General features: G+C 36.7%; 2 long non-coding RNA genes across 2 annotated transcripts; one reads left to right on the top strand and one right to left on the bottom strand.

The window, feature by feature from the left end:
• Positions 1 to 3,272: 3,272 nt before the first annotated feature.
• Positions 3,273 to 16,719, bottom strand: LOC148118176 (uncharacterized). The gene is made up of 3 exons (XR_015736276.1): positions 16,642 to 16,719; positions 5,206 to 5,275; positions 3,273 to 3,346 (listed from the first exon to the last, which is right to left on the bottom strand). It is a non-coding gene; the product is annotated as an uncharacterized LOC148118176 (long non-coding RNA).
• Positions 4,856 to 45,350, top strand: LOC148118177 (uncharacterized). Its single transcript, XR_015736275.1, has 8 exons — positions 4,856 to 6,846; positions 14,398 to 14,533; positions 18,108 to 18,279; positions 19,067 to 19,182; positions 23,944 to 24,041; positions 40,805 to 40,963; positions 42,666 to 42,714; positions 43,134 to 45,350. It is a non-coding gene; the product is annotated as an uncharacterized LOC148118177 (long non-coding RNA).
• Positions 45,351 to 72,089: the final 26,739 nt, after the last annotated feature.

Here is a 72,089-nt window from a genome sequence, read left to right on the forward strand (position 1 = left end):
GATACAGTCGGAGACCCACATTGGAGCACCGGACTGAGCCCCCCGAGATCCAAATGAGGAGCAGAAGGAGGAAGAACATGAAAAACGAAATCAGTACTGCGAGGGATGCTATCACCCACTGATACAAGGGAACGGATCTGATGAGAGTTTACCAAGGCCAGTTGGACTGGGACTGAACGAGGACGTGATCTCACCAGATTCGCGGAATTTGGCTGAATTCTCTGACTGTGGCTGGCCCGAAGTCTTTCTGAAAAGCCATTGACTATGACACTGGGACCTGTTTCCTCTACATATACTGGATTCTGGGGATCCAGTCTGTTTGGACACTCACCTTCCTGGACCTGGAGGGAGGGGGAAGGAACTGGAACTTCCCACAGGGCAGGAAACCCTGACTGCCCTGGGGGACACGAAGAGGGAGGAGGAGGGGGAGTGGGAGGGTGTTGGGAGGGGGGGCGGAAATGGAAACTTTTATAATTTAATAAAATTTACTAAAAAAAAAATTCTAAAAAAACACAATTAAAAAATGTGAAAAATGTGGTACTGAACTGAACAGAGAATTTTCAACAGAATTTCAAATGGCCAAAAGATACTTAAAGTCATATTCAACTTCCTTAGCAATCAAGGAACTGTAAATCAAAACAATTTTGAGATAACATCTCACAACTGTCAGAATGGATGAAATAAATAACACCAATGATAGCCTATGTGGAATATGTGGCAACACTCAACCATTGCTAATGGGAATGCAAATGTGTGCAACATTTTGGAAATCAGTGTGGCGATTTCTCAGAATCTGGGAATCAAACTATCCTAGGATCCAGCAATATCACTCCTGAGAATATACCCAAGAGATGCCCAATCATACAACAAAAGCATTTGTTCAACTATGTTTATAGCAGCATGATTTACAATAGCCAAAATCTGGAAAAAACCAAGATATGACCCTCAATGGAAGAATTAAAAAAGAAAATGTGGCACATCTCCACATTACAATACTACTCAGCGGTAAAAACAATGACATCTTGAATTTTGCATGAAAATGGTTGGAAATTGAAAACACTATCCTGAGTGAGATAACCCAGACCCAAAAATATGAATATTGTATGTACTCACTCATAAGTGAATTCTAGCCAAAAACAAAGGACATTTTAGCCTATAATTCATGATCCTTCAGAAGCTAAGTAATAAGGTAAACCCAAAGAAAAACATACATAGATCCTCCTGGAAATAGGTAGCAGACAAGATTGCCAGACAAAAGATGGGAGCATGGGGATGGGGAATGGGGAAAGAGGAGAGAAGGGGGAATGGAGGGCTGGGGAATGCTTGGAAAAATGGGATGGCTGAGACATAGGAAGGACGGATATGGGAGCAGGCAAGAAGATATCTTAATTAAGGGAGCCATTTTGGGGTAGGCAAGAGGCTTGGCTCTAGAGGGGATCCCACGTGTCCATGGTGAAGTCTCAGCTAGAATGCTGGACAGTGAAGGAGAGTGTGCCTAAACTGGTCTTGTCCGTAGTCATACTGATGATTATCTTGAATATCACCAGTGAACCTTGTACTTCTACAGATGGCGATAGAGACAAAGACTCACATTGGAACATTGGAAAAAATTAAAATAGAAAAAAGTTGGGAGCATGGGAGTGGTGGTAAGGGTGGGGATGGTGGTCTGAAAGGGGAGAGGGGGGAGAGAAGGGAGAAGGGAAAGACTGGAAAGAGCTTGGGTCATGGGAGGGAGGAGATGGAAGAAGGGTGGATATAGGAGCAGGAAAGAATATATCTACATTAAGGGAGCCATTTTAGGGTTGTCAAGAGACTTGACTCAAGTGGGGATCCCAGGTGTCCATGGGGGTGTTCCCAGCTAGGTCCTTGGTGAGCAAAGGAGAGGGTGCCTGAAGTGTCCTTGCCCCACTATCACACTGATGATTATCTCGAATATCACCATATAAATTTCCTCTTTCGTCAGAAGGAGATAGAGACAGAGACCCTCATCAGAGCAATGGACTGAGCTCCCAAGGTCCAGTTGAAGGGCAGGAAGGAGAAGATGAGCAAGGAAGTAAGGACCAAGAGCTCCACCAACTGAGGCAGTGTGCCTGTTGTAATGGGGACTAACCAAATCCATCTGGTCTGTGACCGAATGAGCATGGGATCAAATTGGACTCTCCGTGGCTGACATTGGGGGCTGAATGAGAAGCCATTGATAAAGGCACTGGGACTTGTTTTTATTGCATGTTCTGACTTTTTGAGACTCTAGTCAATATGAATGCACAGCTTCTTGGCCTGTATGTAGAGGGGAGGGCCTTGGACTAACCATTGGGCAGGGTTCCTTGCCCTCTCTCAAGCAGGGAGGGGGAAGGAGAAGGGTGAGTGCGGAAGTGGGAGGGGAGTGAGAAGAGGGAAGGAAGTGTATATTTTTGAATGGAAAAATAAAAAAATTAAAACACATAAAGTGAAAGTATTAAAGAGCAAATTTTGAAAATCATAAATGCCAATTAAAATCAAAGAAACACTGAAAAATGCTTAGCATAATATTATCTCTGACTGAAATGTCAAAAGAAGTCAAAAAGTCTCTAAAAGTAATACTCTTAGCAAAACAGCCACTGAAAAATATTGGAACCTAAGAATGAAAGGATCATTTCTTTACTGTATAGTTATATTGATAGGCCTTTAAATTAGAAAAGATCAATGCTAAATTGGTTACACAAAATCACAAAAGTTTTTATTCAGTAGTAATAATCATGTATATAATTCTATTACACACTAAAATATTATTTTATTATGTGGTAGGATTTATTTTTATACTTTTAATATAAACATTGTTTTAAAGGAGAACAAATGAGCATGAAATAACATAGAGTACTCATGTATGGAATTCTGTATTATGTGAAGAAAGTACACACCTGCATGCATATGTATGTGTAATTATAATTATGCATAATCAATTTCATACATGTAGATGTACATAAAATTATATAAACATTAGAAAGTAATTAAGGTGCTTCATAGTATATTAGGAGAGAGATTGTAAAACTGAACTCCTTATACTATGCAGGGTATCACATTTTCTCACTCAGGTTCAAGTAGTGGTGTTATTATATTTGTTTATTGGCCAAAGACTTGACTATAAGTCAAAACTAGAGATTCACAGACCATTTCAAAAATATGCTTACAACTGACAACGTGGTGGAAAGAACATGTTTTAGATGTTCCTACATGCATTCATCATCATAGAATGACAATACTTCAGATATTATTAGTAAATTAAATCATATTACCTACTTGTGCTTTAATTGAAGATTAATTCTGAAATTAGCATGACTAATATTCTGCAGTTTCATTAGCTGCATACCTGAAAAAAGAAAAGAGTAAGAAGTCTTCAGATATATATTTGTCATAATGGTGAAAATATCAAGAAATCAAGTAAATATTGTTATTAAGACTATACGATGGAAGTTATAATACGAACAGCCTTAAAGGCTAGGATCCTAAGCCTACAATGATGACAGAACTTATATTAAAATAATACATTATATTCTCCCAGACTCTACTGCAATATTGATATGCTCATACATCTGAGCATCATATGACCCTCATCAGAGATATTCCTTTGTCCCTAGTTGGAAAATAGCAAGATGAAATGCAGGGAAGGTTTTTCTATTAAAAAAAGAAAGAGATTGCTTGAACCTATGTTATGCTGTCTCAAGTCTTTAAAATCTACCTGGAAGTCTCGTCCACGCATATTTTAAAGATGGCAGAAATATTGTAACAGATTGAAATGGAGGCTCTTGAATCGAAAGTAACAATGTTTTCCAGTTTCAAAATTACTAGCAGACATACATATTTAAATTCTGAGATGAACATACAAGATAAGTTCCGCTCTTTTTTAAAGTTATAAAACAAGACACACAACAACAAAGATATATATTTTGTTAATTATTTTCAAGGGAAGTATGTAATACCTCGTTGCCATCATCAATAAACACTGGATTTTCACAAAGCTCATGCTTTCTGATTTCCTAATAAGGAATGGGCAAAAACTGAGAATCATGCACAAGAGTATTTATAAGCAAATACACAAAGACTATGTCAATCAAAACAGCAAATTTGAGACTGTGAGAACCTTAAAAGCAATAGGATGATAAGAAGTATGTTTCCTCTTGTATACCTTATTCTATTCAGAGTCTTTGGTGACAGGTAGCATAGTTCTTTCATATGTTACTGTATAATATTTTAAATGATTCTCTTTTCATGAAAAATTGCAATGTCATACCAATATTCACAATGAAACACAGAAAAAAGAAGAAAGGATATGACTACCCTTGAAGCTGTCATATACTAAAACCTTAAGAGAAAAATGTCTTTGCAGATACCAGTGTTCAAGACAGCCATGGTGGTGCCCCATGTTTAAAGAGAAGGAGTGGTTTCAGAAACAGGGACAGACATAATGCACAGACCATAGCAGGTGACTCAGAACTATAATACAGGTAATGGACCAGTACCTGACTGGTAATTACCCTAGTATTTTTCTCATATTGTTGTCAAAAGCAGTCTGACATATCTGGGCCAATGTACATTCATTTCAGTTATAAATATTTGTACCTGAGAGCTGGCATAAAGCCAGAGCCTGATTAGGAATGATCTGCTATGCTGACGATGTTATTTTCTGTATAGATATATTGATAGGCCTTTAAATTAGAAAAGATCAATGTTAAATTGGTTACACAAAATCACAAAGGTTACTACTCATTAGGAATCTCAATGTATACAATTTTATTACACAATAAAATATAATTATTTTATTTTATGGTAGGATTTATTTTTATAATTTTAATATAAACATTGTTTTAAAGGAGGAAGAATGAGCATAATCAATTTCATACATGGAGATATACATAAAATTATATAAATATTAGAAAGTATTTAAGGTCCTTCATAGTATATTAGGAGAGAGATTGTAAAACTGAACTCCTTATACTATGCGGGGTATCACATTTTCTCATTCAGATTCAAGTAGTGGTATTATTACATTGTTTATTGGCCAAAGTCATGACTATAAGTCAAAACTAGAGATTCAAAGACCATTTCAAAAATATGCTTACAACAACCAATATGGTGGAAAGAACATGTTTTGGATATTTCTACATAATTTCATCATCAGAAAATGTCAATACTTCAGATATTATTAGTAAATTAAATGGGATTACCTACTTGGATTATAATTGAAGATTAATCCTGAAAATAGCATGATCAAAATTCTACACTCTCATTAGCTAAATGCCTGAAAAAAGAAAAGAGTAAGAAGTCTTCAGATATACATTTGTCATAATGGTGAAAATATCAAGAAATCAAGTAATTATTGTTATTAAGACTATATGATGGAAGGTGTAACTCAAACTGCTTTAATGGCTAGGAATCTAAGTCTACGATGATGAGAGACGTACATTAAAATAATACATTTTATTCTCCCAGACAATACTGAAATATTGATATGCTCATACATCTGAGCATCATTTGACCCTCATCAGAGATTTTCCTTTGTCCCTAGTTAGACAACAGCATGATGATGTGCAGGGTAGTTATTTCTATAAAATATAAGAGCCTGTGTGGTCCAATGTTATGGTATTTCAAGTCTTTAAAATCTACCTGGAAGTCTCATACACGTACATTTTAAAGATGGCAGAAATATTGTAACAGATTGAAATGAAGGCTCTAAATTCCAAAATACCAATGTATTCCAGGCTCAAAATTACTAGCAGACATATGCATTTAGAGTCTGAGAAACATCCAAGATAAGTACGGCACTTTTTTAAAGCATGTGAAACAAGACACACAATAACAAAGATATCTATTGTGTTAATTATTTTTAAGGGAAGTATTTAATAACTTGTTGCCATCATCAATAAACACTGGATTTCCAAAAGTCTCATGCTTTCTCATTTCCTAATTAGGAATGGGCAAAAAGTGAGAATCATGCACAAGAGTATTTATAAGCAAATACAGAAAGACCATGTCAATCAAAACAGCAAATTTGAGACTGTGAGAACCTTAAAAGCAATAGGAAGATAAGAGGTAGATTTCCTCTTGTATACCTTTTTCTATTCAGAGTCTTTGGTGACAGGTAGTGTAGTGCTTTCATATGTTACTGTATAATATGTTCAATGATTCTCTTTTCGTGAAAAAAATACAATGCCATACCAAGTTTAAATATTAAACTCAGAAAAAAAAGTGGAAAGGGTATGACTCCCCTTGACGCTGCCATACACTATAACATTAAAGGAATTATTTCTTTGCAGATACTGTAGTGTTCAAGACAGAGATAATAGTGCCTCAAGATTAAAGATAAAGAGAGGTTTCAGAAGCAGGGACGGACATAAAACACAGAACATAGCAGGTGACTCAGAACTGTAAACTGGGAATATAAGAGTACCTGACTGTTAATTACTTTGGTATTTTTCTCATATAGTTGCCAAGAGCAGTATGCCATGTCTGGGCCAATGTACATTCAGATTTCAGTTATAAATATTTGCACATGAGAGCTTGCATATAGCCATAGGCTGACTAGGCATGACCCGCTATGCTGACGATATTATTAGCTCTCCTTGCCTCTGACTGAAGGACTGTGTGAATTCAAATTTCCCTCAAACAATGAGAAGAATGATCTCAATTCCACCAATAGGAACAAAGCCTGTGGTAATCATGGAGATCCGCATTAGAGCTGCTGACTCATTTCTCCCTCCTATCTCAATGTTTGCTGCGACAGAAAAATATGAAAGAGAAAGTAGATGGCAGGAAATAATGTAGTTTACCTAGGACCAGAATCCAAATATCAAAAAGGGAAATCATTGTGAGGTAAGTAGGAGGTGAATATATCTGACTTCTTCGGTCTGTATCCTGCATGTGTAGCTTAAATTTTCCATTCCTCCCTGCGGATGACTGATTGTGATACTGTGCTGTCAAATGCAGTTTACTGGTATCGCATTCAGAAATGCCATGTCACAGTTTTTAACACTTATTGGCGAAGCTACAGTTGAAATTTTCAGGTTCCCAGGTGCCTGAGGCTATTTGCCAACATAGCAATTATCTTACTGAGTCCTCCAATGGCGCCTATGATTAGTACATCCCAGTATTGTCATGTGTAGACTTTCTAAGAAAATCATCATTTCAGAAAATACATAATCTAAAGCGAACGTAGGAATCGCAGATTTTACGGCTGAATCAGTGGCTTCAGATTAGAGCACATTTTCTGCACTGTGAACAAAAACGGGTGACTCTTCTCACAAATTCCTTGCTTTTCCTATGGATTCTGTATCCTGCAGGTCTCTGGGGCACATTTTCATCTCTGATGTTCTTTATGAGGAGGCCTTGACTAAAGTCCAGCTTTTAGCAGGACTTTAGTCAAAGCCCCACTGGCAAAATCCCTCAGTGCAGACCTTTTTATGCCATGTAGGAACCAATAGGCAGAGAGATCTCTAATCAAGGACCAGAAAGCACCTGATTGCATTTAACTTGACTATCTCATCGAGAACTGATGAGTCATCTGTGTCTCCCTCCTTACCGTGTATTGTGAAAAGAAGCTGAGCAATTGACAGGGGAACACAGGATGAAATGTAATTTACCCTGCATTTTGCTTGACAGTTGACAGTGGACAAAACTGGCAAAATGTGACAGGTTTTGCCACCTGGCAGCTACTTTTGCCTAGAATCTACCTATATAAATGGAAGCGTCCTTTCCTATCTGGAGATTTTTGATTGTGAATATGTCCTGCCAAGTGTATCTGGCTTCTGATTCTTTCTGATTTTTTTTTCTGTTTTTACGTGTGCTTTTTTATGCAGTCAAATTATAATTAAATTTGTTACATATAATAAGATATTTTAAATTTTATACAAATAAGAAGTGTAAGTATAATTTTTCATGTAGTTTCATTATGATACAAAATATATTTAGGTTGATTAGAGTGCTTTACAAGGATGTGGGTGGATTGTAGAATTAAATGTATATTTGAAACCCTCTCCCATATAGACCCAACTGTAATATTGTAGCCCATAATGTCTTAATGAGAAAGAAATGAATTTAGTTTAATTGATTTCAGGAAAATATTAAATATTTTAAAATTTTTAACATTTGTATTTGCTTGTTTTAATGCTTATAATTATTTCCACATTTGCCTTTGCATGAAGCTGCCTTCATATTTTGGTTTCTTACATGCAATCGATATACATAAATATTGTTTAAATAATAATTCATAATTATTTATTAAAAACCAGTTAGATGAAAAGATTAGAAGTTTTCTCTAAATCTTATAAGCATTATTAAAACTGAAATATACACATATGCATATATATAAATATATAAATCTTTAATATGATAAGAGAATTTATTTAAGGAAATTTGATGTCCTCCAATTTGAAGCCATCTATTGAAACATAGCACATTTCATGGCAAGCCACTCTGAAAATAACTGTAACTTTTCTTTTCAATTATTAAGTATGTTAAGTAGCCCCTTTAATAAGAATTCAGTTTCATTTGTCCTGCCATTAGGCATACTAGGATTTCTGAGAACTGACTAAACTACAAGAATAATGCACTTAGTTCCAGTTTTTGAAATTTCATTGGAGAAGTGGATTTTTTTACATTAATCAAATGCTGGTTTCATGCAGATGTTTATTGGAGCCAGAATATCTGAGATTAGATTTCTCCTTTGACAGTAATGTGTGGGATTCTTGCCGAGCTGGCAATGAATATGCAGAAATCTTACAATACTGTCAGGTAGAAAACATGAAAGTGAAAGTGGATGAGGGGAGAAAAAATGTAGATTACCTCAGACCAGAATCCAATCATCAAAGGGGAAACCACTGCGAGGTAATCAGGAGATGGTCATATGTCCCACTTCTTGGGTCTGTATCCTGCCTATCTTCCTGAAATCCAACTTTTCTGCCTGCGGATTGCTCGTTATTATTCTTCGCTGACAATTGCAGCTTACAGGTATCACATTCAGAAATGCCGTGGCATGTTCCCTAAACACACTGACTGTGGAAACTGCCGCTTGAGATTTTCAGAATCTGAGATGCTTAAAGCTATTCTGGAAATATCAGGATTGTCAACATTGAGGATGGATTATGACAGAGAGTAAAGAAAAAGTTATATTAATTGATAGAAATTCATTTGAATAGCTAAACCCTGGAATAGGAAGAATTCACAAGGATGATTGGTTGGGACAATCTGTATTCTGTCAATAATGATTTAAATAAACACTGATTGGACAGTAGACAGGCAGGAAGTATAGGCAGGACAACAAGACAAAAGAAGAGGTGGATCAAGGAGGACAGCAAAATTCAGGGAATGAGGAAGCTCATTTCTCCCCAGTCCTGTTCAGACACCAAAGAAGCAGGATGTGACCTGCTCTACTGAAAAAGGTAATGAGCCATATGGCTAACATAGATAAGAAAAAAATGGGTTAATACAAGTTATAAGAGTTAATAAGATGCCTGAGACATTGGGCAAATCAGTTTATGATTAATATAAAACTCTTTGATTTTCTTTGGAACTTGATTGCAGGAACCTGGCAGGACAGAATCCCCATCAAGCAGGCCGCCATGTTTTAGATGACTACAACTAAGACCCTATGCAATAATGGAGAGGGTACTTGAACATCCCTTGCCTTGTGTCAGATTGAGGACTATCTTAAATGTCACCATAAAACCTAAATCCAGTAAAGCATTGAAGCAGATGCAGAGATCCACAGTTGATCACATGGCTGCTTACATACAGTCCATTTGAAGATCTGATATAATAAGAATACAAGCAAAGAGATCAAGGTCTTTAAGGAAATACACACAGACACAGATTATCTGAGCTAATGGTAGCTTATAAATTCTGTTCTGTCAGTGAGGGAACTAGCATACAACAAAACTAAGCACTCTGAATGAGAGGGAAAGTTGTATGACTGGGGAAGACTGGAGGAGCAGTGGCATTGGGACCAGGATTGATTCATCCTGCATGTTCTGATTATAGGGATCCCACTATCTGGGAGGCTCCCTAGAAAAGTCTAGATTTAGTGGAAACAAGATAAATTAAAAAGTGGAACTATGATATATTCATATGAAATAAAATAAATCCCTAAGGAAATTACCTGTGTTAGTGATGTGTCTTTTTAAGGTATCAAGTAAATAGTATATAAACAAGCAATAAAAAAATTAAAAAGCAAAAGAGAGTCTTTACATATATCTTATGGTTATTTAAATGTGATTCAGCTTTTGAATAAATGCAAGTCATAGACGGAAAAAATATGAGTACTGGAATATCTGCCTTTACTAGGTTTTCTTTATCTCCTTGGAAACAAGTAAAGTTACAGTGTTTTTACTCTTTGCAATTGTATTATTTGCTTATCTCATATCACAGAATAAGAGGGACAGCGTGACTAAAAAATGGGCCAGTTCATTAATATCATGTTTTAAGATAGTTGTAGATCACAGCCATATCTCAGGTAAGATATTAAGCATCAGCTGAGCAGTTTAAATTCCATTTTCATGTGGTTGTGCTTCAGATTTTAGACATAAGCATTGAGGATGAAATCACTGCTGAGTAATGAAATATGTAAGGAATAAACATAGATATTTTAGAATAAAAATACATATAAAATAATAGGTACCAATGCTAATTACAAATAAATTTTAATCATAAAATTTCTAAAGTTAATTGGAAAAATGACAATTCATATCTACATCAACACATAAATTTGGAAAAACAAAAGCCCAGAATAGGCAAAATAATACTATATAATAAAGGAACATCCGGTGGCATTACCATCCCTAACATCAAATGCTATTAACGAGCTAAAGTAATGAATCCAGCTTGTTATTTACATAAAAACAGAGATGGTGACCAATGGATTAGAACTAAAAACCTGGATATTAATCCACAAACCTATGAACACACGATTTTTGACAAAGAAACTAAAGTAATACAAAATAATACAAGCTGAGAAGCTTCTGTAAAGCATAGGACACAATCATTTAGACAAAAAGGCAGTCTAATGAATAGAGAAAAATTTTTACCAACCCAACATCAGACAAAGGACTGTTGTCCAAAATATATAATGAACTCAGGACACTAGACATAAAAATTCTAAATAACCCAATTAAAATTGTGCTAATGAACTGAACAGAGAATTCTCAACAGAATTTCAAATGGCAAAAAGATACTTATAGTCATATTCAACTTCCTTAGCGATCAGGGAAAAGCAAATCAAAACAACGTTGAGATACCATCTTACACCAGTCAGCATGGATGAAATCAAAAACACCAATGATAGCATATTTGGACTATAAGGGAACACTCAACCATTGCTGATTGGAATGCTAACTTGTGCAACATTTTGGAATTCAGTGTGTCAGTTTCTCAGAAAATTGGGAATCAACCTACCCCAGGATCCAGCAATACTACTCTTGAGAATATACCAAAGAGATGCCCAATCATACAACAAAAGTATTTATTCAACTTTGTTTATAGCAGCATGATTTGTGATAGCCAAAATCTTTAAATAACCTAGATATGATCCTTAATGGAAGAATTGAAAAAGAAAATGTGGCACATCTACACATTAGAGGACTACTCAGCGGTAAAAAACAATGACATCTTGAAATTCACATGCAATTGTTTGGAAATAGAAAGCACTATCCTGAGTGAGATAGCCCAGACCCAAAAATATGAATATTGTAAGTACTCACTCATAAGTGGATTCTAACCATAAACCACGGACATTGAGCCTATAATTCATAATCCTACAGAAACTAAGTAATAAGGTAAACCTAAAGAAAAACACATATTGATCCTCCTGGAAATAGGTAGCAGACAAGTTTGCCAGGCAAAAATTGGGAGCATGAGAGTAGGGGATGGGGGGAAGAGGAGAGAAGGGAGAATGGAGGGCTGGGGAATGCTTGGAAAAGTGGGATGGTTGAGATGTAGGAAGGACAGATATGGGAGCAGGCAGGAAGATATCTTAATTAAGCGAGCCATTTTGGGGTTGGCAAGAGGCTAGGCTCTAGAGGAGTTCCCATGTGTCCATGATGATGTCCCAAACTAGAACCCTGGACAGTAAAGGAGAGGATGCCTAAACTTGCCTTGTCCATAGTCAGACTGATGATTATCTTGAATAACATCATAGAACCTTGTCCAGCTACAGATGGAGATAGAGACAGAGACCCACATTGGAACACTGGACTGAGCTCCCCAAATCCACTTAGAGATATTTTAAAAGCAAGAGCAGCACATGTCTAACATTTTCAAGAAGAGAAATTTTTAGAATTTGTAGACCAGTTGTGCCTTTGATTTCCCAAGGATCTTGGAAACAGAAAAATTGAGGTGAAAATCCAAGACCATTATAACCTGGAATCAGCACAAAGTATTCTATAATTAGTGGCAGCTTTTAAGGGTGAGTTTGGATTTGCACCATGATAGGTAAAAAAGAGTTCCCTTTGCAATGATCAGAAGTGATTCAGAACACTGTTATGCACCAGAGGAGCTGTTAGATGAGAAAATATTTATAGTACTGTTTGCTTATGAACAGCCTGTGCCTAGACAGCTATAGGAAGAAGCCGCTAAGAAAAAGAATAAGGAGGTCTCAAGTCCTTTGTTATTGGTAAGAAATACTGAGAAGTAGGAAATGGTAGAAAATTAAGCAGGAATTAAAAACCTTAAGAGATTTAGCAATATCACTTTCACAGAATTCGGAAAGTCTGTAAATCTCATGAGAAAAACAATCCTCTTCCTACCCAAGGGCTGATTTGGATCAAGCAATGATGCAGAAACCTCCTGGAGTAGTGTGACAACTCAGAATTTGTTGTGTATCTCTCAAGCAAGCTAGTTTCAAAGAAGGTACCAGCTGAGGAGAGAAAGAACAAATGTTATTAGAAATAGAGCAAAGATATGTGCAGGAAAAATAATAACTTATGTGTCACGAGCCCATTTGAACAACTCAAACAATTAAAAGCATTATGGACATAGCTTTCTTCAAATGGAGAAAAAATGTTGTTCCACATATGAGAGAAATTTAACCCAATAAATTCTCTTCTCTTTTTATAAGCTTACTTGTGAGGGACTTCATAGAAAAAGAAATCTTCTATTAAATTTTGAAATAGCAGCACATGCCCAAGTTATTGGAACTAGAAAGAATGCTTGGAATAAACTTCTGTCTCCTGGAAAGCAGACTGAAGACTTATGTAAATTTAATCAGGGTCATGATGAACTGTTTCACGATGACATACTAATCAAACAGATTAACTGGAGATACAGAAGCTGGGTGTTTAGGAGATGAATAGCAAGCCAATCATAATACTACTGCAGTATAAGTTTGCTTTGAGACCATTTAGAAAGAAAGGTAAATATTTTCTCATTACACTTGAGTATCTTCAGATATTGGACTCTCATGTAGCAAGTGACATCTTCTTCACAGGAAAAAGATGTTGTAGATGTTATCTCTAACAATGAAATCAGTAAATTGGAGATTGATATAAAAATCAAGAAGAGATAATTAGAGTAATTAAAGCTTCCTTTGCCTTCTCGATCATCCATAATAAAAGATACCTATAATATTGTTTGAGACAAAAAAATTGGGTTTTTTGGTTGTTTTTTTTGAAAGTAATTTTATTAAATTATAGAAGTTTCCATTTACGCCCCTCTTCCCAACACCCTCCCACTCCCCCCTTCCTCTCCTCCTCCCTCTTTGTCCCTAAGGGCAGTCAGGGTTTCCTGACCTGTGGGAAGTTCAAGTTCCTCCCCCCTCCCTCCAGGTCCAGGAAGGTGAGTATCCAAATTGTTTTTAGACTTTCCCTGGGTTCCCCAAAATTGTGAAAGATTTGCATTTAGTGTTTCATTAGTTCATTTAAAAATCCAATTAGAAGATATCATTAGAATATCTTGACTCAGGGTATGGCAAAAAATTTTACTTTATGCCAGAAATAAGTTTCTCAGGCTACACAAATTATTAGAGATCAATTTAAACGAGTTTATATTATCCATTAAAGAATGATGACTTGCTTGTCCAAATGAAGTAAGTTTGTTTGAAATATATTGTCAGCTTCAGCTGAATCCTGTCTCTGCAGGCTTAGTAATGGCCACAGTGAAGGGGAAAAAATCTGTCTTTTGAATATTTGGGATATATGTTTTATCCAGAAGAAATTAAGCCAAAGAAATCAAAACTCAAGAGAAAAAGATGACAAACTTGGAATGACTTTCTTAGATTAATATGAGATATAAAACCACGGTGGCTTCATGGGATCCACCAAATCCTCTGCTTATCTGTGACATTTGTGAGGCTTTGTCTAATTTTGGGACAGTTGGCAGTGAGAGAATGATATGTACCTGTGTCTTTGGATGTTACATAGAAACCTGTTCCTCATGCAGGATTGCTTTTATCTGCCTAAATAAAGGGAGAGGTGCCTGGTGTTATGCCGAGGTATTATGCCAAGTTTCTGGTGTCCATGAGAAACCTCCTTCATACTAAGAAAATACTGTAGAGGAGCAGAGTTCGGAGTAAGAGGTGGGTCTGATATAATTTTTCCCGTTACCTGATTTTCTTTATCTCTGTTAAGTATTTATAGTCAGGGGAATTTTACTATTTGAAATTGTGTTGCTTTGTTTATTTCATATCATAGAGTGGAAGGGGCAGCATGAATTGATTGAGTGAAAGGTCACTCTAGAAACACTGCTCAGGATGCCTGCATTTCAAAATAGTGTGCTTTTCTTACTGATATTGCTGTATCAGGAAACTGCTCTTAAAGGATGTGCTGCAAGCCTCCTACAAAAGACTGGCTAAAAAGAAGTCATGATCGAGCCTACTCTGTAATGTTAGTGAGGTAGTGATAACACAATCAGCAACTACATCTGCAACTTTTCTGAAGAAATATAATTTTTAACTCTGCCCAAATTTTTTATCCATAGACCCACAAAAAGCATTGGCTACAAATTCCTGAAAAAAATTAAAACAGATAAAAGTTGAGAGAATGGGGGTGGTGGTAAGGGTGGGAGTGGATTTCTGAAAGGGGAGTTGGGGAGAGAGAACAAAGAAGGGAAAGACTGGAAAGAGCTTGGAGAAGTAGGAGGGTGGAGATGGAAGAATGGGGGATATAGGAGCAGGACAGAATATATCTACATTAAGGGAGCCATTTTAGGGTTGTCAAGAGACTTGACTCAAGTGGGGATCCCAGGTGTCCATGGGGATGTCCCCAGCTAGGTCCTGGTCAGCAAAGGAGAGGGTGCGTGAACTGTCCTTGCCCCACTATCACACTGATGATTATTTTGAATACCACCATAGAAACTTCCTCTGACTGACGAGAGAAGGAGATAGAGAAAGAGACCCTCATCAGAGCAATGGACTGAGCTCCCAAGGTCCAGTTGGAGGGTAGGAAGGAGAAGATGAGAAGGAAGTCTGGACCATAAGCTCCACCAACAGAGGCAGTGCGCCTGTTCTAATGGGGGCTAACCAAATCCATCTGCACTGTGACTGAATGAGCATGGGATCAAATTGGATTCACTGTGGCTGACAATGGGGGCTGATTGAGAAGCCATTGATAAAGGCACTGGGACTTGTTTTTATTGCATGTTCCGGCTTTTTGAGACTCTAGTCTATTTGGATGCACAGCTTCTTTGCCTGTATGTAGAGGGGAGGGCCTTGGACTACACATTGGGCAGGGTTCCTTGCCCCCACACAAGCAGGGAGGGGGAAGAAGAAGGGTGAGTTGGGGAGTGGGAAGGGATTGGGAAGAGGGGGGAAGTGTATATTTTCAAGTGGAAAAATAAAAAAAACTTAAAACACATAAAGTGACGGTATTTGAGAGCAAATTTTGGAAATCTTAATCTTAAAGGCCAATTAAAATTAAATAAAACAAAGAAACAATGAAAAATGCTTAGCATAATAATATCTCCTACTAAGGAGTCAAAAGTGGTATAAAAGACTCCAAAAGTAACACTCTTAGCAGAAAAGCCACTGAAAAATATTGGAGCCTCAAAATGAAAGGATAATTATTTTCTGTATAGTTATATTGATAGGCATTTAAATTAGAAAAGATCAATGCTAAACTGGTTACACAAAATCACAACAATTTTTATTCAGTAGTAATAACCATGTATATAATTGTATTACACAATGAAATATAATTATTTTATTATGAGGTAGGATTTATTTTTATACTTTCAATATAAATATTGTTTTAAAGGAGGAAGAATGAGCATGAAATAACATATAGTACTCATGTATGAAATTCTAAATTATGTGAAGAAAGTATACACATGCATGCATACAATTAGGCATAATCAATTTCAAACATGTAGATATACACAAAATTATATAACTATTAGAAAGTAATTAAGGTGCTTCATAGTATATTAGGAGAGACACTGTAAAACTGAACTCCTTATACTATGCAGGGTATCACATTTTCTCACTCAGATTCAAGTAGTGGCGTTATTACATTTGTTTATTGTCCAAGTCATGGCTATAAGTCAAAACTAGAGATTCACAGACCATTTCAAAAATATGCTTACAACTGCCAAAATGGCGGAAAGCACCTGTTTTGATGTTCCTACATACTTTCATCACCATAGAATGTCAATACTTCAGATATTATTAGTAAATTAAATGGTATTTACCTACTTGTGCTCTAAATGAAGATTAATCCTGAAATTAGAATGACCAATATTCTGCACTCTCCTTAGCTGCATACCTGAAAAAAGAAAAGAGTAAGAAGTCTTCGGATATATCTTTGTCATAATGGTGAAAATATCAAGAAATCAAGTAAATATTGTTATTAAGACTATATGATGGAACGTGTAACTCCACCAGCTTTAATGGCTACGAATCTAAGTCTATGATGATGACAGACTTACATTAAAATAATACATTATATTCTCCCAGACTCTACTGAAATATAGATCTGTTCATATATCTGAGCATCATTTGACCCTTATCAAAGATTTTACTTTGTCCCTAGGTGGAAAACAGCATGATAATGTGCAGGGAAGCTCTTTCTATAAAAAATAAGAGACTGCGTGGTCCTATATTATATTGTTTCAAGGCTTTAAAATCAACCTGAAAGTCTCTTACATGCATATTTTACAGATGGCAGAAATAATGTAACGAATTGAAATTGAGGCTTTTGATTCCAAAGTACCAAAGTTTTCCAGCCTCACAATTATTAGCAGACATACGCATTTAAAGTCTGAGATGAACATACAAGATAAGTGCATCACTTTTTTAAAGCATAAAACACAAGACACACAGTAAAAAGTTATGTATTGTATTAATCATTTTCAAGGAAAGTATTTAATACCTCGTTACCATCATCCATAAAACCCTGAATTTCCAAAAAGATCATGCTTTCTGATTTCCTAATTAGGAATGGGAAAAAGTGAGAATCATGCACAAGAGTATTTATAAGCAAATACAGAAAGACTATGTTAATCAAAACATCAAATTTGAGACTGTGAGAACTTTAAAAGCAATAGGATGATAAGAAGTAGGTTCCTCTTATATACCTTATTCTAATTCAGAGTCTTTATTGACTGATAGCGTAGTGCTTTCATATGTTACTCTATAATATTTTCAATGATTCTCTTTTTTTGAAAAAAATACTATGAAATACCAATTTTTACAATGAACCTGAGAAAAGAGGAAAGAGTATGACTCCCCTTGACACTGTCATATACTAAAACCTTAAGCTAATTAATTTTTTGCAGATACCAGTGTTCAAGACAGAGTTAATAGTGCCACGAGATTAAAGAGAAGTAGAGGTTTCAAAACAAGGATGGACAGGATTCACAGACCATAACAGGTGACAGCAAATTGTAATACTGGGAATAGGCCAGTACCTGACTGATAATTACCCTGGGATTTATCTCATATACTTGTCAAGAGCAGTCTGCCATGTCTGGGCCAATGTACATTCAGATTTCAGTTATAAATATTTGCAGCTGGAGCTGGCATATAGCCAGAGCCTGACTAGGAATGACCCGCTATGCTGACGATATTATTAGCTCTCCTTGCCTCTGACTGAAGGACTGTGTGAATTCAAATTTCCCCCGAACAATGAGAAGAATGATCTCAATTCCACCAATAGGAACAAAGCCTGTGGTAACCATGGAGATCCGCATCCGAGCTGCTGACTCATTTCTCCCTCCCATCTCAATGTTTGCTGCGACAGAAAAATATGAAAGTGAAAGTAAATGGAAGGAAATAATGTAGTTTACCTAGGACCAGAATCCAAATATCAAAAGGGAAATCATTGTGAGGTAAGTAGGAGGGGAACATATCTGATTTCTTGGGTCTGTATCCTGCATGTCTACCTGAAATTTTCCATTCCTCCCTGCGGGTGACTGATTGTGATACTGTGCTGCTAATTGCAGCTTTCTGGGATCACATTCAGAAATGCCATGTCATAATTCCTAAACACTTATTGAGGAAGCTTACACTTGAAATTTTCAGGTTCCCAGGTGCCTGAGGCTATTTGCCAAGTTAGCAATGATCTTATTGAGGCCTCCGATGTCGCCTAAGATCAGTACATCCCAGTATTGTCATGTATAGAATTACGAAGAAAATCATCATTTCAGAAAATACATAATCTAAAACGAACCTAGGAATCACAGATTTTACTGCTGAATCAGTGGGTTCAAACTAGAGCACATTTCTTGCACTGCAAACAGAAATGGTTGTCTCTTCTCACAAATTCCTTGCTTTTCCTATGGCTTCTGTATCCTGCAGGTCTCTGGGGCACATTTTCATCTCTGGTGTTCTTTATGAGGAGGCCTTGACTAAAGTCCAGCTTTTAGCAGGACTTTAGTCAAAGCCCCACTGGCAAAATCCTTCAGTGCAGACCTTTTTATGCCATGTAGGAACCAATAAGAAGAGAGATCTCTAATCAAGGATCTGAAAGCGCAGGACTGCATTTAACTTGATGATCTCATCCATAACTGATGTGTCATCTGTGTCTCCCTCTTTAGCGTGTATTGTGAAAAGAAGCCGAGCAATTGACAGGGGAACACAGGATGAAATGTAATTTACCCTGCATTTTGCTTACAGTTAACAGCAGATAAAACTTGGCAAAATGTGACATGTTGAGTGAGCTGACAGCTGCTTTTGCCTCGAATCAACCTATATACATGGAAACCTCCTTTCCTGGCTGGAGATTTTTGATTGTGAGTCTGTCCTGCCCAGTGTATCTGGCTTCTGATTCTTTTTGATTTTTTTTTTGTTTTTACGTGTGATTTTTTAATGCAGTCAATTTATAATTAAATTGTTACATATAATAAGATATTTCATATTTTATACAAATAAGAAATGCAAGTATAATTTCTCATGTTGTTTAGTTATAGTACAAAATATATTTAAGTTGATTAGAGTGCTGTACATGGAAGTGGGTGGATTGTAGAATGAAATGTATATTTGAAACCCTCACCCTTATAGACCCAACTGTAATATAGTCGCCCATAGTGTCTTAATGATAAAGAAATGAATTCAGTTTAATTGATTTCTGGAAAAAATTAAATATTTTAAAATTTTTAACATTTGTATTTGCTTGTTTTAATTCTTAAAGTTATTTCCACATTTGCCTTTGCATGAAGCTGACTTCATAATTTGGTTTCTTACATGCAATCGATATACATAAATATTGTCTAAATAATAATTCATAATCATTTATTTAAAAACAAGTAGATTAAAATATTAGAATCATAATTACAATTAAAACTGGAACACAAACATATGCATATATATATATATATATATATAAATATTTAATATAGTAAGAGAATTTATTTAATGAAGTTTGATGTCCACCAATTTCAAGCCATCCATTGTAACATAGCCCATTTCATGGCCAGCCACTCTGAAAATAACTGTAACTTTTCTTTTCAATTAGTTAAATTCGTTAAACAGCCCCTTTAATAAGGATTCAGCTTCATATGTCCTGCCATTAGGCATACTAGGATTTCTGAGCACTGGATGAATAATGCGTTTAGTTTCAGTTCTTGAAATTTCATTGGAGAAGTGGATTTTTTTTACATTAATCAAATGCTGGTTTCATGCAGGTGTTTATTGGAGCTAGAATATCTGAGATTAAATTTGTCCTTTGACAGTAATAGGTACTACTTTTGCCTAGCTGGCAATGAATATGCAGAAATCTTACAATACTGTCAGGTAGAAAATATGAAAGTGAAAGTAGATGAGAAGAAAAAAAATGCAGTTTACCTCTGACCTGAATCCAATCATCAAAGGGGAAACCACTGAGAGGTAATCAGGCGATGGTCATATATCCCACTTCTTGGGTCTGTATCCTGCCTATCTTCCTGAAACCCAGCATTTCTGCCTGCAGATTGCTGATTATTATTCTTCACTGGCAATTGCAGCTTACAGGTATCACATTCAGAAATGCTGTGGCATGTTCCCTAAACACACTAATTGTGGAAACTGCCACTTGAGATTTTCAGAATCAGGGATGCTTGACGCTATTCTGTAACACAGCAATTATTTTAGTGGGTCTTCCAATGGCACATGCGTTCAGTACATTTCCATTTTCTGCCAGGTATTGACTTCCATAGTAAAATTTGATTACAGGAAATGCATAATCAAAGACTAATCAAGAAATCACAGAGATTAAGGCTGAAGCAGTGGCTTCATACATTGAAGCACAATCCCTGCACTGCAAACAGGAACAGGTGGCTCTTATCAGAAGCAGGGGGAATCTCAGAAATTCTTTGCTTTTACGAGGTACCTATTGCTTCTGTCTCCTGCAGGTCTCAGCTACAGATTTTGTTCTCTGAGTTTGTTTATAGCCAATCTCCTGACTAAATTCCAGCTAAAAGCTGGATTTTAGCCAGGAGCCTGGCTGGCAAAATTCCTCAGTGCAGACCTTTTTATGTCATCTAGGAACCAATAAGAAGAGAGATCTCAAACGAAGGACTGTAAAGCACAGAACTGCATTTAACATGGTGATCTCATTCAGAGCTGATGTGTCATCTGTGTCTCCCTCCTCCCTATGCATAGTTAAAAGAAGCAGAGCCATTTAAAAGGAAAACACAGGATAAAATGTATTTTCCCTTTATTTGCCTCCAGTTAACAACCGACCAACCTGGCTCATTATGACTGGTTGCCACAGCAACAATGCAGGTGTTTTTTCCTAGATTTCAGCTGTATATATGAAAGCCTCCATTTATATCTTTGGTTTGTAATTGTGACTTTGAAATGTCAAGTCCATCTGGCTTTGATTCTCTGTGATCTGTTTTTGTCTGTTTTTATGTGTGTTTGTTTATGCTGTTGAATTATACTTAATTATGTTACATATAATAGATGTAATATGTATTATATCTTAATATAAGTTATTAATACAATGATTCATGTAGTTAAATTCCAATACATAATATATTTAAGTCATTAGAGTGTTGTATAAGGAGATGGATGGACTGTAGGAAGAAATGTTGATTTCAAGTTCCCTTGAAAATAGACCCGACTGTAATAACGTATTCCACTGTGTCTTAATGATAAAAAAATGAATTCAAGTTAATTCAATTTTGGGAAAAAATTTAAATATATTTATATTCTTAACATTTATGTTTGACTCATTACAGTCATTATAGATATATTCACCCTCACCTTTGCAAGAGGCAACTTTCATAATGTTTCTTATCATATATAATTAATATATATAGTGTGTATGAAATATTCTCTTAATAAACTTATATGTATTTGTTTTAAAATCCAATAGATTTCAAATATTAGAATTTCTCCCAAGATTTCATAATCATTATTAAATCTAAAGAAATTTTTCTGTCTTTAACATATATAAAATATATTTAAGGAGGTTGTAGGAACATTAACTAGAAACCATGTATTGGTACATGATTTCCCTACCTGGCATGCTATGCTGATAATAATTCTAAATTTCTTACTCAATTAGCTCAGTACTACAAATGGGAAAAGATGGGTAAGGTAAAAAGGGAATGCTGAAAGAAAGGACAAGGGAGAAATGGAAAGAACTGGAAGGAATAGAATTGTAAAGATAGGTGATGGAAACAGAGAGCAAAGAAAAAGTTCTGTTCATTGACAGAAATATTATGTGAAGAGCTAAACTTTAGAATTGGAGGAATTCACAAGGACGGCCACAACTAAGACTCTATGTAATAGTGGAAAGGGTACTTGAACAGCCCTTGCCTTGTTTTCAGACTGATGACTATCTTAAATGTCATCATAGAACCTAAATCCTGTAAATTATGGAAGCAGATGTAGAGATCCACAGTTGATAATATTGCTGAGTTCCTAACGTCCAGTGGAAGAATGGGAGTAGTAATAATACATGCAAGAGATCAAGGTCATAATGGGAAAACGCACTGAAACAGCTTACCTGAACTAATGGTAGCCTAGAAACTCTGGCCTGACAATGAGGAAACTAGCATACTAACAAACTAGGCACTCTGAATGTGAGGGAGATTTGTAGGATTGGGGCAGAATTTTGGTCCAGGGGCAGCAGGACCAGGATTGATTCATCCTGCATGTTCTAATTTTAGGGAACCCATTCTCTGGAAGGCTATCTAGCAAAGTCTAGATATAGTGAGACCAAAAAAAAATTATAAAATACAAATGAAACTATGTTATGTTGAAATGAAATAAAATAAATTAATAATGAAATTGCCCGTGTTAGTGGTGTGTCTTTTTAAGGTATCAGGTAAATCATATATAAACAAGCAAAAAATTACATTTACATATAACTTAGTGTCATTTAAATGTGATTTGACTTTTGAATAATTGCAAGTCATGGACAGTAATTATGAGTACTGGAATAGTTCTTATTCCTAGGTTTTCTTTATCTCCTTGTCAACAATTAAAGTCACAGTGGTTTCACTTTTTGAAATTGTATTATTTGCTTTATATGCTTACTTGATGTTACAGAGTGGGAGGAGCAGCCTGACTGAAAAAATGGGTCTGTTCATTAATTCCATATTTTAAGGCAGGTGTAGATCACAGCCCAGTCTGTGGTAAGATATTAAGCATCAGCTGGGCAAGTTTAAATTCCAAGTTCATGTGGTTGTTCTTCAGTTTGTAGACATGATCACTGATGATGAAATCACTACTGAGTAAGTGAGAATTGTAAGAAATAAGCATAAATATCTTATACTAAAATTACATATAAAATAATACATACCAACACTATTATAAATAAATGTAATCATAAAATTTCTCAACCAGAAAGCAAAAATCAAAATTTATTTCTACATCAGCATATAAATAAAATGTAATCAGTAGGGTGTGGGTACGTACTAATCAAGAACAGGGTACAGAATATTCCTTTATATTGTGTGAAATACATGTCATTTTGATTGATTTAAGAAATATTGTGACTGCATATTTTTAAGTAGGATAAGTTTCAGCTGAAAAACAGACAAAAAGTAGTTAAGAAAAATGGAGAATTATCAGTATCATGAAAAGCTGTGGAAAGTGGAGGTAATCCACATGGCAGAGCACATATAAGAAATATAATTAATTTAAATATTTACATGTAAGTTAGTAATAACCTGAGCTATTTCCTTTGTGTTAAGAATAAATAATAATTATCTCTGTGGTTACTCAGGAACTGTGTAGTGGGAAACAAAACTCTGCCTACTAAAGATATTCTGATATGGGGAACTAAATTGTATAAGACAAATTAAAATATATATCTAAAAGTTTCTAAGCAATCAAAAAATTGAATCAAATGTGGATTCTGAATAGTGTCTTTGTTCAGCTAGTATCAATGCTAGTGTGAAACAGTGGAATGGCCCTTTAAGAAATGTTTTATGAGCTGGGCACTGGTGCCTACCAAGAGCATAACTCCCTTAAGTTGTCCTCCATCCAAATACTTTATAAGGTTTATTAACAATGGATTGTATGCTACTCAGTGTAAGAATGGACCCAATAATGTCCCATAGGTGCAGTGATAATCATGGCTCCCTGAGACCTCAACCATGAAGCTAGTCTCTGAGGAGCCCAAAAGTGAGGAGCCAGCTACAAATGCCATGCAACAACTGTGAGTAGTGTTAAATTACAAAAAAAAATTACAATCAATATTGTAGTTTAACATTTGTCTCATCTAATAAAAACAATGCAGTTGTTTAGTAAAGAAAGTTCAGACAGAAAATGCTCCAGATGAACTGCTCTTTGTTTATAAATATTCATGAGCCAGTTTCTCAGCTGGTCTATTTTTAAATGTTAGATGAATTATTTATTATTTATTCTAAATAAAGTTCTTCCACAGATTTTTCTTCCACATGTGTTCCTCCCCACAGTACATGCACACAAATTCCTCCCATTTCAAATACTACCACGTCATGATGAGTTATACATCCAAAGTTATTGATTTATCTCTAAATATTAGATACTGTTCCAGAAATGAGTCCTGGTCCCCTCCCAACCTCTTAAATTGACCAAGCTACACATCTATCTCCCACAAACAGTTAGTCTAGATCAGTGGAATACAGGCTTCATAGCAGTTGGTATAGAGTTCATGATTTCTCATGAGCTTGCTTCTGTCTCTATAATAATCTCAAGATCTTCAACATCCCTTGATCATATAATTCCTGCTCAGTTGGCATCTTGGCATCTCTTTGGACCATTGAAAATTGCTTCTCCAATATTAATATACAAAAATTTTGGGAAAAAATCCATCACATCCCAATTTTAAAACTACTGCCCAATTTCAAAAATCACTATTATATCCGAAGATTGTATACTTTTAGTTCTTTAATGACAACTCAGTTCATTTAAGCAAGTTGTCGGTCATTCAGTATTAATCCACCTACTGGAACATTAGTAGCCAATTTTGGTAAACATCCTTGAAAAAACATCTAATGTTCATTTCAGTGATTTCACACTGATATGGTTCAGACAACATTAGTTCTGCCATTAGGCATGCTGGGATTTCTGAATTTTTGATATACCACAAGAATTAAACATTTTGTTCTATTTCTTGGAATTCATGAGTTCACATGGACTTATATGAATCCTTTTCAACATGTCTAAAGGTCAGAGAATTCTGACCTACTCTTGCTGCTTCAAGTGTATAAGCTAGGATGCTTAGACCTAAAGTGTTGTTTGAGAACATTGTCTCTAGAAAAAAGAGTATATTTACCTAGTGAGTGGTTACTATCTGTTTAGAGATGTGTAGATTAATTCCTTTTATGGTCTTTGTACCATGGAAAGGAAATCTTGACTCATACCCAAATTTATATTGAGGTATATAAGAACTATAAATGATAAACTTGAGGCAGATAAAAGTATTCACAGGATGCCCTACAAAAACTACAATATTTCTTTTGTACATTTCTACCTTAATCTTAATCCCAACTGGGAATAGTATAGTCAAAACCATGACTGAAGGCTCCTCAAAACTGAATCTTGAGTATGGCAGTATAGCATTTTGAATACTGCAAGTTGAGAATAGCACAGCTGTTTACTAAAGAATAAGTGCATGGAAAAATATTAAGAGTGATCATGGGTTGAATAACATGGGAATATAGATGCAAATCAATTTGTAATGGAGCAGAAAATTAGTAATTTTTTGCTATACAATTGCTTGGAGATATTTTAACTTTTTATTGTTTATTACTTTTTATTACTTTATAAATAATACCTTTCAAATTTTCTGCTTTGTCCCTTTGTCCCACTACCCTCCCATTTCCCCTCCCCATCCAGTCCTAACAGAGGGCAGTGTATACTGTTCTGTGTTAAGCCCAAAGCCCTCCCCCGACTCCATCCAAGCTTAGGAAGGTAAGCATCCAAATATACTAGGATCCCCAAAAGTCAATGCATGCATTAGAGACAAATCATAGGCCCGTTATCATTAGCTTCTAATTCTGCTCCTATTGTTTGGACTGTGGGTCCTTTAGTTTCCACTCTGTAGATGGAGGGAGTAGGCCTGCTTTTCATCCCAGCTGCCCTGCAAGCTTACACCTGAAATAATCACACAGAAACTATATCATTTAAACACTACCTGGCCCATTATTTCTAATCTCTTATTGGCTAATTCTCACATATTAGTTTATCTCATCTCCATAAACATGTGTCACCACTTGACAGTGCCTTACCAGCATGAGTCTAACCAGTATCCCTCTTGGGCAGGAGAACCATGGCATCTTGGACAGGAGAACCATTGTGTCTGCCTGTCTGTCCTTCTAAGAAACCCAATTAAAAAATATGGTACTGAACTGAACAGAGAATCCTCAACAGAAGAAGTTCAAATGGCCAAAAGGTAATTAAGGTCATATATAACTTCCTTATCTATCAGGGAAATACAAATCAAAACAACTTTGAGATACCATCTTATACCTGTCAGAATGGCTAAAATCAAAAACATCAATGATAACCTATGCTGGAGAGGATGTGGAATAAGAACACTCATCCATTGCTGGTGGGAATGCAAACTTGTACAACCACTTGGGAAATAAGTGTGGCCGTTTCTCAAAAAAGTAGGAGTCAACCTACCTCAAGATCCATCAATACCACTCTTGGGAATATACCCAAGAGATTCCCAAACATACTATGAAAGTATTTGTTCACCTATGTTCATAGCAGCATTATTTGTAATAGCCAGAACCTGGAAACAACCAATATGCCCCTCAGTGGAAGAATAGATAAAGAGAGTGTGGCATATCTACATATTAGAGTACTACTCAGTGGTAAAAATAAATAAATAAATAAATGACATCTTGAATTTGAAATGCAAATGGATGGAAATAAAAAACACTCTCCTGAGTGAAATAACCCAGAACCCAAAAAAAAATATGGTATTTACTCACACATTAGTGGATTCCAGCCTTAAACAAAGGGCGATGAGTCTACAGTTTGCCATGCTAGAGAAGCTTAGTAATAAGGTGAATCCAAAGAAAAATATATATAGATTCACCTAGAAATTGGAAGCAGACAAGATCTGTAGGCAAAAGTTGGGAGTATGGGAGTGGCTGTGTGGCAAGTGAAAGTAGAGACAGGGAGAGAGAAAGGAGAAGGGGAGGGTTGGGGAGATTTGGGGGAGTGGGATGGTCGATATGGAGGAGGAATAGATTTGGGAGCAGAAAAGCAGATATCTTAATTAAGAAAGCCATTTCGAGGTTGGCAAAAAGCTTGCCCAAGAGGGGTTCCAAGATGTTCATGGGGATGTCCCGAGATAGGACTCTGGGCAGTGGAGGTCGGGGTGCCTGAATTGGCCTTGTCCAATAGTCAGACTGATGACTATCTTAAATATTACAATAGAACCTTTGTCTGGCTACAGATGGAGATAGAGACAGAGAGCCACATCAGAGCACTGGACTGATATCCCAAGGTTCACTTGGAGATATTTTAAAATCTAGAGGAGCTCATGTGTAACATTTTCAAGAACAGAAATTTTTGAATTTGTAGAGCAACTATGCCTTGATTTCCCAAGGATGGTGATATCTTTGAAGCAGAAAAATTGAGGTGAAAAATCCAAGACCATTATAACCTGGAATCAGCACATAGCATTCTATTAATTTGTGAGGGCTTATAAGAGAGATTTTGGATTTGCACAGTAATAGGTAAAAATAATTCTCCTTGCAATGGTCCAAAGTGAGACAGGACACTCCTATCCACAGCAGAAGCTGTTACATGAGAAAACATCCATAGTACTGCTTGATTATGACCATCCTGTGCCTAGAGAGCTATAGGAAAAAGTCACTAAATAAAAGAATAAGGAGCTCTCAAGTCCTTTGCTTCTGGTGAGGAATATTGAGAAGTAAAACCTGGTAAAAAAAATTGAGCAGGGGCTTAAAACCTTAAGAGAATTGGCAATATCACCATCACAGAAGTAGGAAACTCTTTAAATCTCAGAAAAGAATTGCTCTTCCTACACAAGGAATGGTTTAGATCAAGCAATAGTGCAGTGACCTCCTGTAGTAGTGTAACAACTCAGAATTTGTTGTATATCTCTCAAGCAAGATAGTTTCAAAGAAGGTACCAGCTGAAAAGAGAAAACACAAATATTATTAGTGATAGAGCAAAGATATGTGCAGAACAAATAATTACTTAGGTGCCCCAAGCCCATTTGAACAAATGAAAGAATTAAAAGCTACCTGGACATAGCTTGCCTTCAAATGGAGACTATCTGTGGTGGAAAACCAAACATGAAGAATAAATGTTGGGCCATACATGAGAGAAAAAGGACCCAACAAATTTTTCCAGAGATCAAGTTTTATTCATCTCAATTAAATATTTATAGTAAGTGGAATTTTATTCTTTGAAATTTTGTTGCTGTGTTTACTTCATATCACCAAATGGGAGGGTCAGCATGACTAAGATAAAAGATTTTAGTGGACATTTTAAGAGAAAGCAATTGATACAAAAGTTGGGGAATATTAAATGCATATTTCATATGTTGCTATATTCTGAGTTCAAACAACACAATTCATAACAATTTATGAATATAGTTAAAACATTGGTCCTTCAATGAAACTTAACACAGCATCTAACTGCAAAGCCATTTGAAAATCATTCGTTCACAGGTTCTTAGTCAAAGGCAACTTCCCTTCTTATATTCATTACCAAATAAAGTAGAATCATATTTATAATCTCTTGAGAGTACATAGCATATTTTAAAGTTGATATATTCTAAGTTTTATCCTATACATTAAGGCAGCTCTAGATCAATTCTAAACCTGTGGCATAAGATTTTGCATGCACTTCTTTATAAATGAAATAATTAGGAATAATTACAGATATTTTAAACTAAACATACACAGAAAATATTATCCAAGTATGTTTATAAACATATGTTCATCATGAAACTTGTTAAATAGATGCAAGAAAGGAAATGTAAGTTTTTGAAGGCTTATAAATAAAATACAATAAAAATGGTGTGTGAATGAAAAATTCAAGACCGTGGTGAACAATATCCTTTTAGAAACTGTGAATATGTATTTCATAGACTGAAATAATAAATAAATGTCATGGCTCATACCTAGGCATGAAAAATTAGCTGAGAGAAACAGACTAAGAGGCTTCTAGGGAAATAGGGAAGGAGTCTCAGTATTGTGAGGAGCTACAGAACGAAGGACATGACCTTGTTATACTGAGAAATTTAATAATTCACATGGCATCGCATAGATAAGAAAAGAAGGGTATACAATCTAGGGTGGAACCAGTAACAAGCCTAATCAGTTGAAAGAGCATTTATAATGAATAACAGTCTCTCTGCGGTTATTTGGGAACCATCTGTTGGGATAAAATATTCTACCTACAAATAGCACTCCCACTAAGGGCCAGACATTCAACATAATTCATAAAAAAGTATTTGAAAAGAGACAAACCACCCAGTACTGGAGCCAAAAGCAGTTTCTTGATAACAACTTTCCTTGGCTGAACTCAATCCTAAGGGCAAACAAAGAACGGCTCTAGGCTGAGTGCTGCTAACATATGTATGGCTCTTTTACGAGGTCCATGACATAAAGTTAAATGGGGTTAATGGAAAATGGGAAACAGTCTACTAGTAGTCAGCATGGACACAACTTCCCTGACCTACAGAGGTAATAAGGACTCCCTGATATCTCAGGAATAAATCTGGACTTTCATAGAACCATGAGAGGAAAATATGGCCACTAATGCCTTGTGTCTACACATGTGTTAATCTGTGTAGTTTTAAACTGCAACTAACAGAACAGTTTAAGATTTGTCTTCCCTGTCCAGAGAACAATCTGGGGATCTCTCCTTGGACCTGGGATCCCCTTTCTCATCAAGTCCCTTGTAGACTCTAAAATGACTCCCTTAGTTGAGATACATACTTCCCTGCTCCCATATCCATCCTTCCTCCCTCCCCCCGTAACCATACTGATGAATATTTTGCATATGACCATAGAACCTTCACCTGGCGATGGATGAATATAGAGACAGAGACCCACAATGGAACACTGGACTTAACTCCCTAGGTCCAAAAGAGAAGCAGAAGGAAAGAGAAGGTGAGCAAAAAAGGCAAGATCAGAGGGAACCTTCACCCATTCATGGATGGAGATTGAGACAGAGACCCACATTGGAGCACTGACTGAGCCCTCAAGGTATAAATGAGGAGCAGAAGGAGGGAGAACATGAACAAGAAAGGCAGGACCGTGAGGAGTGCGTTCACCCACTGATACAAGGCGACTGATCTAATGAGAGTTCACCAAGGTCAGCTGGACTGGGACTGAAGGAGGGCTTGATCCAACCACATTCTCTGGAGGAGGCTGGATTCTCTGAATGTGGCTGGCCCGAAGTCTTTCTAAAAAGCCATTGACAATGACTCTGGGACTTGTTTCCTCTGCATAATCTGGATTTTTGGGATCCAGTCTGATTGGATACTCACCTTCCTGGTCCTGGAGGGAGCAGGGAGGAACTTGAACTACCCACAGGGCAGGAAACCCTGACTGCTCTTAGGGATGGAGAGGGAAGAAGAGAGGGAGTGGGGGGAGTGGGAGGGTGTTGGGAGGAGGCGCGAAAATGGAAACTTTTATATTTTAATAAACTTTAAAAAAAAAAAAGATTTGTCTCCCATGATCAAAGAACCAGTAAGTTCAATAAAGAAAGATCTAGACAGCAAAAAAAGAGAAACTCTAGATAGGATACAGAATGATTAAAAATATACAGATACCAGTGTCTTTACCATTCTTTTATAACCCACACAAACATCAAACAAGTACCTGAATAAATATACTGAAGAATACCAGGTATATAAAGCCTCAGAATTAAAAAAAATTGTTATATCATTGTTCCTCTTAGAAATGTGGTACTTATAGCAGTTTGGTATACTATTAATATCTTAGAGTCATCTCTTAAGTAATTAATATTGTTATTATCCTACATTTCATTCTAATTATCCTACATTTTTAAGGTCAAAACTTCAGCTAACAAGAATATAAAATATCAACTCAATAATTTGTCTTTTACTATTATCTTCAAAAGTCATAAGTTATCAATATTAGTCTTACCTAGGGTATGAATGATTTGATACTAAAATACATCTTCAAATTTTTAACTCTAACTTTTTTCAGTCATGCAGATATATGTCTTGGATAGGAAGATAATCTGTGCTCAATATAACAAGCTAAGCTATTCAATGTGGCCAGGGAGATAATGAGCCAAGAAGCAGATTCTTCATCTACAAATTCTATGAAAGTGTATGTTTTTCTCACTCTTTACTAAATATTTACTGCTATACCCACAGGCAACATTAGCTCTTCCTCTCAGTAAATAATCCCCATATTACAGCAATATTGCAAAATTATCCATCTGTTCAGATATTAAAAACTTACAATGTTTCCTCCATTGCTACCTTCTCAAACCACACAAATCACCACTTTTCTTACAATCAGAAAATATTGGAAGTAAAGGTCAGACACAATTTCATGTCATAACAAACAGAATATCTGTGTGACTACAGTGTCTTCTAATAAGGACAAAAGATTAGAAATCTTGAATGCCACAAGAAGTTAAAAAAAATCTCAAGAGGTTAGCACAATGACATCACAAATTGTAATTTCAGCACAGATGTAGAACTTCCCCCATTTCCTTCACTTAGGAGAACAGCCAAGGGCAAATACAAGAATCAAAATAGAAATAATCTGATTCTAAGGTACAATAACAATGATAGTCTTTCAAGTACAGAAGGATAATGCTAAAAATGGATACATATAATTGAAACAATGTGTATAGAATGTATGTTAATTATATATAAATTTCTATTTGCAAAATAAAATAATTCTAATAAGCAGTTGTATTTATACCGACATTTTGTAGTTCATATATTTTATTGAAGGAGGAAACTGAAAGAAGTATGCAATAATATACATTACTCGCAAATGAAATTCTGACATGAGAAGTGTACACAAGCATAAATATGTTTGTACATATATGTATGCTTAAGCAAACTCACATACAAACATTCATAAACCTACATAAATAATTGAAAGCACTGAGATGCATCATATTAATTTTGGATAGTAGTATGAAAACTGAATCATTCATATCAATTAGGGAAAGCAAACTATATAACACCAGTAAGGTGCTATATATTTTGCCCTTGACCAACCACATGCATATCATGCCAAATTGAAGCTTCAGAGACCATTTCAAAAATATGCTTGCAACTCACAATGTGAAGGAAATAACCTCATTTTTAAGTTCTCACATACTTATGTCATTATAAAATATAAATGTATCTCCTGCTATTTAGAACCTTCAATGAGTTGAATACATAAGCCATGAATTAAAGGTATACTGTACATTAAAGAAATAAAATAGCAGAGACAAAATTCCTCAATCATGTGAGCAACATGTATGATAAAAATTATCAAGCCATCTTCAGATATACTTTTTATAGTGGCCAAAAATATCAGGATAGAAATCAAATAATTAAAAGGATTATGATTAAGGTGACAATTGGAAGGAATTCCCCTTACTGCTTAATGACCAGTAACCTGAGACTAAAGTGATTAAACTTACAAAAAAGTAATTTAACTCATTCTGACAGAGTTGTGTAGAAATGAACTGTGTCCTGATGACATATTGATATACCCATATATTGAGTATATGGGTATCACTTGACTTTCATAAGAGATGCCAATAAGTTACTAGTTGGGAATAAACACACTGATGTGCACAAAATTCTATAGAGACTTTCTTATTTCACTACTTTGTTCTGATGTTACTTGTCTTCAACAAAACCCCAGAAGAAAGCAACATTCTTTTGTATTAAAATGATGGCATAATATTCCAACTGATTCGTAGTCGCTTGATGATTCCAAAGTACCAATGTTTTTAAGTCTCAGCTTTATTATCAGACATAGGAATTTAGAGTCTACTAGACACACGATAAGATCTGCACTGGTTCATAGCATACAAAATAACATACCCCAAATCAATGAAATCTGGTCTTTAATCATTTTCAAGGATAGAATAAAGTAGAACTCTGACATAAAAAAATAATTGATTTCCAAGAAAACTCATGCCCTGCCTAATATCATGGGTAGGGTGTACTATATGAACCATAAAGAATCATGTATAGAAGTATGGATAATATGTAGTTACTTTATTGGTTGAAATATTCAGTGACTTTAAGGTTTCATGAATAATACTGCAATGTCTTAGCCATTCCCACAATAGATCTCCTTGGTGAGAAGAAATAGCAGAATTCCACTAGTCACTGTCACTAACTGAAGCCTGAGGGAAATTATCTTCCTTGCATATACAGAGCATTCAAGACTGAGACAGGGATTCCACATGTTTAAAGAGAAGCAGAAGTTTCAGAGGCATTAAATACTTTGCTGCACAGGTGACAGGAGCAATTCCTGAGAGCTGTAATGCTGGGAATATAACAATACCAAACTTTACTAATTTTCATAGGATCAGTCTCATGTATATGTGAAGAATAGTATTCATCTACAAGGTGAGCACATTGCCCCAACTTCAAGTACGCATTGAGTCTATGTCAAGGCATTAAACAGTTTGTAACACAGTGCTTACAAAACTCATTTAAATGCTTAGTCTTTTGAAAGAGCCAAAGGTCACTCTAGAAACACTGCCCAGGATGCCTGCATTTCAAAATGGTGTGGCTTTCTTACTGCTATTTCTGCATCAGGAAAACTGTTCTTAAAGTAGCAGCTGCAAGCCAACTACAAAAGACTGGCTGAAAAGAAGTCATGATTACCTCTGTTCTTTTTGTGTCTAGAATCCCTTTCCATGTTCTTTCAGGTTTTAAGTGGATTCCAGTTGGCCACATGTGCACCAATTTGTTGTAATGAAGACCACTTATTGGTTGCCAGCCTCTCAGACCTGAAATAATCACACAATCTGTATTATTTAAATCACTGCTTAGCCCATTAGCTCTACTTTCTTATTGACTAGTCCTTACATATTAATATACCCAATGTCCATTAATCTGTGCATTGCCATGTGGTAAGTGTTTATCAGGAAATTTTCCATCAAGCTCCTGCTGGGCAACAAGACTTTTCTGTGACTCTGCCTCCTTTCTCCCAGCATTCAATTTAGTTTCCCCTGCCTACGCAAGTTTTGCCCTTCTATAGGTCAAAAGCAGTTTCTTTGTTCAATAAAGGTAATCACAGCGTAGAGAGGGGACACCCACATCACACATCAGGCTAGATTCCTCTGCTTATCAGTATTTTGTTTTATAAAGTTTGATTTTTGTACATCTTAGAAATAATTGTTATCTTAGTACAGAGTTTATCCTTGAGAATGCCAATATCTTTTCAATAAACATATGTATCCAGATGAGCCATGAATGTAATCCTACTTTCTCTAGTTTTAAGATAATTCATGCACACTAGGGGTGACACTAGGCCTCTAAATCTTTAATACCTACCTGTTTTCTACATAAGTCCAAATTATATAATATTTAGTTCTTCTCTCATTGTTATTTTATACAATACAATAAGGAATATGGATATTCCTAGGCTGATCATGTTGAAATCAACAGCATATTGTAAAATGGCAATTTATGTTTGATTACACAAGGTATAAAGTTGTCTTACGTTAGAGTTATGATGGATACCTTTTATGAATTTCTTAATCATCTTTAAAGCTGTTCATAATAGCTTTAAACAAAGTTTGTCTTTCTTTCAATAATTTTCCTGCAATGACTGAGTTTCCATTCAAATCTTGCCACCCTCTCTCTAGTAATTCAATTTTACCACTCCACTTTCTTGTCCATTCTGTTATCTCTTCAACATTGCATGTCTCTATTATAGACAGTTTTACATTATAATTCATTTTATGTGACACTCACTCATTTATTTGACCAAAATAGAGGTTAATAGATAATAATCTATAATAGTCAAGCTTGTTGTCATATTGGTTAGATTTTCTAGATGTACAGAGATGTATTTCAGATGCACAGGTGTTCTTCAAATCTTTTAAAGACTGCAGAAGATGGCATTTTAAAAAGTTTTTAAAAGACAGGATTTTTCATGATAATGGGACACGGCTGCTTCTGGCAGCAATAGTCCATGACAAGAAAAGAATGGGCACCAACAGGCTCCTTACGGAAAGGGTTAACCCATTGGATGAAAAAAATGCTCTTGCCTGAACAGTTTGATTGAACTTGAAGGACCCATTGAAAAATGATGGCTAAATCTGACTTAAGAAGTTGGTACAGTCCTTTGGGGTTCCTGCTTCATAAAAGAGTCTTCAACACATTCTGTAGGACACACAAAAAAGTTACTGACAAGCTGTCAATATAGGCAAACCTGTCTAAAATTTCACATGTGTGAAAAAGTCTGTCAGATAATATGGGAAGTAGGCTAAAGATGGATGGTCCAACCATACCAAAAAACTTTGGGTGATTCTCTGGGAAATGAGATGTCTCTGTCAATTCTAGAGTTTTAAAAGTTGCTTACAATGCATTTCCTGTTTACTAGTTTATATTATATCCTTCTGAAGAATTTGATTCATGTGGGTATCCTCTCATGATGGTTTACATTGGAATGAATTTTTCTTTATTGATATAAATTCAGTTTTATTTTTGCAACATAATATATAGAAGTTTCTATTCTTGTTTGGGTTATTTTTTTCAATTTACTTATTGACAATGTAATAGAAAGTGCTATACCTTGAAAGATACTATTACAAGCTGTTTAGAAAAACTAACAAATATAGGTAGTAGCTAATCACTTCTACAAATCAAAAATTTATTCATGTTAGATGTTTCCTATGTAACTCAGGGATAAATTTTGGCAGATAGGTGATCTTCAAACACATCAGATATCTAAAGAAAATAGATTTTAAGTTATTTTAATAGCTCAAGACATTTTATGACATTGATATACATCTGCACCTGGAAACATCAATGACTACAGAGAAGCTGATAGACATCAAGGAATCTCGATATGGAGTTTGAATTCACTGTGGCAATTTTAGACACCAAGCAAGAAACTGCTTCTGCCACAACTGCAGAGAGTATGCTGTCCTCATTTGTCAGGAAGGAAACAAAAGAAGTGGACTGTTAGAATTTGACAAGATGATATTCGCCTGTTCTTCAATATTCACCTGTACAGAAATGTCTGTGAGATATTTTGCATCTGTAAGCTAAAGGCAGATGCCTCAGTGTTGCAGAGGAACCTTGGCTGAGTGTACCAGCAGTCCTCAGTCTCCTTCTGTTTCATAGTTTTAAAACTGTTCTTTTTGCACTTGCTGTTTACTCAGATATGTATTCTTCTCCTCAGGTCATTGAAACAATTGACGACTACATAGTTATAGTTTTACTGTTTTCATTGTTACCAAAATTAAAAAAAAACTGATAAAAGAGATGTAACATTTAAAAAAATTGAGAGATATGAATTGCTGCCATGTTTAACTGAGAAAATGATGTAAACAGAGAAAAAATATTTTTAGTTTGGTATTACAAGTTATTGTAGACTGTGATTTTGGAACAAATCTTTGTAAGCACCAAAAATGGGTGGCTACTAAAATATATTCCCCAATGTTGTCAAACACAGATGGAATGCGTTTTGTGAATTTAAGTCCTGATTTTGCTAATTCTATGGACTCCTGTACATGTAGGATCAGGCTGCCTTGTCTAGACCAATGTACAGTGAGGCTTTGGTTTTACCGAATTCCAAATGAGACCTAAATTAAAGACAGAACCTGACTGGTAAGAACCAGTACTGATAACTTTTTATAAGCATTCTTGGTCTTAGATAGCAGGGGTGTGTGCATTCAAATTGAACATGAAATAAGAACCAACTAGAAGAGTGATCTCAATTTCAACAGTGGAGCCAATTTCTGTGGTCATCTTGTAGAGCTCAATCTAACTGCTGATTTGCTTCTTCCTCCATAGCAGTAGCAGACAAACTGAGCGTGGACAAGAGAATGAATTTTAATTTACTTCAGAAATGGGTCATCTTAATGGGAGGGGGATTATAAACAATAATCATGATAACAATCTATTATAAAAAATAATCCATGATAAGTATGAGTGACAATTATTTACTGTTAGGGTCTACATATTGGCTATCAATAGAAAAGCCTTCATTTCAATCTTTATATTTCTGATTGTTATTCTGGCCTACTAACTGAAGCTTATTGCTGGCATTTTCTAATAGGCCAATTCAGATTCCACAAATGCAATTAATAATTATATGAATTATAGAATTTGTAGTGCATTTTAAATGTATGAATTTTAAATAGAAATTATGAAATAATAAAGATATTTTCTAAATGGGGATGTTATTTTAAAACCCAGTTCAGAAATGTACAAATTACATATATCTAGAAATGTCATGATAATTTTGCAAAACAAAATATATTTATTATTTCCAAATTTCAAAATTGTATGCATGCTTTTATTAGTGGTTCACATATGTGTACATGTTTTAACATTGATTTCAGAGTAATAATCTCTAATTCTTTTGACATGTTTTAAGATATTTTTATATAAGCATTTTAATTTTGAAAAAAATTCACCACATTGCCTTCACTAGATTTTCTCTGTAATCACCAATATCAGTACTCCATCCTGAGGTTATATATCTGTTCTCTATTTTCACTAACATCTGACTTCAGGGAAAAATGTGTGTGTGTGTGTGTGTGTGTGTGTGTGTGTGTGTGTGTTTTGAATTAGGGCATTATTCTAGCACATTGGCAACATTTCAAAGCTAGCATACATGAGAAAATCTATTTTCCCCCTTTCATCATTTCTATAAAAATTATAAACCATCCTACTCTTGGGAATATACCCAAGAGATGCCCTATCATACTACAAAAGCATTTGTTCAACTATGTTTATAGCAGCACTATTTGCAATAGCCAGAACCTGGAAAAAACTTAGGTGCCCCTCAATAGAAAAATGGTTAAAAAAGGTGTGGAACATAGACACATTAGAGTTTTTATCTGCTATATAAAAAAAAGACATCTTGAGTTTTGCATGCAAATGGATGGAAATAGAAAACGCTTTACTGAGTGAGGTAACCCAGACCTAAAAGGAGAAATATGGTATGTACTTACTCATAAATGTATTCTAGCCATAATTAAATGACATTGAGCCTATAATTTGTGATCCTACAGCAGTTAAATAAGAAAATGAACCCAAAGAAAATCATATAGTTATTCTCCTGGAAATTGGAAGTAGAAAAGCTTGTCAGGCAAATCTTGGCTGCACGGGGGTGGTGGGGAGGATGTAAGGGGAGATGGGTAGAGAGAAGGGAAAAGGGGAGGATTCGGGAGAACTTGGGGGAATGGGATGGGTGGGAGGGAGGAAGGGTGGATATGGGAGCAGGGAAATAAATATCTTAATTAAGGGAGCCATTTTAGGGTTTGCAAGAGACTTTATGCTTGAGGGGTTCCCAGGCCCAAAGAGAGGTCCCCAGATGGTTCCTTGGGCAGCAGAGGAGAGGGTGTCTGAACTGGACTTGTCCCATAGACACTGATGAATATCTTACATATCACCATAGAAACTTCATCTGGCAATGGATGGAGATAGAGACAGAGTCCCACATTGGAGCACTGGACTGAGCTCCCAAGGTCCAAATAAGGAACAGAAGGAGGGAGAAAATGAGCAAGGAAGTCAGGACCACGAGGGGTGCTTCCACCAACTGAGATGGTGGGATTGATCTAAGGGGAGCTTACTAAGGCCAGCTGGATTGAGAGTGATGGAACATGTGATCAAACTGGACACTCTGAATGTGGCTGGCAATGAAGGCTGACTGAGAAGTCAAGGACAATGGCACTGGGTTTTGATTCTACCGCTTGGACTGACTTTGTGGGAGTCTGGTTTGTTTAGATGCTAGCCTTTATAGACCTGGATGGAGTGGGGAGGACCTTGGACTTCTCACAGGGCTGGGAATCCTGACTGCTTTTCAGATTAGAGAGGGAGGGGAAGGTGGGGAAGTGGAGGGAAAAGGGAGGCAGGGAGGAGGTGGAAATTTTTAATAAATAAATAAATTAATTAATTATTTAATAAAAATATAAGTCATTCTCATATTTTGAATTCATAATATTCCTCAGAATACAGTAGAACATTCTCTGGATTTTGTAATGAAACAATTACATACGCAAATTTACACAATTTAAATTCAATAATACAAATATACATATACATAAATATAAATCAATTACTATTTGTATGTGTTAGCATAATAGCAGGCCACAGTCTTGAAATGTGCCACATGTGGTATAAAAACAGGCAAAAAAATCTTAGCAATTCCTTCATTCACTGTATATGCTTCATGTCCTGGTATAATATGATAGTGTTAGTATACCAGATTTTTTTACACGTATATATTATAAATAGATCCAATTGTTAATATTTCAAATTACCAGTTTATGGACAGAGCCTTCAATGAGTCTGTTACTTTTTTGAACATAAAAGCAGAATATAACATAAGGGTTATTATTTGGAGTAAACAAAGAAGTTTTTATATAAAACTCACTTCTCTACAACTTCCTTTCCTCTGATTCTATTTTTTGCATTTTTACAGATTCTACAATTTTTGTCTGCCTCCTGAACTAAAACTGTAGGATCACTACAATGTCTTTGATGTTCTTATATAATCCACACATATATCAAATAAGAGCAACATTCAGAAGTCTCCCATACAAAAATACATAGAAGGAAATAAAATTAAGTTTTACTGTTTATCTTAAAAATAAAGTATTTAAATAACTGTTTACACTATTAGGATCTGAATGTCAGTCTCTTAAATCATGATTATAGCTATAATTTCTACTTACACTCATCCTAAAATATTACTGTCAAAACCACAACTAACAAGAGTACAACATATTAAGGTTAAATGTGTGATTTTCCGGTTACTTCAGATGTCATAATTTGCCAAAATTTAGCTCTTTGAGGTATTACTGGTTTCATATGCATAGATATGTCTAAATTTTTACACTTATATTTTTTAAAAATGCAGATATATAATTGACAAAGGGAAAAATTTGCCAAATGCAGCAATCGAGCCTACTCCATATTGTTAGGGAGATTGTGGTAAAAAATAATCATAAACTTCCTCTGCAACTTTTCTTAGGAATATAATTTCTAACTCGGTCCTAAATATTTATCTGTAGACCTACAAGACACATCGGCTATAACTTGCAGAAAAAAAAAAACAGATAAAGTTAAAGTATTAAAGAACAAAACTTTAGAAATCTTAAATGCCTATTAAAATTAAATGAAAGCAAGAAAACAATGAAAAATGCTTAGCACAATGACATCCCTCATTGAAATGTCAAAAGAGATGGAAAACTCTCTAAATTAACACAATTACCAGAAAAGCCACTGACAAATGTTGGAGGCTAAGAAGAAAGGATCATTTTCTACTGTATAGTAATATTGATAGGCTTTTTTTATTAGAAAGGTCAGTGTTAAATTAGTTATATAAAATCAAAACAGTGAGTATTCAGTATGGAATTCTGATCTGTACAATCATATCTACACAATAAAATATAATAATTTTTGTGTGGAGAGTTACTGCTCCCTGATTCAGTTTCGCACATCTGTGGTGCTTGGCTTCTCATGCTGCTCTGATCTGTCAAATACTAACTCTCCAAGAGGTTAGGCTTCATTGTTCCCATGTCCTGAATATTCTGACTTTTCTTCTTGTTGCTATTAGGGACTTTATTCCTGACCATAGTTATTATCTAGTAAGTTGCCTCATTAACTATGTACACGAGGAGAATTTCCTCCTTTTCCTTATCCTTTATTTACCTGGATTTTTCCCTTGAATAAAGAAGACTTGATCAAAATCCTGTCTTGTCTCCATCTCCTGTGTCTCTTTTCACATCTCATTCTCACTTCCACTCTAGGGATGCATTGACTGAAGGTGTGTCAGGGTAAATTGGTGCCCATCGTTTGGCTGGAACATGGGGAATTCAGTGAAGAAGCTGTTCAGAGACACACATGGAAAGTGAAGAATAAGTAAGAGGAAGAGAAGCACAGGAACCTGCTGTGTGTTCTAAAACTCGGTAAGCTGAACACCGATCACGGGACAATAACTTAGCATGAAATGAGACATGCATTCAAGACATGGGGTGGGGGTAAATATTAAAATTAAAAGTTAAGGTTTTTTGAGTACATAAAAGATGTTTATAGATGAGAAAAATTGATAGAGAGTAAGAGAGGCTCTTGAAGATTACTATTAAACATTTGGGCAAAGAAATTTCAATATAACTGTCTATTTTCTTAGAATTAATAAATTTTGGTCTTAGAGGCATTATGATTTTATAGTTGACAATTTTTGGGGATAGAAGAGAAAGTATTATTAAAAGATAAGGTATAGAAAATGAATAAAAAGGAGCCTAAATATTAGCAATGGCAAATATGGGTTTTTAGATTTGAGAAGGCTCAAATTAATATAGCCAGCAACAATCCTGTGCTAAGGGAAATTGTTTTTCCTGTGTTAACAGGCAAGTGGGGCTTGTAATAACCCTAATCATCAGGCTAATACCCCAGTTGAAATACATGAATGACTGAGAGAAATAGGCATGGAAGCATTGGAGCATCTTTGCCGCATGGGAGAGAACTATGGTTGTTGGATTATAGTTATACAGAAATCTAATGAGCCTTATATTGAATTCCTAGCTCGGCTAAAACAAACAGTAGAAAGAACTCTATTTGGAGAAGAAGCAAGGAAATAACTTCTTAAAATGCCAAGCATATAAAAATGCCAATGTGTGTTATAGTGAGCTAAGCTATCAGTTTAGGAAACAGGAAATATTAATAATTATAGGAATGAATGAAAAGACATTCCATCTGAAAGTAGAAAACTGCAATTGGTTGCTGAAACTATGACCACCAATTTTTATAATCTGCAAAAAGAAAATAAACATTTTAAAGATTTAACATGTTTGGAAATCGGCAAATCAGTTTTTACCAAAGAAGCTCAGGCAAAAGTAAAGTTAGTTAAAAAGGGTATTCATAATGCCTTTTGAATAGTTTATAAACTCTGATCACATGCAAAATATCTAGAGATCTGACATTTGAAAATTTGGAAATGCTCTAAGGGATCATTGGATACTTTTTCCTATTTTCAAGAGGAACGTGGACATTTACATACTAATGCTAATCATCCATATGTTCAATATAAAAATCCATTTTGAGAAGCAAATCATAGTTTAAAGTCCATTACATTTTAATACAGAAAATTGAAATTTTAAAAAGGAAGATTTTTGTATGGAAATAATGTGAGATATTTGGAAGCATTAGGGTAAATTTACATTAATTCATATTAAATTTATCAAATCTGCCCCAAAGGGATATTCTCACTAGGGTAGAGAAATATTTTGCTTATACTTCAAATGTTCAACTAGCAGAAAAATTGCCAAGATGCTGAATAGCATTCTGCATTGCTAATGGAGAAAGGGAGATGGTATCGCAATCTCTCTCTGCAGGATGAGTAACAATTATGAATCCTGAAGAAGACATTCCAATATTGGCCATGGTACAATTATATTCATGGAAGCGAAATTGACAACATTGGTCTTCACCACGATCACAAACTGGGGGTCAGGTGAAATCTCTTGTGCCCTATGGTCAGATTATTGTCCAGCAGTACAAAAGATGGGTTACAGCCGAAAATTGTTTTCTGACTGTATGTGCTCTGTTAATTGTCTCTTCTGTTCAGGGATCAGCTATAAGTTATTGTGTTTATATCCCTTGTACACATAGGTTAAAGCCTGTCTTTTGGTGAGATACTGATGTTTTAGTGTATAGTACTGTAAGCATCCTCTCTCCTCCTTGAAATGACTTGACTTATCTGAATAATTTTGATGGGACCTCTTATAATATTACTTATAAGGATGATAGAAAGCCAATAAGCTTTGGAAATTGTCCTTGTTTATCAGTGGGATTACATTATTACAACCTGGTATTAAAATAGGCATATCTCATACTTGTCTTCAAAGACTTTCAGCATGGTCCATTAATAGACCTGGGAAATTACAAATTATCATATCCTGTATGTCCAGATATTACGTATCATGGTTTAAAGTATCAGCCATTACTTTGGGAGACTTGTTTGGGAAAATTTGGCAAAATAGTTCAAAATAAATAGATCCATTGGGGAGCATATGGTCAATTTATTAACACATGTTATGAATGGAATATTATCACTTGTAATTTGCTGAATGCTATCAGGTTGAATTGAGCCGAGAATGAAATGATAACAGGAAGACATCTCCTGGCATGGGGAGATAGAGGAATCAGTGATAATCGCATTGCCTTACTCACAGCTCCTACTGCAATTCAGGAGATTGTTCCTGCCTTAATATGTGTTCAGCATTTAAATGGCTCATTTTTTGCAACAGGTGTATCTGTTACTACTTACCAAATTTCCCTTATTTGGAAGTACTAATATTACTGATTGTTTGCCAATACCACATGTATTTTTTGTTGGAAGAATTAATTCTACAACTGCAATTGATTGTTATGATTGTCAATTGCATTTATATATTAATACCTCTGATGAGTTTAACCCTCATAATCAATCTCTTATGATATTACAACAGCATACACATATTTGGCTGCCTTTTACTTGGGTCATTCTTGGGCTCCAAATTCTCTGGTTAATATTGTAAAATTCTTCAAAAAGATATTAAAAAGAATAAAGCACATGTTCAGTATAGTAATAGCTGTAATTCTTAATTTTATTGCTGTTGTTGCTTCTGCTTCTGTGGCTAGTTTTGCTTTACATATGTCCTTGCAGACAAAACACTTTGTAGAGTAATGACATAAAGACTCTCATGTACTCTGGATAGATAAAGCTCAAGTAGGTGCTCGGCTTCAGACAGAGATTGATGTATTTAAGAAAACTATGGGATGGTTGGGAAAGAAATATCTATCTTTACAAGAACAAATTCCCTTGCATTGTGATTGGAAATCAACCATTTTTTGCATTACTGATTTGTCTTATAATGATTCTTTACATAATTGGAAGGTTATTTAAGCTTATCTTTTGGACAATATCTCTACTCAATCTCACATTGATCTCTCACGTGATGATATAGGATTTACATTTGGTAAATCATATCCTTATTTCGATGCCTCCACCATTGCACAAATTTTTGCTGACAAATTTACATGTCCTAATAGAATTTTAGAAAGTATTCTTCATATCTCCAGTTGTATGCTTATTGTAATCATTTTCATGTTTCTTTTATTCTTGAATATGTATGAATATTTTATTCAACCAATAAATATGCAAAAATTTACATATTTTATAGTTAAAACATCTTTTGGCATCAAATAAAAATGGGGAAGGAGAAAGTTCTGGGAACACAATTGGCCTAGAGTGCAGGATCCTCCTGAGACAGATGCGACGAAGTAGAGAAATAGTTGTCTGGCAGACCAAGCATAGATGAAAACATACTTTCTCTGCCCATTTCTCAAATGTTCTGTCAGAATCTGTACCCTATAAGGAAGTGCCCTTTGAGTTCAGTTCATCACACATCACCGGGCATAATGTTGGAAGTGCTTTGCTTCTGTATACTTTTACTTTCTTTCAGTGTATTTTTATTTAATTTGGCCAATACCCAAAACCCTACTAGAAGCTTTATGTTGGCCTCCTTATAAATGCCATGGAGGCATTAGCAATGTGTCCCCTACCTTCTTCCCTTGTAAGCATCCTTGCTTGGCTTATTAATTTTGTTTCGCTAGGATCATTTATTTTAATTTGATGGCTTTAATAGAACAATAGTTGCATGAGGCAACTAACATGTAAAGTATACAAGAAATTTTAAAATATACAGGTCAATTATAATAATTAGACAGAGCCAACATTAAAAAATATATAACAATGTTTAACTGGTAAGATCATGCACACATGAGGTCCACAGATAATTGCCTTTAAACTTGGTGTGATGGGCTGGTTAGCGAGATTCATGTAATGCGAGGATGTATACTTATGTTAAGCATGCTACCTAAGGCAGGAACAGAAGCAAAAGCAGTTCTGTCTTCCTATGATGAATAAGGGTGGTACTACAGGAGCTTTTCCCAACCTAAGACGGGGACAGTCCCCTCAACTGACTTTCAGCTGTCTAAAATAAATAAAAATAAAATGTGGAACCTGTGGGAGACTTACTGCTCCCTGAATCAGCTTCTCCCAACCTGTTGTGCTTCTCTTCTCATTCTGTTCTGATCTGTCAAATACTAACTCTGCAAGGAGTTATTGATCCATTGTTCCCATGTTCTGAACATTGTGGCTGTTCTTTATGTTGAATTAGGGATTTTTAAGCCTGAAGATTAGATCATGATTAGGTTGCCAATGTGTTGCTTAGTTACCCATGTTCACAAGAAGAATTTTCTCCTTTCCCTTACCCTATATTATTCCCTGGAATAAACAAGACTTGATCAGAATCCTGTCTTGTCTCCAATGCCTGTGTCTCTTGTCGCATCCCATTCTCACTAACCCCTATAGGGTCTCATTTGATTTACCTGAGGGGCAGTGAAAAATTTGTTATATTATAGGGCTTATTCTGATAATTTTAGTATAGATATATTTTCAAAGAAAAAAACAAATTGAGTATAAAAAAACATAAATACAGTACTCATGTATAAAATTCTAAACTACATTAAGAAAGTAAACACATACATGCATATGTATGTATAAATATATTTATGCATAATCAATCTCATACATGTACATATACATAAACTTATATAAACATTAGAAAGTAATATAGGCTTCACAATATTGTAGGAGAGACATTGTCAAACTGAACTTCTTATACTCTGAGGCATATCATCTATTTCTCACTAAGATCAAAATAGTGTGTCATTATATTTGTTAATTGGGTGAAGTCATGGCTATAGGTACAAAACTAGACATTCACAGACCATTTCAAACATATGCTTATAATGATAATACAGTGGAAAGAACTTTCTTTGGAAATTTCTACATACATCGATCAGTATAGAATGTTAATACATTTCCTATTATGAGTAATTTAAATCGGATGACTCTTTGTTCTATGATTGCAGATTAACCCTCCTATTAGCTACATGACAAAAATAGAAAATAGTAAGAAGTCTTCAGAAGTATTTTCATCATAAAAGTCAAAAAATCAGGACAGAAATCAAGTAAATATTGCTATTAAGATGATATGATGGAAAGAATAACTCAAATAGCCTTAATGGCTAGGAATCTATGACAGACTTTTATAATAATAATATATTTTATTCTTCCATCATCTAATGCAATATTGATATGCTCATATATCTGAGAATCATTTGACCCTCATAAGAAATTTTCTTTCATACTAGTAGGAAAATAGCATACGCAGGGAAGATTTTTCTATAGAAAATAAAATGCTATGTAGTACTATGTTTTGATGTTTCATGTCTGTAAACCTACTTGAAAGCTTCATACACTTATATTTTAAGGATGGCAGAAATATTGTGACAGATTCAAGTGGAGGGTTTTGATTCTAAAGTACCAATGTTTTCCAGTCTCAACATTACTAGCAGACATACAGGTTTAGAGTCTGAGATGAATTTACAAGATAATATATCCACTTTTGCAAAGCATATAGAAACAAGACACACAATAACAAAGAAATATATTCTGTTAATTATTTTCAATTGAAGTATGTAATACTAGAACCCATCATCAATAAACACTTGGTTTCCCCAAAAGCTTATGCTGTCTGATTTCCTAATTAGGAATGGGCCTAAATTGTGTAAATATCATGTACATGAGAATTTATAAGGAAAAACACAAAGACTTGTTCAGCCAAAACAGGATGTTTGAGCATGTGAGAACCTAAAATGCAAGAGGATGGTAAGAAATATGTTTCCTCTTCTTTTCCTTATTCTAAATTCTTTAGTCTTTGGTGACTGATACAGAAGTGCTTACAGATTTTACTATATAACATTTCCAATGAGTCTAAGTTTTTATGTAAAAAAACCCTTCAATGCCATTCCCATTTTCACAATGAAACTCCATAAATAGAGTAAAGGGCATGACTCCCCATGACACTGTCAGATACTGAAACCAGAATCGATATATTTTCTTGCAGATACTGCAGTGTTTCAAAACTGAAAAGTGGTACCACAAGTTCAAAGGGAAGGAGAATTTTCATAAACAGGGATAGACATGATGCACATTCAATAACAAGTGACTCAGGACTGTAAAAGCAGGAATAAACCATTACCTGACTGCTAATATCCCTGGCCTTTTTCTCATAAATATGTCAAGAGCAGTATGCCGGGTCTGGGCCCTGTACATTCAGGGTTCAGGTAAAAACATTTGGAGCAGAGAACTAGCAAATTCCCAGAGGCTGACTAGGAAGGGCCTGGCAATATTGTTATCTCTCCTTGTTTCTGACTGAAGGAGTGTGTGCATTCAAATTTTTTCCTGAACAATGAGGAGGGTGATCTCAATTCCACCAATAGGAACAAAGCCTGTGGTTACCTTGGAGACCTCCATCAGAGCTGCTGACACATTTCTACCCCGATCTCTATGTTTCTTCTGACAGAAAAAATGAAAGTAAAGTGAAAGACAGGAAAAAATGTAGTTTACCTAGGACCAGAATTCAATTATCAAAAAGGAGAAATCATTGTGAGTTAACTAGGATGTGATCACATATCAGACTTCTTGGGTCTGTATTCTGCCTATCTACCTGAAATTTCCATTTCTCCCTGCTGATGGCTGATTGTGATACTGTGCTGCCGATTGCGGCTTCCTGGTATCACATTCAGAAATGTCATGTCAGGACCCCAGTATAGTGATGGGAGAATCAGACCCTTGAAATTTTCATATTTCCAGGTACCTGAGGCAATTTACCGACATAGCATTTATCCTAGTGTGGCCTCCAAAGATGCATAAGATCAGCACAACCTGGTTGTTGTCCGGTAGAGACATTTTAAGAAAATCTTCATTTCAGAAAATACAGAACCTAAGGCTAACCTAGGAATCACAGATTTTACGGCTGAATCAGTGGCTTCAGACTAGAGCACATTTCCTCCACTGCAAACAGAAACGGGTGACTCTTCGCAAAAATTTCTTGCTTTCCCTATTGCTTCTGTATCCTGCAGTTCTCTGGGACACATTTTCTTCTCTGGTGTTGTTTTCGATGAGGCTTTGACTAAAGTCCAGCCTTTTGCAGGACTTTAGTCAAAGCCCCACTTGCAAAATTCCTCAGTGCAGACCTTTTTATGCCATGTAGGAACCAATAAGGACAGCGATCTCAAACCGAGGACAGGAAAGCACAGGACTCCATTTAACATGATTATGTCATCCAGAGCAGATGAGTCATCTGTGTCTCCCTCCTCTCTGCATGCTGTCAAAAGAATCTGAGCAGTTGACAGGGAACACAGGATAAAATTTAATTTACCCTGGTTTTGCCTCTAGTTAACAATCTACAAAATTGTCAAAATGAGACAAGTTGAGGGAGCCAGCAGCCGTTTTTGCCTCGATCTGCCTATATACATATAGAACTTCCTTCTTGTCTAGAGATTTTTGATTGTGAATCTGGGATGCCTATTTATCTGTCTTCTGATATTTTGTGATTGGTTTTTTTGCCTGCTTATGTGTGTGGTTTTTATACAGTCGATGTATAATTCAATGTTACTCATAATTAGATATAAGGAATTTTATACAAATATAATATACAACTAAAACCAAATTTTGAAGTCAAGATATCTTTAAAACATATATATATATATATATATATATATATATACACACACACACACAAACAGCACATATTATGAAATCCCCCTCTCTCTGTACTTAACTCATTTAAAGTCTGTTGTGATAGTTCTTTCTGTTTGTGTGTTGCATTCATTGCTAATGAATAAGGAAACTGCCTTGGTCTAGTTGGTGGGACAGAACTTAGGTAGGCAGGGAGTAGACAGAACTGAATTCCGGAAAAGGGGAAGAGTGAGAGATGACATGGATCTCCTGCCTGAGACAATACTGGTTAGAATTTTGCTGGTAAGCCACAGTCACACCACGATATACAGATTTAATAGGAATGGATTAAACTAATATGCAAAAGTTACCAATAAGAAGTTAGAGTTAATGGAACAGGATGTGTTTAAATGAATACAGGTTTGGATGATTATTTCAAGTAAAAGCAAGATGACCGGCCAGGGCTCACTCTCCATGCAACAATAGTCAAAAATGAAAGAAAAAACAATAATTACATAATTCAGACTCCCTGTGTATTTTCTATCTTTCCATGACTTATTCTTCTTTACTCATTTATTCTATTACTATCTATACTCTGTCTATTTAACGTATTCTTCTTTACTCATTTATTCTATTACTATCTATACTCTGTCTATTTAACGACTTTGTTTTATTTATTTTCAAACTGATGTTTCTTTTTATAGCTTAACTGTTTTCTGACCAGGAGCCTTTTTATATGCTCTGTAGGCATGGCTATGTATTATGGGAGCGAGTATTTGAACAGCCTTTGCCTTGTTGTCGGATTGATGACTATCTTAAAAGTCATCATAGAACCTGCATCCAGCAACTGATGGAAGCAGATGCAGAGATCCACAGACTATCACTGCTCTGTGCTTCCAAAGTACAGTTGAAGAATGGGGTGCATGAGAATCCATGCAAAGGGATTAAGGTCATAATTGGAATACCCGCTAAATGAGTTTACATGGGCTAATGGAAGCCGCCTAAAACCTCTGGCCTGAGAGTGAGGGAAACAGCATAGTACCAAACTAAGTGCTCTGAATGTTAAAGAGAGATGTATGGCTGGAGAAGACTTTAGGGTCTGAGGCAGTGGGACCTGGACTTACCCATCTTGTGTTATGATTTTAGGGAAAACATTCTCTGGAAAACAACCTAGCAAAGTCTAGATATAGTGGGAACTAAATAAAAATAAAATTAAAATAAACTATGAAATGCTAATATGAATAAAACAAATACCTAAGAAATTGCATGTTTTACTGATGTATCTTTCTAAGGTACCAGGTAAACCATATGATTCAAGCAATAAAAATACATAAAAATCAAAAGAGAGCATTACATATAAATTAGTGTTATTTAAATATGATTTTCTTTTGAATCATTGCAAGTAATAGACAAAAGGCAATGTGTACTACTTGAATATTTTCCTGAACTGTTTTTTTTTCTCATGGGAAACAATTAAAGTCACAGTGTTTTTAGTCTTTAGATTGTTTTATATGCTTACTTCATGTCACACAATGAGATGGGCAGCCTGACTAAGAAAATGGGCCTGGTCATTAATCCCATACTTTAACGCACTTGTACATCGCAGCCCAGCTTGTGGTTAGATATTCTGCATCAGCTCAGTGGGTTAAACTTCCATGATCATGTGGTTGTTCTTTAGTTTCTAGACATGAGCATTCAGGATGTAATCATTACTGAGTAAGGGAAATAAGTAAGGAAAATATATATTTCAGACTAAATACACAAATATAATACTATATGCCCACATTATTATGAGTAAATTTAATCATAAAACTTATCAGATTGCTAACAAGGATGGCACTTTATGGCTCCATCAGCATTAAAATAAAATGTATTGAAAGGCAGTGTGTATTAACTATTCAAAAACAGGTTATGCAATATTCCTTTATATTTTGGGATTATATGTCATTTTGATTGATTTAAGAAAGATCCTGAGTAGACTGTGGCTCAGAAAGACTCTAGACAGACTGGTGTGTGTCTTTTAGTATGCATTACCAATGTTATTGCAGTTCTTTATTGGTTTTTAATATGTAATTATGAATTTAATGAGATACTATTGATGAATCACTGAAAAGGTGGAATTTATATAATTGCTTTCTTTTTATTCATTTTGCATTTTACACTTCTCACACTGACTCCTCTTCCCTATGTTTGCCGCCCCAAAACATATTCTCATCAATTGCTCCCAAAGGTAAGGCCACCTATAAAAAGGAAACATAGCCTGGCACATTAAGCTGGGGCAGTTCCTAAACACTCCCATATGAAGATGAGTTAAGCATCCCAACTTAGGGAATTGTCTCCAAAAATTAGATTTTGAACCAGAAACAGATCCTGCTCCCCCTCCAAGGCCCCTTAAATATTCCAAGCTGCACATCTGTCTCCCACATACAGATCACCTAAATCAGTGGAAAACAGGTTTCACAGCTATTGGTGTGGAGTTTATTATTTCCCATGAGCTTGGTTTAGTTCTCTCTAAGTTTCCCTCTCAGGATCTTAAACCTCCCTTGCTTCTGTAATTCCTGCTCATTTGGCATTTTGTTATTTCCTCATACCATTGAAATGCTTCTCCTACACAAGCCTCAGTACTATATTCTAATGTCACAAAATTTATTGTATGTAAGATCAATTCACATATTGGTGCTGATCTGATCTTCAAAGGCCCAAGAATTTTTGTGCATTGTAAATTGTAATTTTCAAAGGCCAAAGATTCTAAAAGTATATGTCTTTCTTCAGGGTCTGTTACTTCTACTTATAAAACCTTAATTTTTGTAAAAGGTCAATATAGAATTCTTTCTTGACCTGCTTAACCCTGGTATACTATTCAATCCTTTTACCTGATTCCTGAATCCTCTCCCAAAATATGCTAAGTAAGTGTGAGCCATAAGATACTATTACTTGCTTAATTTCCTTTAGATTACTCATACCTACAAGTTGTCATTTATATTATTTGACTGTCTTAGGGTATTTTGTACTGGATGACTTCTCAAAGGAGATAACTGGATAAGCTGTGGTTTCAATGCAGAATTCTACCAGAATTTCCTGGAAGAGCTAATACCCACACTCCTTAATGCATTTCACAATATAGAAACAGAAGAGTCATTACCAAACTCTTTTTATGAAGCTGCAGTTACCCTGATTAAAAAAATACCTAAAGACACAACCAAGAAAGAGAATTACAGGCCAATCTCACTCATGAACAAAGACGCAAAAATTCTCAATAAAATACTGGCAAACCGAATCCAAGAACACATTAGAAAAATTATCCATTATGATCAAGTAGGCTTCATCCCAGAGATGCAGGGCTGGTTCAACATACTCAAATCTATCAATGTACTCCATCATATAAATAAACTGAAAGAAAAAAACCATATGATCATTTCATTGGATGCTGGAAAAACATTTGACAAAATTCCACACCCCTTTATGATAAAGGTGTTGGAGACATCATACCTAAATATAATAAAAGCAATATACAGCAAGCCGACAGCTAACATCAAATTGAATGGAGAGAAACTCAAAGCCATTCCACTAAAATCAGGAACACGACAAGGCTGTCCACTCTCTCCATATCTCTTCAATATAGTGTTTGAAGTTCTAGCAATAGCAAAAAGAAAACATTAGGGGATCAAGGGGATTAAAATTAGAAAGGAAGAAGTAAAATTTTCATTATTTGTAGACCACATGATAGTATACATAAGCAACCCAAAAACTCTACCAAAGAACTCCTACACCTGATAAACACCTTTAGTAATGCGGCAGGGTACAAGATCAACTCCAAAAAATAAGTTGCCCTCCTATGCACAAAGGATAAAGAAGCAGAGAAGGAAATCAGAGAAACATCACCTTTCACGATAGCCACAAATAGCATAAAATATCTTGGGGTTACTCTAATCAAGGAAGTAAAAGACCTATTTGACAAGAACTTTAAGTCTTGAAAGAAAGAAATTGAGGAGGATATCAGAAAATGTAAAGACCTTCCCTGTTCTTGGATTGGGAGAATCAACAGTGTTATAATGGCAATTCTACCAAAAGCAACCTATAGATTCAATGCAATCCCCATCAAAATCCCATCAAACTTCTTCAAGGACCTTGAGAGAACAATAATCAAGTTTGTATGGCAAAACAAAAAACCCAGGATAGCCAAAACAATCTCATACAATAAAGGAACTTCTGGAGTCATTATCATCCCTAACTTCAAACTCTATTACAGAGCTACAGTATTGAAAACAGCTTAGCATTGGCATAACAACAGAGAAGTCGACCTATGGAATCGAATAGAAGATCCGGATATTAACCCACAAACCTATGAACACCTGATTTTTGACCATGGAGATAAAGGTATGCAATGGAAGTAGGAAAGCATCTTTAACAAAAGGTGCTGGCATAACTGGATGTCAACCTGTTGAAGAATGAAAGTAGATCCATATCTATCACCATGCACAAAACTCAAGTCCAAATGGATTAAAGACATCAACATTAATTTGACCACTTTGAACACGGTAGAAGAGAAAGTGGGAAGTAGTCTACAAGACATAGGCACAGGAGACCACTTCCTAAGTAGAACCGCAGTAGCACAGACAATAAGAGAATCAATGAATAAATGGGACCTACTGAAACTGAGAAGCTTCTGTAAAGCAAAGGACACTGTCAGTAAGACAAAAAGGCTACCTTCGGACTGGGAGAAGATCTTCACAAACCCCTCAAAAGACAAACGTCTGATATCCAAAAAAAAAACAAAGAACAAAAGAAACTAGACACTAAAACTCTATTGAACCCTATTAAAAAATGGGGTACTGAACCGAAAAGAGAATTCTCATCAGAAGAACTTCGAATGGCCAAAAGACACTTAAGGTCATGCTCAACCTCCTTAGTGATCAGGGAAATGCAAATCAAAACAACTTTGAGATACCATCTTACACCTCTCAGAATAGCTAAACTCAAAAACACCAATGATATCCTATGCTGGAGAGGATGTGGAGTGAGGGGAACACTCATCCATTGTTGGTGGGAATGCAAACTTGTGCAGCCGCTGTGGAAATCAGTGTGGCAGTTTCTCAGGAAACTGGGATTCAACCTTCCTCAGGACCCAGCAATTCCATTCTTGGGAATATACCCAAGAGAGACCCTATCATACTACAAAAGCATTTGTTCAACTATGTTCATAGATGAACTATTTGTAATAGCCAGAACCTGGAAACAACATAGGTGCCTCTCAATGGAAGAAGAGTTAAAGAAGGTGTGGAACATATATACATTAGAGTTTTACTCAGCGATAAAAAACAATGACATCTTGAATTTTGTATGCAAATGGATGGAAATAAAAATGCTTTAATAAGTGAGGTAACCCAGACCCTAAAAGAGGAATATGGTATGTACTCACTCATAAGTAGATTCTAGCTATAGTTAAAGGACTTTGAGTCTATAATTCGTGATCCTAGAGAAACTAAATAAGAAGGTGAACCTGGAGAAAATCACATAGCTATCCTTCTGGATACTGGACGTAGACAAGATTGCCAGGCAAACTTGGGTGCATGGCGGGGAGGGGGGGATGTAAGGGGAGATGGTCATGGTTAGGAGATGGGAGAGGGGGAAAATTGGGGAAGGCTTGGCAGAAAAAGACGGGGGGGGGGAGGAAGCCTTGATATGGGAGCAGGGAAGTATATATGTCAACTAAGGGAGCCATTTTAGGACTTGCAAGAGACTTGTTTCTGGATGGGTGTCACTCCAGACCTCGACCAGCAAGGACTGATGCAACACCAAGAGTCTTCGAGCAAGCTGCTTTATTGCAGGATCTCAGTTACAGCTTAGGGGTAATAATGTCTTCTTCCCTGAACCCTCCTTGTAAGCAGCTTATAAGCCTCTGTACTCCAATAATTGTTAGCTACATGGGCATAGCTCATCGGCTCCCTGGCAACTGCAGACACTCGTCAGAGGAGCTGTGGTCCGATGCCAAATAGGTAGTTGTTTACTCCAAGGTGGCCGTTAGAATGGCTAAGAGCCAGTGCCATCTTTTAGGCACGGTTGGGGAGTCATGTGGGGGAGGTGAGCAGTGCCCCACATTTCCCCCTACTCTATATATAAATGCAGCAGGTGAAGGCAGGGGACCAATCTCCGCCACAGAAGGAGCGCGCTATCCGGCTGATCCAGATGTCATCCATCCAGATGGCCAGTAACCTTCCTGATGACCTTTTTGCAGAGATGGGAGAAAGATATCTATCCATATGCAATCAGACATGCCTTCCTCAGATGACTCAAGGTAGTCAAATGAATGCAGTATTCTTCTGACAGCCTGTGCAGGGCTCAGTTATTGTAAGCCAGGCATCTGGGGACTGTCCAGCATCCAACGCGGCTAGAGATTGCACCATCATGTTGGTGTTGCATTGCTTGAGGACCTAATATTGCATATGCATCACAGACAAAAAAAGGAAACTACTAATAGGAGACAGTGTGCTGCTCTCACCCCAGCCCATTCTTTGAAGTAGCCAATGGCGGAGGTAATCCAGGAAGACAGTCTCTCAGCTAGAGTGGAATCGATTCAGGTGGAATTGATGACAACAAAAGCTTCTCGAAGCCTTTCCAACATTCTAAAATCTTCAGTCCCATTGCCTAGGAGATAAGAAGGAAATTCTCGGGTAAGATTAGCCCCATGAGTAAAATTAAAAGCAAGTATCATTGTGGCATTCTGCAAAGGAAGAATTACCCAATAAAAACAAAAACGGTGGGTAAACAAAACAAAAATGGTAGGTAAAGGCACACAGGGGCTGATGTATAGGAGTACAGCCTTGATGGAATATCAAGAAAGACAATGGATGAAAAGGACACCAATAGGAATTTAGGAAAGGCATACATTATTCCCCATTGGGGCACCATCATCACAATGGGTATCATCAGGAGGCTCATCATAAGTATTAATGTCACTGTCTTTTAAAGGCTGAATGATCTTGCATACCAATCACTCTGGCACCCAGAGAGGATCTTTATGAGTATGTCCCATTTGCCCACAGCCATAACAAGTGCCTGATTTGGGCCTCGCTCCTTGGGTAAGTCTCACAACTGCTGCGGCTAAGCCTGAATTAGAGAGGGGACCCCCTACCTCTCTACGTACTCGAAGCCAGCTCTCTAATTCTTTAGTTTTATGTGGTGTAATAACATCTCTGCACTTCTTTGTGGCTTGTTGAATTGCTTAAGCATGGGCATCATGGCATCAGGATCATTAAACAGCCTAACTGCTGCCTCTACCATACGTGCTACAAAATCTGAAAACGGCTCTTCTGCTTTTTGGATAAGCTTAGTAACATTGTGTCCCGCGCTATCGTCTTGCCAGCAAGAACCACACGGGACACTAGGATCCTTCTGAAGAGAACCTTTAATGCATTTTGAGAGAGAGAGAGAGCATTAGCTAACATGGCCAGGGACCCCTAAATGAGGGAACCCCTCCTTTATATAGGAAACAGTCCTTGCTTCGGACGTGTCACCCTTGGATTGGCCCGCTGCCCATTAGCCCAGGTGAAGCCTCGGGAGTAGGCAGGGACAGCAGTGGAAAGTTACCGAGCACATGTGCATTCACCTGGCAGTGAAACCGGATGCCAGCACCATCTTGTAATGGAGCATGTGGATGCGGCCCTTCACATCTCCCCCTTTTTTTACTTCTTTGCAGAAAGGCAACTCCCTCAGAAGGCAAAGGTAGAGGTCACACTTCCCAAAGTGGAAACATTAAAATGGGCTTACATGGAATCTGCCCCTAGGTTCATGACATCTGGAACTTAACCTGCCTGCCCTCTGCCATTTTTCTGGGAAAGGGAATATGCGGCAGGGAACCCTTATGCAGGGTGACATATCTCTCAGAGAGGGCCATTTTCTGTGTGATGCTCTTTAGCTCGACAACCTTTAGGGCTAGCTAAGCCAAACATTCCACCCTGTGCCATGGACCACTGTCCTAGGGGTGTAGGAGCTGGTTGGCATAAACCTTACTGCTTCAACATAGATAACCACCCATAAGCAGAGGTTCCCTGTTTCAGGGCAGCCAGCACTGGTGCAATAACCATTTTGTCCCTATGACTTTGGGATTTGAGTCAGCAGACCATCCAGAGGGGAAACATTATTCCATAGCATAGGGCTGCTCCAAAACATTTCCATCCCCACCCATTCTTTGAAGTAGGGGATGAAGGAAACGACCCAGGACTGGAATCCTATGGGCAAGCTTATAAATCATCTCTAGGAAGGTAGGGGAGCCCCAGAGTCTTATTGGTTGTAAAAAACGAGGAAACACCGCCACTCTATGGCTGACTGGTGTCGGCTTCAGGAAGGCCGAGAGTATCCTCCATCGGTGTTCCATCACAACCGCTGTCATCCATCCGCAAAATAGCAGAAGGAACAGCAGCCAAATTCTCAGGCAAGTCCGCGTGTTGTGGGTCATTTTTCACCATTCGGGTCAGTCTCTCCTGCACCCAGAATGGGCTTTTTTGATCCTGTGGGAAGACACAAACAGCTCCCCTTGATCTCAATAGAATGGGATCCGGGCCCTTCCATTCATTAGAAAGCACATCTTTCCAATTAACCAAATCTTTGGGCCATTGTGGATCATCCAGATTTAAAAAATTTATAGTGAACAGAGCCATGGCAATAGCCATTCTTGGCATCGGGGGCAATTCCTTTATTATTCCCCCCTTTTTCCGATTTTAACAAGAACTGGTAAGTTCTCCAGTCCAATTACCTAGAAGATAACTAGACTATTGCTTAATCTACCAGAGGCGTGTTGGAAACTATGGGCTTTTCTTCTCTAGGCCGCATTCGGCAGGCGTAAACCTCGTTGGACATTGTCCCTTTAGGGACGCAGCTTATCAGCCTCCCTTGAGATTCGGGCTCCAGAGCCCGCCCTGCCATCTGAGGGCTGCGTACGGCCCTGGGCCTGTTAGCTGCGCTGCTCCGCGTGTCCCGGGCCAGGAAGTGGCGGCTCCATCCCCAGGCGCCCCCACCTTCCCTGCGGGGCTAGCCTAGTTCTCCGTGGCTGTGTTGGTGTCGGCAACATCTCAAGGTCCGCGCCGGAGCCATTACAGCTCATGGGGCAGATGGGATAATTAGCAGACTCTCAACATCTGTGCCATAGTCATAGATTTAGCCAATGACCCTATCACCTTAAAAATCCAAGGGATTTTTGTATCTACCTCCCTGTGGATCCTGAAACATTAGATAAACCAAGCATATATACAACAATCTTTCAGGAGGACTTGAGTTTTTTGTTTTTTTTTTTTTTTTTTAAAAAAAAAAACCAAACAGTTGTGAGCTGCCATGTGGTCACTGGGGAATTGAACTCATGAACCTTGGAAGAGCAGGCAGCATTCTTAACCCCTAAACTATCTCTTCAGTTTTTTATTTAGATGGAAAATCTCTAGGTTTAGCATTGTTTGTTTTACCCATTGCCCCAGGCAATTGATCCGCCTTTGTTACCTTATCATAGCCACCTAGCAAAGCTCCATTCCAGCTGCCCTCTAGCCCCAGCTGCACCCATTCTGAGCCCAAACCTGTGCATGGAGCAAAGCGGAATTCAGAGAAGCAGGCTTGCTGCTCTGCAACCATTGAAAGGACCTCATTTAATCTTTTAGGGAATTTGGGCGTCGTTAGTCTCTCTGGCTATTTCCTGCTGAATTGGGACGTTGCATTTTAGGGGTATAGATTACAACATTTCAGGAGGTCTCGGCGATTTAAACCACATAAATCCCAAGGATACCTTTAGGCTCTCATTTTCTGTGGAGACGAAAACAGAACCTCTTTTTCAAAACATCATATCCTTAGTAATTTCTAAATTTAAATATCTTTCTCCTGTCCTGTACACAAAAGACAACATGAACAACATAACATAAAGCTTTTGACCTTGTAGATCAGTCTTCTCCCCCATTTTTAGAACCACCGGGGGTCCTTTGTACTTATTTCCTTTTCTTGCGCTCGCGCCTAACCTCTCATTGCATTCAGTTTTTGATATGCCATCCTGAGTCCAGGAATAATCATACCTCTCTGAACATGCAGACCTGAAGTTCTGAATCCAAGGGGTCCCCGTTGGTGCGAAGCCGTGGTCAGGGTTCCCCCGGTGTCCCGAGGGTTTCGGCACCAGATGCTGCATCCATCTTAATCAGCAATGAAGACGCAACTTCAGCCTCTTCTTTCACAGGTTTCGGCACCAAATGTCCAGCGCTATCGTCTCGCCAGCAAGAACCACGCGAGACACTAGGATCCTTCTCCAGAGAAGCTTTCATGCATCTTGAGAGAGAGAGCATTTGCTAACATGGCCGGGGACCCCTAAATGAGGGAACCCCTCCTTTATATAGGAAACAGGCCTTGCTTCAGACGTGTCACCCTTGGATTGGCCCGCTGCCCGTTAGCCCAGGTGAAGCTTCGGGAGTAGGCGGGGACAGCAGTGGAAAGTTACCGAGCGCATATGCGTTCACCTGGCGGTGAAACCGGATGCCAGCGCCATCTTGTAATGGAGCATGTGGATGCGGCCCTTCACATGATTGCCTCTAACTTCCCCTTTTGTAGGGACTGATTTCCATGCCTTTATTGCCAAGGCATTTATTTGATCAAAAACAAGGGGTGGTAAGGCTGCCTGATTGTTAGCATAGAGACCAGTACCAGTTAACAAATCCGCGCCCCAGGCATTCTGAGGTGGTGGCCTCGTTCTATTAAGCATCGCCTGTGCATTGGCATATTCATCAAAATAGGCCTTCGACTCTAAAAATTGCCCTGGCGCAATTGCACCTGGCGCAATTGCACCTGGCAGAAAGGCTGAGCAGCCAAGGCTCTGGACCCTCCTTCAGAAGCTGTTGATTGATTTGTCCCATTGAAATGGGTGCTGTGGCAGAAAAAAAACGTAATTGTAAGTGGATGACAGGAAAATGTTATTTAATTTAGGCACTTATTTTAATAATCAAAAGAGAGAACCATCCAGTGGTAACTAGGGGGTAATTCCATATCCAGATATTTAACCATCTGTTCTGACTATTTACATGAAAGTTTCTTTGTCTGTTTTCTGATGGCTTATTATCATTCTTTCTTTTTGGTTGTCGTTTGCTGGTATGACATTCAGAAATTCCATGACAGATTCCATAAACGAACTGACTAGCAAATATGACACTTTAAATTTTAAAGCAGACCCCGGTGGCTATGTGAGACTTACTGCCTAAAATAGCCATTATCTCAGGAGGACCTCTGATTGTGGAGTTTATCAGAACAAATCTGGATTCTGTCAGGTGATGATACCCAAAGTTAATCTTTCTTGCAGTTACTACAGAGCAAAGATTGAGTCAGAAATCTCAAATATAAAATCTGAAGCAGTTGCTTTTGAGACATAAATATATTTTTCTGTCTTGTAAACAGGAGCAGGAGACTCTTAGCAGAAGAATGGAAATTTTCAGAAATTTTTTGCATTTCCTATGTTTCTAATGCCTCTATATCCTGCTGGTCTCTGAGATACGATACCTTGTGTAGAGATGTTTATAGTCAGGCTTTGACTAAATCCAGCTAAATACTGGATTTTTGGCTGTAGCCTGACTGGCAAAATGCTCAGTACAAACATTTTTGTTTGATCTGTGACCTCCTATTGGAGGAGCACGTGCATTCAAGTACAGACACATTAGGAACCAATAAGGACAGAGATCTCAAACTGAGGATTACAAAGCACAGGTCTGAAGTTTACATAGAGATCTCCACCAGAGCTGCTGAATCATCTGTGTCTCTCTCCTCCCTGTGTGTTGGCTGAGTGAGTTTCAGGTTATTTCTGCTAGATTAGAGCTGTGTAAATGAAAGCTTTCATTCCTGTCTCAACATTTCTGATGGTAATTTGGGCGGTCACATACATCTGACTGCTGGCTGTTTTTGATCTGTTTTTGTCATTTTTGCTTATTTTTTATGTAGCTGAATTATTATTTAAAAACACTATATGTATAATATATAACATATCTTATGTATATTAGTGTATTTTTCATGAAGTTGAACATAATATATAATATATTTATATTTACAATATTATAACTCAAAAAATGATGAGACAGAAGAAGGAATTATTGATTTGGAGCCCTTTTCTAAATAGACCCAACTGGAGTACACTATCTCACAGTGTGCTAAAGATGAATAAAATAAGACCAAATGCTTTCATTAAAAATTTTTATTATATTTATGCTATCATCAATTATGTTTGTTTGTTTATAAGGTCTTAAATCCAATTTTACAGGTACACTAATTTTTTTCTTTTTGTTTCTCTTTCTCTGATGCAGTTCCTACTCATACAATATATTCTTTATATAAGTATACAAATATTTTGGTTAAAAAAATCCATCACATCCCTGTTTTTAAAATGATGGCCCAATTTCCAAAATCACTATTAAATCTGAAGATTGTATTATTTTCTCTGTTTAATAACAACTGAGTTCATTTAAGCCAGATGTATGTCATTCAGTATGAATCCATCTCCTGGAAGGTTAGTAGCCAATATTGACAAACATCCTTGAGATAACATCTAAAGTTTCATCTCAGTGATATTTATCTAATAAGGATCAGGCATCATTAGTCTTGCCTTTAGGCATATTGGGATCTTAGTTTTGGATATACCACAAGGATAAACATTTTGTTTTATTACCTTGAATTCCTGAATTCACATGTGCTTATGTGAATCTTTTACAGCTTCTCTAATGGTCATAGAGTTCAGATCTACAATTGCTTTTTTAAGGCTATAATCTAGGATGATTTGAACTAAGGTGTTGTTACAGGACATTGTGAGAAGAAAAAAGGGTATTTTGACCTAGGTTGTGGTTGCTCCCTGTTTGGTGATGTTGAGAGAAAATTACTAAGTTTGTTCTTTGTATCATGGCAAGGAAGTCTTGCCCCCCATTCAATTTTTCAACTGTGTTATATAAGAACTTTGAATAATAAACTTGAGACATATAACAGTGTTTACTGGGCTTCCATCTAAATCTATATATTTTGTTTTGTAAATTTAGATCTTAATCCTTATCCCTTCCACAAGTATGGAAATGGATCGGTCAGGACAATAAATGATGGATCCTCAGAAGTGAGACAGGAGAATGGAGGTATTGCATGATTGATACCAAAAAGTTGAGGATACCACAGGTGTTAAGTAAAGAGTAAGTGCTTGGGGAAAAAAATGAAAGTGAATATGGGTTGAATAATATGGGATTATAATTTTAAATAAATTTATAATGGGACAGAAAATTAGTAGTTAACTGACTATTCAATTGATTTGGAGATAATTTACAAGGTAGAGGAGTGTAGGTGGATCAGTTTCAAAAACAGAAATTTTTAAAATTTGTAGAGTAGCGTGGCCTTTGGTTTTCCAAACATGGTACTTTGGACACAGAAAATTTGAGGTGAAAATCCAAGAGCATTTTAACATGGAATTAGCACAAAGTATTCTTTTTAATTTGTGGCTGCTTATAAAGGAGAGTTTGTATTTGCTCATAATAGGTAAAATGTAGCTCCCACTGCAAAGGTTCGAAGTGAGACAGAACACCCCTATCTACCACAGGAGCTGGTAGATGAGGAAACACTTATAGTACTATTTGATTATGATCAGCCTAGCATAGAGAGCTATAAAGAGAATGTTCTAAGTACAAGAATAAGGAATTTTCAAGTCCTTTGCTTATGGTGAGCAATGCTGAGAAGTAGAAACTGGTAGAGAATTAAACAAGAGTTGAAAGCTAGAGGAATTTGGCAATATTAACCTCACAGAAGTTGGAAACTGTAAATCTATTCTTACAAAAAAAGCACTCCTCTTCCTACACAAGGGGTGATTTAGATCAAGCAGTGATGCAGAGACCTCCTAGCGTAGTACAAACACTCAGAATTTGTTGTGTATCTCTCAAGCAATCTAGTTTCAGAGAAGGTACCTGCTGAGGAGAGAAAGTACAAATGTTATTAGCAATAGAGCAAAGATATGTGCAGAACAAATAATAACTTAGGTACCCTGAGACCATTCAAAAAACTCAAAGAATTAAAAGATACCTGAACTCAGTATGGCTCAAATGCTACTTTGATGAAAATGCTGCTAGAGTATAGGATTTTAGAAGCATTACACTATGGAAAATGAAGAGAATTGGACAAAGCTTGTCTGTCAAATGAAGACTGTTGTGGAAAACCAAACATGAAGAAAAATGTTGGGTCACAGATGAGAGAAATCTGACCCAACAAATTCCCTTTTCTTTTCATATGCTTACTGGTGAGGTAATTCATAGAAAAAGAAATCAGCAATAAAATTTGGAAATAGCAGTATATGCCCAAGTTACTTCAATGACAAGAAGGCGTGGAGTAAACTTCTGTCTTCTGGAGAGCAGACTGACGACCATGTCAATTAATTCAGGGACCTGATGAATTGTTACATGATGATTCAGTAACCAAACACATTTTTTTGGAGACACAGAAACTGGATCCATGAGAAGTAAAGCTAGCTTATAATAATACTATCGTAATTTTTAAGTCTGCTTTGAGACCATTAGGAAAAAGAATAACATTTCTGATCATATTCGAATATACTTATATATTGGACACTCATATATTGGCTAGATTTACAGGAAAAAAAAAACAGTTAGAGATGTTCCCCCAACAAAGAAATATGGAAATTGTAGGCTTATATAATATTTAAGAAGAGTTACTGAGACTTTATTGGAGCTTTACCTCTTGCATTGCCTTCTATTTCTTCCATAACAAAAGATGCCTACACTATTACTGTTTTAGATTTAAAAGATTCTCTTTTACCATCTCCTGGGCTCACTGAATTTGTCAAAGATATGCAGATAGTGTTTCATCAGTTAATTTCAAAAATCCAATCGATGACGTTATTAGAAAATATTGAATCAGGGAAGGACAAAATGATTTATATTATAGCAAAAATCTGTGGTTCAGGCTACACAGAATCTTACCTTTCAGCTAAAATCAAATTGAATGGAGAGAAACTCAAAGCCATTCCAGTAAAATCAGGAACACGACAAGGCTGTCCACTATCTCCATATCTCTTCAGTATAGTGCTTGACGTTCTAGCAATAGCAATAAGACAACAAAAGGGGATCAAGAGGATTTGAATTGGAAAGGAAGAAGTTAAACTCTCGTTATTTGCAGAAGATATGATAGTGTACATAAGCGACCCCAAAAACTCTACCAAAGAACTCCTACAGCTGATAAACACCTTTAATAATGTGGCAGGGTACAAGATCAACTCCAAAAAATCAGTTGACCTCCTATAAACAAAGGATAAAGAGGCAGGGAGGAAAATCAGAGAAACATCACCTTTCATGATAGCCACAAATAGCATAAAATATCTTGGGGTAACTCTAACCAAGGAATTGAAAGACCTATTTGTCAAGAACTTTAAGTCTTTGAAGGAAGAAATTGAAGAGGATACCAGAAAATGGAAAGACCTCCGCTGCTCTTGGATTGGGAGGAGCAACATAGTTAAAATGGCAATTCTACAAAAAGCAATCTATTGATTCAATGCAATCCCCATCAAAATCCCATCAAACTTCTTCACAGACCTTGAGAGAACAATAATCAACTTTATATGGAAAAACAAAAAACCCAGTATAGCCAAAACAATCTTATATAATAAAGGAACTTCTGGAGTTATAACAATCCCTGACTTCAAACTCTATTCCAGAGCTACAGTATTGAAAACACCTTGGTATTGGCATAAGAACAGAGAAGTTGACCTATGGAATCGAATAGAGGACCCAGATATAAACCCACAAACCAAGGAACACCTGATTTTTGACAAAGGAACTAAAGGTATGCAATGGAAGAAGGAAAGCATCTTTCACAAATGGTGCTGGCATAATTGGATATCAACCTGTAGAAGAATGAAAGTAGATCCATATCTATCACCATGCACAAAAACCAAGTCCAAATGGATTAAAGACCTCTACATTAATCTGACCACTTTGAACCAGATAGAAGAGAAAATGGGAAGATGTCTACATGACATAGGCACAGGAGACCACGTCCTAGGTAGAACACCAGAGGCACAGACAATAAGAGAATCAATGAATAAATGGGACCTCCTGAAACTGAGAAGCTTCTGTAAAGCAAAGGACACTGTCAGTAAGACAAAAAAGCAACCTTCGGACTGGGAGAAGATCTTCAGGAACCCCACATCAGGCAAAGGCCTGATCTCCTAAATATACAAAGAACTCAAGAAACTAGACACTAAAACTCTAATTAACTCAATTAAAAAACTGGGGTACTGAACAGAACAGAGAATTCTCAACAGAAGAATTTCAAATGGCCAAAAGACACTTAATGTCATGCTCAACATCCTTAGCGATCAGGGAAATGCAAATCAAAACAATTATGAGATACCAGTTGACACCAGTCAGATTAGCTAACTCAAAAACACTAATCAAAGCCTATGCTGGAGAGGATGTGGAGTGAGGGGATCACTCATCCATTGTTGGTTGGAATGCAAATTTGTGCAAGCACTGTGGAAATCAGTGTGGAGGTTTCGCAGGAAACTGGGAGTCAACCTCCCTCAGGACGCAGCAATTCCACTCTTGGGAATATACCCTAGAGATGCCCTATCATACCACAAAAGAATTTTGTTCAACTATGTTCAAAGCTGCACTATTTGCAATAACCAGAACCTGGAAACAACCTAGGTACCCCTCAATAGAAGAATGGTTAAAGAAGTTGTGGAACATGTATGCATTAGAGTTTTACTCTGCGATAAAAGCAATGACATCTTGAATATTGCATGCAAATGGATGGAAATAGAAAATAATTTACTGAGTAAGGTAACCCAGACACAAAAATGGAATATGGTATGTACTCACTCATATGTGGATTCTAGCCATAATTAAAGGTTTTTGAGCCTACTATTCGTGATCCTAGTGAAGCTAAATAACAAGGTGAACCTGAAGAAAATCATGTAGTTATCCTTCTGGAGATTGGAAGTAGACAAGAGTGCCTGACAACCTTGGGTGCAGGGAGGGGGCGGATGGAAGTGGAGAGGGTTAGAGAGAAGGGACTAGGGGATGAATGGGGAAAGCTTGGGGGACTGGGATGTGGGGAGGGAAGAAGGATGGATATGGAAGGAGAAAAGTATATTTCTCAACTAAGGGAGCCATTTTCGGGTTTACAAGAAACTTGATTCTAGAGGGGTTCCCAGGTCCAAGGAGAGATCCCCAGATCATTTCCTGGACAGCAGAGAAGAGGGTGCCTGAACTGGCCTTGGCCCATAACAATACTGATGAATATTTTGCATATCACCATAGAACCTTCATCTGGCGATGGATGGAGATAGAGACAGAGAGCCACATTGGACTACTGGACTTAACTCCCTAGGTCCAAATGAGAAGCAGAAGGAGGGAGAGCGTGAGCAAGGAAGGCAGGATCAGAGGGAACCTTCATCCGAGGATGGACAGAGATTGAGACAGAGACCCACATTGGAGCCCTAGACTGAGCCCCCAAGGTCCAAATGAGAAGCAGAAGGAGGGAGAACATGAACAAGGAAGGCAGAACTGTGAGGAGTATGTTCACCCACTGATACTAGGGGACTGATTTATTGAGAGCTCATCCTAGCCAGCTGGACTTGGACTGAAGAGCATGTGATCAATCTGGATTCTCTGAATGTGGCTGGCACTGGGACTGTCTGAGAAGGCATTGATAATGGCACTGGGACTTGTTTCCTCTGCATGTACTGGCTTTTTGGGACCCTAGTCTGTTTTGATGCTCACCTTCTTAGACCTGGAGGGAGGGGGGAGGAACTTGAACTTCCTACAGGGCAGGAAACCCTGACTTCTCTTGGGGCTGGTGAGGGAGGAGGAGAGGGAGTGGGGGGAGTGCGAGCATATTGGGAGGAGGGCGCGGGAGTGGAAACTTTTATAAATTAATTTAAAAAAAGTTTTACCAAAATAAAACTGAATAATTAAAAAAAAGCAGTAGTGTAGGCTGTAGGAGGAAGCAATAACACATGTAATACTGGTGTTAAACATGGCATATGTTTGCCTTATTCATACCCTCTTGTGCATATTGTTTTTGATACCTGCCTTCTATTATTTTCATGTAATCTGTCTCATACAGATGTCAGTAACAGTCTGCCATGCCTGGGAAAATGTACACTCACGTTTTTCTTAGAACAAGGAGAAGGTGATAAATGGGACATAGCTAGAGATTGACTGGTAGGACCTTAATCTACTGATGATATATTAGCGCTGTTTGTATGTGATTGACAAGTGCATGCATTCAAATAATGCTTGGATTATGAAAAAAGAAAGAGAATGCCCTCGATTCTATCAATGGGAATTAATCCTACAGTAAATTTTGTGATATCTTTCAGAGTTGCTGACTCATCTCTTTTTGTGTGATTCTACTCTGTATGCAGTGACTATGTTTTATTACTATTGGTTAATAGACAACCTGCTTTGGCCTATGACAGGGACAAATATAATCAGGCAGAAATTTCAACTGAGATACAGTGGAAGAACAGCCAGGATCAAGGAAATACCTTGTAGCTACTAAAGCAGAAATATGTCATTAAGCCACAATCATATGGCTTTAATAGAAATCAGTTAACTTAAGAATAAGAGCTAGCTAGAAATTCATGTGAGTCATTAGCCGCACACTGTTGTTATGGTTATAGATTCTGTGTGACTATTTGGGTCTGGGTGCATGGGAAACATAAAGCAGAGTCTCTGCTTTCATCATGGTGCCCAATGTTTGACAACGAGCATCAACATAAAGACTAAGAATGCTTTAGAAAGGATTTTAGTCTCAAAAAGGGGAGTCAATTGAGGCTTCTTGGTCGTCACCATTTTCAGAAAAGCCTTTTGTGTTGTTGTTGACAGTGAATACTAACACGACTCACTAAGGAGACAGCTTCCTGGTTCACACTGGAAGCACAAATGACTCTGAACCTTGTAGAATGGCCAGCTTCAGAGCTCTTAAATGGGGTTCATGAGCAGTATGCTACAAATTGCTTTATGTTGATATAGAGCCCAAGAGTTCCTAGTGGTAGGGCATTATCATTCATCATGGAGGTGTTGAACATAACTCTGCCATCATGCACTGGGTAGATTCTACAGGCAAAGGAGCCTGGATGATCTTTTCACAACTGATAAACATGGAAAACAAAAAACTTTCCTGTGAGAAAAATGATTACACATATGTAATAAAGATAAATTCATTAAAAATAATCCTCTATACAGGTCATAGTTATTTAAAATGTTCATAGACTCAAAAATAAAATTGATATAGTCAGGTATATAATAAAACAGTTTTAAAAAAAATTAAACAAATTCTTTTTAGAGACAGCAATTATAATATAAAACAATAGAGACTGTCATAGATTAAAGGAGTCAAGATAATAAAATAAATGATAAAGTATTATCATAAAGTAAGCCACATAAAAAAGAATGTACACAAAGTATATGAATTATGAGTATTACTGTGATTTCTTTGAATTTTTAGATGGCAAAAGGACATTTGATTCAGGAGCTCCTATGATATATAAAAATATATATTTTAAAAGCATCAAAATTTGAGACAAAAGACATTGTTTTAGTTTTTCAGTTTTTTAAGACATGGTTACAGGTAATGGGGCAGGCAGTGTTTAAGTGAATGCAATTTGTGTGATGTTATTTTGATGTATAAGCAAGCTGGACGGCGATACACAGATAGAATAAAGGGCCTGCACTGCTCTCGGATTGTGGGACACAGTCTACTGCTTTTTTTACAAGTGGTGCCCAATGTGGTAACCAATTCCACTTAAAACCTGAGAGGGCTTTGACAAACGGGAAAGAGAGTTTAACATAGCTTTTTGCTGTTTGCTGGGATGGTCCATAGAGAAATTGCCTGTTCCCGAAATAGGAGCAGAAAATTATCCCCACCATTTTAAAACACGGCTTCCTGGGCTGTGCTGTCAGTTCAAACGCTGACTTTAAAGTATTCCAATGATTTTTATGAGACTGGATGTTTGTATTCCCACTCGGGATGAGGAAGCAAGTACTCTGAAACTATGTGAATGGCTTTGAGCTCCACGCCTGTGCAGAATGTTGGATTAGGGTTAGGCAGATGGGAAAGCATGGTGGATTTCTGCTGCCATACAGAGAGATGTTTCTAGGCCACATAGAGGACTGTGTAGCAAATTAGGCTGTAATTGAGATAAAAATCTCAGAGATAAAGTGCTGAATGTGGCTCCTACCTGGGGGCAAAATAAAAAAAAGCTGCACTCCTACTGTGACCTCTGTCTCTTGTGGGAGAAAGAGAATTTGGATGGGGTTTGTGAGCAAAATGCTTGTTTGCTTGATGGCAATATGGACTTGCTTTGTGCCTGGAATTTTGTGCGGCTCAGTGGCACCAAATGGCTGAGGTAGGAGCAGCTCAGGCTTGCTCGGCTGTACTGAACTGTGCTTATCTCAGGTAGGAACAGTCGTAATTATTATAATAACTGTAGTGATGGAGCTGCAGGCAGGCAGCTTTTCATCCCGCCCGGCTCCCGAATGGCTGGCTAGCTTAGCCACAGAAATAATAACATGCAAATTGTATTCATTTAAACACTGCCTAACCCATTATTTCTAGAGAATTAGTTACTGGCTAACTCTCACATCTTGATTAACTCATTTTTAATAATCTGTGTAGCACCACGAGGTGGTGGCTTACCAGGAAAGATTCAGCATGTCTGACCTGGTGGCTGGCTTCATGGCATCTGCCTCATAGCCCTCTTCCCAGCATTCTGTTCTGTTTACTCTGCCTACCTAATTTTCTGTCCTATCAAGGGGCCAGAGCAGTCTCTTTATTGACCTATGAAAATAACTCCTCCATCAAATAACAACACAGATAAGGCTAAGATTGGGCAGCAAACAGGTAATACCAAATTACCCCTACGTGGCACAAGCTAAGGTTTTTAAGAGGCACTCAGAATTTTAAGAAGTGCTCCTGGACAGTAAGAATTACAGATTCACAATAGGAGAGATTTTTCCATAAAGGACCTTTAAATGCATCATAGCATTATATAGTGTTAGATAGATATATGTAGGCTTGGGAGAGAAAAGTGAAAGAGTATTAAAAAGTTATAAAGTGCTTTAAAAAGGGGTAAAGTCTTTAAAGAGACAGAATAAAGTAAAGTGATAGAGTAAAAATAAGCCACAACAAATGGAAAATTCACAGAGAGTTTGGATTCTGTATATAGTATTGCTTTGAATTTTTTGACTGTGAAGGAGCTAGTACAGAGAGACATTTCATTATATGGGCTACCAAGCTATACCAGAAAGGATATCATAAGGGTATTATGACTTCAGAATTTGGGTCTGAGGATATGAATCTTTCGAAAAGAGATTCTTCTTTGGTTTTCACAGCAGATGTGATCCTGTGGATTGCTTCTATCCAAGTATCGTATGATAGACCACGCCCTAATGAAAGGTTTCTGTGAACATCCTCTAAAATTTACTTCACTTAACGGCCGACTGAGATGAACTTGGCACACAGAATACACCATAAAACACCTGATTAATAGTGCCTCTATACAGCAGGAAGAAGTTTAGAGAGAAATAACTATGTCCATATTCCCAGATATTGTTTATAAATGTTTATTTACATTTAAAGTGAGATATGATATAGATATGAATAATTTACATTGGAATAAATTTTATTCTACTGACATAAATTTAAGGTCAATTTTGTTATATGTATATGTATTTCTGATATTGATTAAGGTATTGTGATTGTGTACTTCATTTAAAAAATGTAATGTATAATTAGGAAATATAGGTTGTTTATGGATACTCGTCAATAATTGTCAAGTCTGTTGGCATGTTAGTTGGATTTTCTGGATATATAGAGATATATGTCAGTTAGATAGGCATTCTTCATATCTTTCAAAGTCTACAGAATATGACATTTTAAATGTTTTAATAGCTTCGGGCTTTTCATGACAACGTGACATGTCTGCTCCTGGCAGCACCAGCTACTTCAAGAGGAAAATGGGCATTGAAGAGGCTCCTTACAGAGTTTGATAGCCATTTGGGCAAGACACTGCTTTTTTCCTGGATTGATGCATAAACTAGACACAAAGAATCCACAGAGAGAGGACTGCTGAACGTACCTAAAGATGAGATTGTCTTTTGGGTTCCTGATTCATGAAAGAGTCTGCGAGATATTCTGCTGAATACAAAACAAAGTGACTGAACTGTTTTGAAATGCCCTGCTTCATGAAAACTTCTGCTGAATCCTATGGGCCTGTAAGGCTGAAGATGGATGCCCCAACAGTACAGAAGAACTTTATGTGAATATATAAGCAGCAAGATATCTCTGTCATTTCTAGAGTTTTGGCAGTTGCTTATTTCTTGTTTACTTAGATAACATTATATCCTTCTGGAGTCCTTGATGGAGTTGAATAATAATTATATAGATAGCTATAGATTTCATTAGTTATGATAAAAGATAAAGTAGATATAAATATTGTAAATGTAATTCTTGCTTAATAATAATTTTGTTATGTGTAACTTTACTACATTAAATTACAGCCTTCTTTTTTGTTTAAACAGAGAAAGGGGAAATGGAGTAGGTGAGCCTTCTGACTATGTGTTACTTTCATTGGTTAATAAAAAAATTGTATTGGCTTTTTGATAGGGCAGAATTCAGATAGGTGGAGTAGGCTGAAGAGAAAGATGGGAGAAAGAAAACAGAGTTAGGTAGATGCCACGATTCCCTTTCCCAAGATGGACGGTAGCAAGACTCATACTGGTAAGCCACGACTTCGTGGTCACATTTAGATTATTAGAAATGGATTAGTCAAGATGTGATAGTTAGTCAAGAAGTGGCTAGAAATTACGCACCAGGCAGTGTTTATATGAATATAGTTTTCATATAATTATTTCACTCCCATTGTTACACTTAGTAATATTATTTAGGTTTTCTAGATATGCAGAGGTATGGTTCAGTCAGATAGATAATCTTCAAAACTTCAAAGACAAAAGAATATGGCATTTAAAAGGTTTTAAGAACTTACGGTTTTCTTGATAATGAAAAATATATGCCTCTGGCAGTACAAATTACTTCAAGAGCATGATGAATGCTCATCATTTGTGGGTGCTTATAAGGAAGAGTTAGGTTTTCTACCCCAAAGAACAAAGTTAGTTCCACTGAAATGATTAGAAGTGAGACAAGACTCTCTGCAGACAAAGAAACTTATAGATAAAGAAATACTTATAGGAGAGTGAAACAATTAGTCTGAGCCAAGTACATTGAAGAAGAAGCCACTAAGTACCATTATGAGGATCTTTAAAGTCATGTACTTCTGACTAGGAATTCTGAGAGTCAAAAATAGTGGAACGCTAGAACAGGACCTAAAAGGCCTGAGAGACTTAGTAATTTCACTTTCACAGAAGTAGGAGACGCTGAAAATCTATCATAAAAGCAGTACTCTTCTACCAGAG

The sequence above is a fragment of the Myodes glareolus genome, chromosome 24 (genome assembly GCF_982192425.1).
Source record: "Myodes glareolus chromosome 24, mMyoGla1.1, whole genome shotgun sequence".
In the NCBI taxonomy this organism is placed as follows: domain Eukaryota; kingdom Metazoa; phylum Chordata; class Mammalia; order Rodentia; family Cricetidae; genus Myodes; species Myodes glareolus.